The following is a 72,089-nucleotide window of genomic DNA, read 5'->3' as shown; positions in this document are numbered from 1 at the left end:
GTTGTTAGGCAACATGAGTCTTGGACATAACGGGATTCCAAGTGGAAGGTCCACATATAGATAGAGAATAGAAGAAAAACATGAAGAGCTATTCTCAGCTAAACAATAGGGCTGCCGAGTGACAGCGAGGGTGCCCACCTCGTGAGTGTGTAGAAGTGCCGTCTGTGGGGACCAGGAGGGCCCAGGGCACCACACCTTTCATAGGGAAGTGCAGGGCAAAAAGAATCAGTTATGGGTTTGGAAAAAGCTCAAAAAATCATGTTTCACAGATATGAACAAAATGATCTGAGAAAGAGTTGTAGAGTAAATTCGTGCTCATACCAAGTTTGAGCCCGATCGGACCACATTGCTTTTTGGGTGGTACACAGAAGCTGTGCTATTCTTTTTTTCGAAAGAATCACAGCTAAAAATGTCCTAAAAATGAGCAATTTCGCTTTCTCAAAATGATATTTTGAGCTTTTTCTAAACTCTTTAGTGACTCTTTTTGCCACGATATCCTCTAAAAAAGAGCTTTTCTTTTAACTAATCAGCTTTTTGCAACTCTCCATCTCTGTGGATTCTTCATTTAAAAAATCTGTCATGAACCGTTTAAATTGTCACTCATTTCAGGAATATATTCCTCTTTTGATGTTTCTGAAGACATCAAGCGGGGGTGTGTAAAATACTCTTGCAGCAAGGACATATAGCGCTGAATTCCGATAAAGAGCTTCACAAGAAAAAAAACGACGAAACTATGCATTTTCCGAGAAAATATTTTCAGTTGAAAAAAAAAAAAAGAACGAAAGATTGGAATAATCTGAAATTGCAGAAAACAGAAAGCGCAAAATTCCGAGGAGAAAATTGCTGTATGGTTGCATTTTTTTTGCAAAGGAAGATAGGATATGATATGCGATATGGAATCGCGAAGAAGAAAAAAAAGGAATGTATAAGAAGAAAAACAGGGATAATGCCATTTGTGCAACAACGCTGATTATATGCAAATTTCGACGCTCTATAATTTCTTGGTTGCGCAACCTCAAGAGACACGCGGGAAGAAGAATGGATGGGATTTTCTCGACGCGAAGAGGGTTTTAGCAATTGCGGGGAGGTGTATGTGGGAGTAGTATATATGGCGGAGAGATGTTCTCCGTGATGCATTATATTAATGTCACACTTGTAGCAAATTTCTCGCGTTCATTTTGCAATTTATGCCACCCACACATCAGTCGTCTCCTCATTGTGCGATTGTAATCACATTTAACCGTACCATGAAATTCAGTTGTCTGTTACAAATTGAGAGACACAGGGATAATCTTCAAGAAGGAACACAGTGGTGTTGCATCCGCCCCCCCCTCAACCCCTTTTACTTGTTATCTTCACAATAATATGGGGTACAAATTATCTTCTGATGAAAAGTATTTTCCACGGTGCAGATACCATACATTGTGATAAGTCTCATTTTGAAAATAAAATGGATAAATTGTCAAACATTTCCGCAGTATCATATCTGTCACACCTAGATTCTATTCCATCCCCAACACCCCCTTCCTCAAAGGCGATGCATTCCTTGAGAACAAATCCAAAAATTCAGTAACAATTTAATTCAATTTTCAGTGGAAAAGAAGAATGAAAATGACATAAAGTCATCTGTGGAGCACACAAAATACCTCCCACCTATACCTTTCTGCAATTTCATTTCCATTCTCAAAACCAGAATGTAGAAGTTCTCTTGGCATCCAAATCATAAAAATCAATTTACCACCAACTTTTGCTGCTTTTACATGAAATTTCCCCAAAGACACAGCCTCCACCGGAAAGTTTTTGGCTGACTGAAAATGCAAGTGTAGAGAATCTATTTTGCAGTCATAGAAAACTCAGTACGTTAGGCTAAGTAACTACCTAGGTATGTATATATGCAGTCGACAAAAGAAACTTGTGTAAATTTTCCATGTCTTACAAATAATTTCTGCATATTTATGGGAAGATGAGAGCCCTTAGAAAATTTGGTTTATTCAAAATGCATCCGAGGATTGTCTCAAAGGAGTCACATTTTATGCGGGTGCTCAGAAAGGCGTTTAGCCTTATTTATTGGTAGCCCAGAAACCTAGCGTAGATGGGACGTTCCGGTTTAGAAGCTTTTACAATTCAGCCTTTAAATTTATTTGTTCAAATAAGAATAGAAATTAACGTCTTAAAGAATTCAGAATTAAAGAGGAATGGGAGGAAGATTTTGCAAAAAAAAACATAGAAGAAATGGCCTCTAACTATTGAATTTGAATTGGAATTTATTGAATTTAATGTCCAATGGAGACGGCAATTTTACTTCATTAACTTTGATGGATTAAAATAGACAAAAAAATGTTCTTAATTAAATAAAATTCAACTGGATTTAATTAAAGAAAGACTTATAAAGCTCCTTAAGTCAAATATCATAAATAATAGTTGGACATGTGTTGTCTTTTCATAACACTTCATAACACGAAGTCCAGACTTCGCGAAATCCTGGGCATAATTCGAGGGTCGGAAAATACACTATACTAAGTCGAGTAAGTATAGTATATTTTTAACGCATTTTTCGATAGCTTTTGATGTCCTTCATCTTCCCTCAAAAGGACAAATTCGAATATTTGTTCCCTACTACAAAGTTACAGCGAAAACTGTAAAAAGTTTTACATAAGAAGCAATGTAAATCTCAAACTTCAAATCGCTCTCCTGAAAATCAACAAAAATGAGTTAGTATAGTGTATTTTCCAACCCTCGAATTCGCTTATCTGGGTTACTGCTTACCTTAGAAACTCACAGTATTTAAATGTTTATTAGGGGTCATCTAATGAAATTCTGTCATTTGGCGTCAAAAATAAGTGCAGATCAAATAAAAAAAATAATTTCAAGAAAAATCACCGGAAAGTATAAATTCCAAGGAATATTTTGACCACCGTGACCGAGCCATGGACTTGGCGGATGCGGTACTCGAAATGAAAGGTCCGTATGAGGACAAAGTTCGTGGTTACGAACAGAAAGTGAAAACATACATAATCGAGTTGGAAAAGAAGGAAGGCCTTGATCCAAGGGGTAAAATTTAATTATTACTTTTTATATTATTAGTTGGTGTTCCACTTCGTGGCCAACACCAAGTATTGTAATGGTCGGAAAAACTGACCACCTCAGATCGGGCTCAAACTTGGTATGAGCACGTTTCAGACAACCCACATTCCAAAAATGGTGGTGGAAAATTTTTGATCCGGCCGGCCTGCCGGCTGGCCGGCCGGCCGGCCGGCCGGCCGGTCGCCCAAACTTTGCCTTATAGCTCAAGAACGGTAACAGATAGAGACTTCCGGTTTGAAGTTTTCTATAGAAATGTGGGTGTAAATTTTCATTTTTTCGTATTTTCAAAATCCAAGATGGCCGCCGTCCGCCATTTTGAAATAGTGTCAACCACTTCCCTTAGAGCTAGAGGTCTGAAATTTTAGTATGTTGTAGGGCTCAGTGAGACGTTTTCATCGATAACTCATACTTGAAAATCGGTCAAGCGGTTTAGCAAATATGGCGGCCTAAAGCAAAAAGTGTTTTTTCAATATAACTCGAGAACGGCTTGACCGATTTTGACCATCTTGGTATCAAATGAAAGGTTTCAAGAAGCCCTACAACTGTTTAGAACATTTCAAGTTTCCAAAACATCCGCAAGAGGCGCTAAAGTCAAAAACAAAAATTGCCTAACTTTAAGGGGCTATATCTCCGAATCCCCATTAGGCAAATCTTTTAAATTTTGATATGTTGTAGTCTGACTCAATATCTTTCACCAGTCCGAAAATGAAGAAAATCTATGTCGCTGTTTAGAAGATATGGCCATTTGAAAAATTCTTGAATTTGAAAAGTTCTAAGAGCCATATCTCTTGAACCGCTTGACCGATCTTGCTCATATTAGTATCAAATTAAAGGTTTTGCAATTATCTACAACTTTCTAGAACATCAGAAACCTCTAGAATTATTCCTTTAGGATAAAAAATGCCAAAAACTGTTTTGGTGAAACAAAAATCCGCCATTTTGTGTTCTGGATGTGACCTTGAAAATTATTAAAATTTATGTCAATGTATAGCCTGTTTTAATACCTTTCCAAAACTAGTCAAGAAATTTCTGTAGGTGTTGAAGAACCAGAGATATGACCATTTTTATCCATCAAATTACTGAATTTCATAAAAAATCAACTTTGCCTTCTAATACTTACTCACAAATAGTATTACAACGCATTATAAAACTTCTACACGTTGTGGGACACCAACTCTTATAACTGGACGCGTTATGATTGACTTTTATTTCATTTTTTTATTTTTTTTATTTCTAGAATTGTTCGAAATTCCTGGTTCATATAACAAGAGACTCGCTTCTTTAAGAACTTCAATTAAAGGATTGACTGCCGGAAATGATTTCGTGCCGGATAGGCCACCGGATGCGAAAAAAACCAAATATTTCTAGCCGGATTTAATGGAAAATTACCTAAATTAATATTAATTTCCTTTATTTTTTTCTTTTAACTTTTTCGTTTAAACGTGAGGCATACCCCACTTAATCATATCTTGGTTAAGCTCTTTTCACTCATTGAATTTAATGCATATAAAGAGTTTAACCGAGAAATGATAAAGCGGGGTAGATACATTCGATAAAAATGACCTAATAAGATATTTTTTAATGATCACAAAATCAAAACTCCATGAACATTGCTTTCGGCACAACCTACAACTGTGAAGCTGGATTTTCGATCCTAGCATACATAAAATCGAAATCGGGAAATTCTTAACTGGACATAAAATTGGCCGACTGACTTCATCTAACATTTGCTGAATTAATTGACATTTTTGATTGCCTGTTTCACACTGGAACTTATTAATTAGTTCCATAAACGTTGCATTTTTTATACTAGAATGCATGATTTTTTTCATACATAAAATAAATCGCCTCTCCCATGAAAAACTATTGTAACGTTGTATTTCTTATGAAGTTTCCATACTTTTCCATGGTAGAGGCGAAACACTTATGAAATAATTTCCGACCTAATTTATTGTCCTATGAAAAATTGTTCAAAGGTTTCAAAGCCATACCTCTGTAATGTATATGAAATGTATGAAATTTTTAGTCTAAGTTGAACTCTCGTACTGCCAACACGTCAATAACGTATGCCCCTGCGAAATCCAGCACACAAAACACTGAAAAACCTAGCACAGAGAAAGTTCCGGTGAAGCATCAGAGGTTTAAAGAAGCATTTAGAATGTCTCATAGAATTTCTAGTGAAATATAACCTAAAAAGGGGGAAAATGTAATGTAGGTAGGTATGTGAAATGTATGAAATAAAAGTCTAACTTGAATACTTGTGCTGTCAACACGTTATTATTATAAGCTGCATAAGTTTAAAAAATCATAGTTGATTCCCAAACTTTTTAATCGTTTTAGAAGTAAAATGAATGAAATCCTTTAAAAATCAAAATTTTTGCGGGTAAAATCTCAATATTGCCATTGCCTTAAGTGACTCCTATCCTAGTAAGATGTTGTCTTGAAACATTGTAGGACGTGTGAATGGCAATGATAATAGCTGGAAAATATATACATATGAATCCCCATTCACTGCAATTTGGTCTAGGTAATAAAATGCAAATAAATTACATAAATCGAGAAGCTATATGGTGAATAAATTGCCGACAGTTAAACAGTTTTATTGAAAACAAATTTATTTGCATCATTGGATTATATGGGAAGTCCATTGAGGGAGTGCGCGGTGGCAGTGTATTAAAATACACAGCATGGGCAACATTTACAGCGTAATAATAAAATGATATTCCCGCGATGATATCGCCAGCAGTCAGAAAATCAAATTTCGACTGTTTCACATACCCACAATTCAATTAGCCACCCCGAGACCGCCATAAATGCAGAATGTTGACCAAAGGGTTGTGTGTTTTCATGCAATATTTTCATCATCATTGCGCTCCCAGTATTCACCATTTATCGTCACACTTGGCATCGCACAACCCCCGCCAGACGATGGGGTATTACGAGGTGGCGATCCAGCGGCGAGGCTATACCACGTACATACAGTATAGGTACACATATAACTTATACTTTCCACCCCACCGAAAAAGCTCATGGAGGGAGCTTTAGAGGGAAATCGTGTTTTTGGAAAGTGATGCAATATATATATGAGAAAAATATTGTATATATGTTAATGCATACACTAGTCGCGTTATGCTATCTCTGGTTGAAGGATGTGTGTAAATGAAGTGATTCATATAAAGTGAATTTCAATGAAAGTATGTTGAATTTTGGTTATTGCTTTCATACTCTTTCTCTCTCTCTAAAATCAACTTCAAAATTGGATTCTTCTGCACCATCTTTCATCCTCATTGACTATGCAGACTTTCCAATTTTAACTCCCCGAGGATGCATTTTTGAATGTACATAGAAGAATCACATTTCCTCATTACACCAGACACTCTTCTCTGCATTTTTTAAAGAAATTTTGTTATATTTAAAAATGTGAAATATTTTTTATTTAAAATTAAAAATTTCTCATTGATTGTTTAAACCGATTTTAATAAATATGGAAAATTCTGAAAGATAAAACTAATTTTAAAAAAAAATCAGAGATAATAAAAGTTAGCTAAAAGCAATTTTATCTATCTCATTTAGAGCTCGCAAAATCTAACTTTTCGAAGTTAAAAATCTTTTAGATTCGCAACGCATGTTGAATGATCATGGCGTTGCCTCATACATATGTTCCGCCACAAGCAATCACTGAGGCCTGGGTTTTCATTATTATGCACAACAACAAAAATTTAGTTCCACGTCCGGGTATTCTCCCTAATCTCACTTTTAGAACAAATTTTTTTGTCACAGACTCCTTCAATTTAAAAGTGAATACTTTAAAATCAAATCACTGAATGCTTTAAAATGATATTTGCAGAAAACTTACAGAAAATTCTAAAACACGTATCTGAGCAAATGGTTACAGAACACTAAAATGCCTACAAAGATGTTGAATATATTTCGACGTGCCCGAAGATTATGAACCATATTCTTGTCTTTTATCACAGGAGTATGGTTCATAATCTTCGGGAGCGTCGATTTGGACAACGCTACAGAACTAACAATGTAGTGGAAGCTTGGAACGGACAACTAAACAAGATTACGCCAAAAAAACCTATTTAAGTACTTAAGAGACGACGCGAATAACACAACGTTTAAATTACGACATTGGGAAATGGGAATACCTGCTACCAAGCGCCAAAATATTTACGTACATACATTGATCTAGACGATAAAATTGAAAGGATATTGAACCAATACGAAGAAGAAAAACAAATTAAAAAATGCATACCTAAACACTCTTAGCGAGGTCGTCAAGTGTAACTTTTAATTTTTCATTCTGGGGTTTTTTTTAGCTCAAGTTAAACATTTTTGACAAAAAATCAGTTTCTTAAGGCTTAACCATAGCTTTTGTTACGAAACGTGTTTTCGTTGTTTTTCTGATTTGCACGAAAACGCGTTATGGTTTACCTTTTACGGCTTGATGCTACTTACAATGGTAGGATTGTCGTTTTTGGCGGCGAAGAAATCAAAAGAAATGTTCTTCTTTGATGGAACATTCAAAAATTGTCCCACGTTTTGAAATTCCAGATGCATCAGTTTCCGGTAATAATTTTTATTTCAACCAGTGCTTATGGCGACAAACACAAAATGAAGCTGACTCTGTCCATGCCGCCATAGAGATGAAAAGCAAAAACATGTAAATATATAGCCCTCAAATGTGGAACTATGACGTCATGGACAGACCAGCTCCAAAGGAAATCGTTGAAATGTCAATGAAAGATTTTCTAAACTTCGATGAAATTAAGCAAACATTAATGACAAAAAGAACACTAAAAATGAAAAAGTTGGTTGGTATCAACTGTCCGCACTGTCCGAATCCCACATAAACAGAAATGATCCTAACCTAAGTCAACTCAAACCAGATATCTTCTGAGCCATGGAAATGTTTCCTTTTTGCTGGCAAAACCTGTTGATTTTTAATGATTTGTTAATCTCATCAGATTTTAAAAATATGAAGAAGATACACAAAATCGGGCTAAATTTTAAGAATCCTTTTAGACTGATCCACCAGTCTTTGGATGACCCTCTTGAAAGGACATAGCATCCTCGACTTTTAAAAAAATAATCGTTATTAATTCGATTTTTCTTTCGAGGCCTTCAAATTTTTTTTTATATAATTAGTGGAAAATTCCCTTCGTCTTCTAATCTATTCCCGACATCTCAAACTTCTTCAGCATTGAGTGGAGCAGTTGGAAATAAAAACGACTTGTTTATTTACATTCTTTCCGTACATTTCCCTCAAGAGCCTCAACTATTTCTTCTTCAAACTCTCCTAGCATACAACATCTCAATTAAATCGCAATGCTTGTGATCCAATTTGCCTTTTTATTCTAAACATTTAATTGAACTTTTTCTCTGTACAATTCACCTCTTCTTGAGCTCTCCTGGTGAGATTGATTTAATAAAATTTACCTCGCTGTGCTCTTCTATTGTTACACGTGGATTCCTTTTGCCTAAGAAGACTGACACTACTAATCACCGAGAGAGGTAGAAAGAAGAAAAGGAGAGATGTAGCACGACAGAATTGTATAAATAGCATAAAATAGCGTTAAAGAATAATACACGCAGCAGTGTCGGAGATAAAAACTCACACAGAGGGAGCGACTTACTCATCTTCCCAAACGGTATGTTTTGCAAGAAACAAATCCAATTTCTCGGCAATCTGCCAACAATTCCTTCAGGTAAATTCATTCTGAAACACAACGATGTTCGCGTGAAAATCTGAATAAATAAATCCGCCTCCAAAAATACCACCAAACACACAAACTATGTCCAATTCCCTCTCGCAACACCGCACACACCTCTGCCCTATGCATTACAAATTAGCTTTGGGAATGAGAGGGGTACAGGGGACGAAGTAATAAATATTTTCGAATAAATTTTCGTATAAAGAGATTTTTGAGGAACTTTCCGCATTAGATTTTCGGGGTATGTTTTACGATTTATTGGAAACCTAAACAACTCCTAGCACTTTAAATTTGTATTTGTTTCCACTTGGGCTGTATACCGAGGAGTTTTCAGTATGAATGGGATATCATTGAGTGATTTACAGGAGCCACACTTGGACACGTGCTACCAACGATGCTCGTTACCCGATGAGATATGGGACTTTAGTTCATTTTAAGATAAATACGCAACTTACATTTTCATGTGCGAACGTTTTGAATTGGTTTTTGCACTCATTTTGGTTGGAAAAAAAGCATTGGAATCGTCGGAAAAATTGACCATCTGAGATCAGGCTTAAACATGGTATAAGCACATTTTAGAAATTCCAATCAGGAAAATTTTTAATCCGGTTGGCCGGTCAAGAATCTCATTTACCTTATAACTCGAAATAGGTTAAGAATAGTCTTCCGGTTTTGAAGTTTTGTATTGAATTGTGATTAGGCTTGGATTTAATACTTTCTTGGCTTGAATTTAGTACTTTTTAAGCTTTTTCTGCACTGTATGTGATTTTTCGTAATTAAAAATTTACTTATCTGCAGAATATTTCGATTTTTTTTCGAAACCATCCGGATATTTTCATTCAGATAAATACCCCTTGAGAAATTATTTTGAGTTTCAACCTTAAGCTATGAAGACAAATAATATTGAAGCTTATACCTACTCCTTTTTAAAAGTTTTTCCTGAGAAAATAAAATGATTTTTTTTTTCGAAAATTCCTCTGTTTTGTCTTCTGTCCTTAACCTGATTTCTTTTCAAATCTGTGTTCTTCATCTTAAGAATTAATAATTTATTAGACGTGTTATTAGATCTCGAAATATTTTGTTTGACAACCCAGTGAAATGTATTGAAACTTGTTAAGGTTACCCTTCTATTTTCAGTTGAGTATACTATAAAATTTCAATGTGTGAGACATATATGAGCTTAAGATGTCAAAAAAAAATGTATGCTCGATGATAGAGATTGAAATAAAAAAAATCTCTGCATCACCATTTGTAGCATAAATATAATAAAATATCGAAAGTATTATATTTTGAATATATAAATATTGCAAAAGCAACGTGACATTTCTGAGTGAAAGATTTCATATTGAGGAAGGAAAAATTCTTCAGATGATATCACAAATGTAATTTTCTTGAGCGTTTTCACGTGTAAAAGTCTCTCACACACTCACACACATTTTTCCCTCCAATTGCCAAGGTGGAAAAATCAAGTTGTAAGGAATTTTTAATGTCTCAGGAGTGTTCCCTTCAATTCTTTCACGTGCTATAAGCAAGGGGAGGAAAATCACACATTTCAATATTCCCACATGATGGAATGCAATACGGCAATATAGGTAATTCTCAACCCAGCATGATTGATAACACTTGAACGCACACAAGAAATGTGACTTGTAGCACACACTCTCCATGCTAGAGTGTAAAGGTGTTGAGGAGAAAATTCTATTTTAAGGCAAGATACTTTTCAAGCACCTTTTGCCACGATCTGGGCGACACTAAAAATTCTAAAGATTTTCTTTTTTTTTTCACAACGACAAAATTGCACTGATTCCCACGAAATCTCTCCCTTCGAATGTACTTACAAATATTTTATTGCACCCAAGTACACCCTTTTTAGCTGCATTCTTCACACTTTCCTTCAGGAGAGGAAAAGCGCGCGAAAATGTAAAAAGTCATTTATCACTTTGGGAGTGAAAATGCAAAAAAAAATCCAACAAAGAGCAAAGTTTGGGAACGTTTGAAATGATTCTCAATTGAATTGAAATTTTTATTTAATAATTCACCCCAGAAATCGGCATTAAGATTCGGAAGAAAGATGATTCATTCATTAAATGAGGCTCCCGAGGGAATGTTTGTGCCCACAACCACACCCCCTAATTCCCGCACGAATCCACAAACAACATTCACTCACACACAAGTTAACGCAATTAATTTTCGATGAGATAAAGTTGACGTTGCCACAATAAATCATCATATTATGGTGCAGAATGGAAATTGATTTGATATTTAATTACATCAAGCACTTTCCAGTCCGGGCAGAGCGCCAAAAGCCGCCAATGGGTTGAAGCCAAAGTGGGTGAGAAATGTGTACGATATTAATTACCATCCTATTTGCCGTCAATCCTAATCACAACCATAACCAGCATCCCAATGTAATTGCCCCCATCCAGGATTCCCTTCCTGTGTTATCCCTTTTTTTCAGAAAATTTTAAATTTTGATATTTTACGTTGTCCCCAAATTCCCAGTCAGCCATAGTTTAGATTCAATGAATGAGAATGCGTGGGATGTTCGGAGAAACATTTATCATCTCTATTTTAATAACATTTCAGAAAATGAAAAGAGAATTGAGAAATTTTTACATTGATTGCTGGTTTTTAAGAAGTACAAAGAATGCGGAAAATTTTATAATTCGGTCAAGATAAAATTAATCTCAGGTTCTATAATAACTCAGAATTTTTCCAAAGTCGTTTTATAACCAAAATTCTTCAAACATTGCGTAAGAAATTCGAAAACTCTTTTTTTAACCAAATTAACTTATCTTTTATTAAAATATAGGTAAACTTTTTATGCTATTTATGCTATATTTTTAACTTTTTATGACCCAATGATTTCCCAATTAAATAATATTTGATCTTTTTTCGAAAAGTATGCCCTGCATTTTTTTTTTGCAAAAAATAAGCATTTTGTCTACAAATTAAGAAAATTTACGGCTTTGTATCCGTCGAAGATTTTAGCAATTTTTACCTTATTTTTTCGAAAAATATTCGAAGATATTTCCAATAAGTATCGACAATATATTGCCTAATTAGAGGACTCATGCGTTGAAGATTCTTCGGACAAAAAACTAAGTTTTTTGTCCCGACTTTCGAGATTATGTTACCAGACCGATAAGCTCTTTATTGGACGAAAAATTTACGAAGATTCGCCTTAAAATGTTACTTGGGTATGTAACGAAAGGTGTTAATCCCGTTAACCTATCAAAAATTTTAATTTATTTCGTTGAATCATTTGAATATTTTTTTTTCTAGAATTAAGAACGTTTTAGATTTAAATTAAGCACTTTTTAAAGCGTTTTCTCCTTAATGTGAACTTTTTCTGAATAACTTTTTTCGGTTTGAATTTAATACTTTTTAGGCTTTTGGACCTTAATATGTGTCTTTTTATGACTAAAAACTAAGAAATCTATAAGTATTTTTAAATTATGACATGTTTATTTTTCAAATATTTTGATTTCTTTTTGCGAATCATCGAAAGTTTTTCGAAAATCCTATTATTTTTTTTCTTCATCAGATTAACACCTAAATTTATAATAAAGTTACCATTTTCAACCGGAATTAGCTGTGGAAACTCAATTTCATCTTAAAATTAAACAAATGACGTCACTATTGCGTTTGAAGTTAGTGACCTATATATAATTCCTAACATACAGTACACACACGGAAATCTATGCTAAAATCATCACTAATAGGGCCCACAAACATTCCCAATATGTTAGGCGCTATGTTTAATGTTCCAATATAGCGAAGGATGAATAAATGTACCAGAGGTTACCTGAAGCAAATTGCATCCTCTGCATGGTTCTGAATTTGGCAGCATAAAATGGGTAAATGTAGAGACAAAAGGCCCTTCGCTGAGAATCACGCAGTGGGTGGTAGAGTATTTTGCATATCATTAAGCTTGACAGTGCGTTTGAATTTAATACGAATAGCAGCGCATCTAATTCCATTTGGCAAAAGTCATCTCTGATGCCTAACAATATTTGGTTGTCTGATGTTGTGTCCCAATGGCAAGTTTGTATTGTTCGCATGGCCATCAAGCTGGCGGAAATTGATTCAATATGGTTTTGTGAGAATGAAAATGTTTTCTCTCCATCCTCAAGTTTTGTGAAATTGTCATAATTTTGTCATCCTTGTGCCCAATATTTACCATTCTTGCAATCCAATTTGAATACTTAATGAACTCGTGCGACAATCCTCTTGCTTCGCGTGGACGTTGTGTGCATGGGAGGACATGGCACAAACATTTGGAAAGTGGGGTGATTTGTGTTTCATTCACAAGCAACAACTAGGGCACTTTTTCGCTCTTGCTTTTGGGTGGGAAGGCCTCAACATAATATATTTTTCCACTATATGTGCGGCAAAAAGGCTGGCGGGAAAGAATGGCAGGATTCAGAGGATATAAATAACGAGGAAAATGGGAATTTGTAATTTTGCAAAATGCATCATGGTGTCTTTCACATATGCAGCAAACTTTCAGTCTTCTGCGATGCCTCAACCCCGACATTGTATTATTCCCCAAAGCATCCAGCACCCCTGACATCCTAATGAGTCATTACAGTTGTGCGGGGGTTTTGTGATGTGGTGCGGGTGTGGGAATTTTGGGGGCTTTCTGTGAGGCAGAGTGGCACAGAGAGGGGGTGAAAGTCAAAAAGTACCATGCAAACATACACATTACAATGTGGATTATGTGGCATACATTTCCGCGTGTTTTCATTTAAATTTACAGCAGAAACAACCCCCTCACGATCCCCACACACACTGGCATTCCACGCCACCCCCGCACTCCAACAATAATAACTTGCAGAAATTTACTGTTTCACTTATTTAAATAATAGCATTTGTGGCATTAATAAATTTATTTGATGGCTAATTTATACAAGCTGTATTTATACTTTTATAGCGTATTTGCCACCCCTCTCTGCATATGCCATGCCCCTCCCCCCCACCACCACTCAACCACCCCCATATCGCCCAGAAAGCACCCCATCCGCACCAAAAGTGCACAACAATTTATTTGATAAATCAAGAATAATGTGAGGGTGGTGTACTGGGGGGTGGATTGGAGTGAAATTGTGCATCAAGCCCCAAAATATCCTGCCAGCCATATGTTTGCTGATTTAAGCTTGGTTTATCTGCACCAAAATGTGGTTTTCCATTTGGCCTCTATCTAACGACCAAAAAATCGAATTTCCCCCAAAATCAAAAAATATTTGAATTTTCCATCACAATTATGCTTGTTTTTGCTAAATATTTCACTTTTTTTGTTCACCCTGTGAGGGGCCTCTTAGAGGGGTGAGAGAGAGAGGAGAATTCATGATTTGCAAATTGCAAAGTGAAAGACACAAAGCAAATAGAGGGAAGTTATAGGTCCTATAGGTTTAAAGGGATGAATAATTAGAATTTGCTGTACTTTGTCTGATAAACTGGTCAAGGTGACCAAAAATCAAATACCAAATAAAGGAAAATTAATAAATTTTATTCTTCAATGGGAAAAGTTTTTGGTAAACTAGAATAACTAATCTTCATTATATATTCATTAATTTTTGTTTTTCCTTTTTATTATATTTTTTTCCTCCTTTTTAAATATCTTGTTTTTCTTTATTTTTTTTCTTATTTTTTCATTATTGTGAGAGAGGTGTACCCCCTAATTTAACCCCTTCAGGTCCGCGATCAATCTAGCGAGATGATTGAACTAAAAATAATTTTTATGGGTTGCTTTAAGCTCAAATAAGACATTTTTAACAAAATATCCCAACTCAAAAATCTTCGGTTTTTTGTCCTTCCTGATCATGTGAGTCCTTGGGGTGTCCTTTTGTGGTCATAAAATGATCAGGGATTGTTAAGACATAGTCTTGTATTAATTTGGACTCAATATTTGAAAAAAAGTTATACAAAATGAAACATTTTTAAAATCGAGTTTTTTGGTCCTGAGAGGGTTAATGATATTTTTATTTAAATAAATGAAATATGCAAGAGAATTTTAAAGGAAAATGTGATTTTAAGTAGGAGAGAAAGTCCTAATTAAAACCGTTAAAAGTTCTCAAAACATGCAAAAATCGAAATTTTCTTTCAGTTATTGAACGCTTCTTAAAAATTAAATTTCAAGATATTCTTAAAACTTTAAACTTCAAGAACAACGAACAACTTTCTAATAATTTTAAAAATTTCAATATCATAGTAGAAACCATGTAGATTCTGTACTTGCTATGTAAATAGGAGATGATGCTAGGAAAATAGATAAGAAAAAGAAGTCCTTCCTAACGTATGTTTCAACATTTTCATCCCCCTAACTGGAAAAAAGAACTCCTGGCAGGAAGCCCATTTTCGTAATGAGAATAGCAAATCATTTAGTGACAAATTCAATTTGCTGGTACTTGAGAACCCCAAATTCGTCGAGACACTTTGACAATTGACATGTTTACCCAGTCACTTATCGACTGAGAGAAAGTTTTTCCACCACCACGGACATGTGTTTGTCTGAGCCACCACACAGCAAACAGATCCTTTAGCAGCAGCCAGTAACAGTAGACGCTTTCCCACATCCCCCATATTTCTCGGGGGAGGATGTGTGCCTCATCGTCTTGTCTCACTTGACGACGGAGTGTCTTTCTGTGGCAAACTATCGTGACAAAGTTATCGAATGATTGATGATCGTAATGAAGGCAAAGTGAGTACCATAGCTTTGGGTTGAAGGGAGGGTGGAGGTGGTTGATGGGAATGGGGTGCAAATGAGAAGTTGTTCGTCAACAAGATATCTCTAGCCTATCTCACACTGCTATTAGCGATTGAATAATTTGTGGCTGATTATTATTTATTAATGATTCTTCCAATGAAAATTTTTGAACATATTTATCTTTTTTTTTTTGAATATTTTCAGTTAAAGGGTCTTTTTTCAAAAATTATTGAAAATAAAAAATGTTGCAAATTTCCATCATACACAGAAACCTTTAATGTCCTTTTTACGAGGAAAACAAACCACAAGAAAACTGAAAATGATATAAAGTCAGTAATAAATAATAACTCCTACTCCTATACCTTAAAACGACGTAATCTCTCGTGGCATTAGCTCTATTTTTATATTATGAGATAAATTTCCATGAAGGGTTAAAATGCCAGAAAATTTTCCCCATGGATGGCAAATCAAGCGAAGAAGACAAATGCAGAGGGAGAAAAAAAGAATGGCTTCGCACCTAAAGTTTTGACATGGGGGTGGTGTTGGGTGGGAAAAGTTAAACTTTCGGCTAATGTACTTCTCAGTCTCACTGCAAAATTATTCTCATAATGAGTGAAGAAAAGTTGTGTGGCTCACAACTGATAAAACTCGACAAACTCCCTTTTCGTTTTGCGAATTGAAAAGGCGAAAATGTGTTTTTCATCGCGTCAATTTCTGCAGCCACCCCGCCCAACCCCCGGTGCTGCCGCAATTGCTTCCACCTCCGCAATCAAGCGCAAAGAAGTTACGTCATCTTGTGGTGCAAGAAAGTTCACACACAACAACATTTTGGAAGGGGGTTGGGTGGGTGGGGTGGAGTTCAAGGAAAATATCTTCACAAGTATGGCTCAATTGGATGGTGACACTGTGGCTGTAGGATAGGGTTGGATGTGCTGCACACATACCACCAATCCACCCCAAAGCAACCCCCAGTTGCACTTTGACTGTTTTAATGAGTAGCGCAATGGAAACCTCGGCACCGTGACACCGCCGAGAGGAACTAGTTAGATGCTGCACTCACCACGGATTTCCATCCCCCGTGGGGGTGCCTCCCCCCTCCCCTCCTCTCCGCCTCTATCGCTCCATCCCCTTATTCACATCACTCACCTCTGTGTCACCTGAATTTCGGGATACATTCTCCAGCACCACCAAGCGCACCATTTGCAAATTTCACTCCGAACTTTATGTACTTTTCACAACACAGCAGCACATGCCGATGGGAGGAGCATTCCGTTGGGAAGTCGCTACATTATTCAAATCTCTTATTCACTATGATTTTTCACCTTGCGGCTTTCCCGTCACATGGAGCAACATGCAGATTGGGGGCTAGAAAGGGAGATTTTCCATGATAATCCACTCCAAATCCACATCAACTCTGCAAAAAGTCCGATTTTGCATTCAATCAGAAATTCAGAGAAACTCAACAAAATGAATAAGTACCACCACTAAGGTTTTTTTTACTTGAACATTAATCCGCTATATATGTGGAATAATAAAAAAAAAAAAAAAAAAATATATTGGCGCTACGTCCCATATAGGAACAGGGCCGGCCGCCCTATATGATGTTGTTGTTCTCCTTGCGGAGAAGTAGTGGGCGGCCTTGCTAGATACTACCACGTGTGGGCCATTTTACGGATAGGAGTGTATCAATCTCCTGATCCAACCGATCAACGTGATCTAATTGCACGTTGGCGGATGGGGCGCGTTGCCGGGTTCTGTATTCGAACCGGCGACCTTTGGATGCGCACTCAAGCGCTCTATCCACTGCACCCCAGGCCCACATATGTGGAATAAAGGTGTTGATATATGTAATTAAATCTGCTGTAGAGCTGATATGTTTAATTGAATTATCTTGTTTCGATACAATTAACCCAGATTTCTTCATTGCTATCAATTGGAAAATTTACTTTATTGATTGTAAAGAGCATAAAAATAAATAAATTGTTTCAATTCAAAAAAAATCAAATGCATTTGATTAAAGTAGAAATGAGAACTTATGATGACAAATTTCAAAAATTTTGGTAAAGAATTGACTTTCCTGAACAATTTCCAAGACTTTCGTGAAAATTTCGAAAAATTTTTGGACATATATGGATTAACATCCGAAAAAGAAAACTGAAAAAATTGATAATTCACCTAAATAGAAATTATCTGGTAAATTTTTTAAAGAAAAAGGAAACTCAAAATTAATCAAATTTTCTAATTTTTAAAATTAGGGGAAGATGGCTCAATTTCATCCTCGTAATGCCTTCTTTTTAATCGTCTAAATACTAAAAACTAGTAAGACTTAAAATGTAGAAAGGAGTCTATTCAGTATATATGGAGAATTGCCCTAGGCCGAGAAAACAATTTGAACCCACACAGTCTCGTAGGGAATCAAAAGTGTATGAGGAATCGTCAAAAATTCTCACCATTTTATTTTCTACACGAATCACATAGAAAAACGCCGACAAAGATTTAATATAAAATGCTAAAAATGTGAGGTCATTGCTGCCATATTCTTTTAACGTGCCCTTAAGTTAAAACCTCGCGGCTAGATTAGGTTTTTGTAGTACAAATATGTTAAAAATTGAGTCAACATAATGCAAAGGCTGAGTCTACATTAGGCAAAAACTGAGTCATGATTAGGACCTTAAGTTACAAATAGTCTTTTTTAGCATCGTAATTAGATGGAGCCGTTTTGTAATGATTAGAAATACAAGAAATACATAGTTTTTATTCAAAAATATTTCGATTATTTGTGAACTTATATAAATATTCCAAATATATCCGAATATTTGCTACAAGATTTTTATTTATTTTTTAATGTTATTGCTTTCAAACATCTAAATATTATTTTTATGTATTCAACATAAAACGAGGAATAATTAAAGTTCGTAATTGAGCTGGCAGTTTAAGATGTTAATTACTTATCTCATCTTATGTATGAAAATCTCTTGCTAAAACTTCACAACTACCTATGATCTATGACGCTTTCCACGTATCTCACTGTACATAATATCATATATTTTGGCTGCACATATTCTATAAATAATCCCGCCGTGAGCAATGTGATTCATCAATTCACAATCTGTCGTATTTGAAAGGAATATCTGTCACAAACTGACTTCTTGGAATTTCACTTCTGCAATCTTTCCATGCTAAAGGCAAGTAGGAGTTGGGTTATTGCTTGAATTCCATTTCATATGAATTTTGCTGATTTTTGTCCTCAACTTTTGGGTGTATTAAATTCTGTAGGTTTATTAAAATTGTCAAAGAAAATCTCAATATCCAACACTTTTATTTTGATTTATTCAGAATTTTTATTAGGTATAGGAGTTTGTGGGAAAAATGTTTCAAGCAATAGGGGATGATTTATAAGAAATCGTATTAATCCCCAAAAGAAGGGTATATCATTGCGGATATTTTTTTTAACCTATCATTATGCAACAATAGCCAGAAAGGGGATGAGGGGGTGGAAAAAAATGAAAAAGACATGACACTGTGAATAAATTTTTTATGGGATCCCCCATCATTTCGCCCCTTTGCTTCATTGAGAGTGTCACAGCATTCCGTCAAATGGTAATCCAACCACACCGTGCACCCCCACAGCCCCCAGGACGTGTTGTCTAATCCCGCTATCTGTTGATATTTCCACCCGGTCGGAGCGCCTCGGCGCTCCAGTGTGTATCCCCACCTCTCTGACCACATGGCTTTTCCCCATGCGCTTCGTGCGAGTGGTGGGGATAGCACTTGAGGAATTTATATGGGACCTGTGTGGTGGGGAGCATTCCCTTCGGATGGCGTCGCGCGTGACTCACACGACCGACGCCGACGTCGTCCACGTCTCGCTGTGTCGGCCAACCAGCGTCGAGGTGCTTCCAAATGAACTGTGGGGAAGACTAGTCTGTGTTTCAGTGTCGTCCCATGAAGACGCGCGTCACATTGTAATTCACCGTGAGGCTTTTCCTTTCGCGTCAAAAATTTTGTCGATGTTTGCTGACGGTTTTAGCGCACCCCACGCGCCCCCTCAATGGGCCACCCCCTTGCACTCTGACACTGGTGTCTTGCTGTGCGGTCAAAACTAAATGGACAAACTTTCACGTTCGCAAAGCTCTATCGGGATTTTCTCGTGCTGGTGCCACCATTCATCCACCTTCGCGCCACTTTTGAATTTTCCACCCAACACACAGAGAAAATTTCATACCCATATTTTTTTTGGGGGGTGAATAAATTCACACATAAGAAAACATTTAATACCTCTCGCAAATCCCGTTTAGGTGGGTGGGGGTTTTTGGGGAAAACTATAGTGCTGTGATTTCCATTGAATGGGTCCATAGAGTGAAGATTTTCCCCCAAAGACACAGAAGAAAAAAAAAGGAAGAAGAGAGAACACCCAGGGAGGGAAATTCAAGTGCGAACGGAGCAGAGAGACAGTGCGGTGCTTATAGGAAAGCGAACAAGAAAAAGGTCAGAAGTAAATTCACATGTGATTGTTGCTTTTCATCCCACCATCCCATATAGCCGAAGACAAACCCCCCATACGCAAAAAAAATCTTGTCTCTCCAAAGGGCAGAACCACCCCACCTTTGGATTTGGCATGGGGGGATGCAAGACAGGGAAAAAAAAGAAAAACAGAAAAACCCCTTACAATAATTTATTGTTGTGTTACTTTGCCATTCCCATATTGTTCCCTCCCTACCATTTTCCACCCCCTCGTAGACGCAGGGAAACAAGTAAAGAAAAAAACGGAGAGAAAAACGAAAGAATATCAAGCCATATTCACACCACTCTCACAGGACTTCCGTCCAACACCATTTGACCGTAACCAGAAACCACAGCCGGACTCGCTTCACTCCGTGAAATCCCAGCCCCGAAATTTACTTCCACCAAAGTGGAAACTGAGCGGAATGTGTGTGCATTTACGTGACTTCGTGATGCTCCACCACTCTGTCGTCCAGTCTGTTGTACGTGGAAATGCCAAAATAGAAACCAAAAGGATTGCACAGAGATTACTCGCAGCACTACTCCACACACACCCCATGAGGAGGAACCCCAACAAAGTCCAATGTTAGCCAAAGTCATTGGTAATTGAGAGAAGCATCGAAAGTTGAAGCGGATGGACTCTGTTCAAGAGAACTTTCCCATCAACCCCCAGCACCTACCCTTCACCGGAAAACTTTATTTCTTCACTTCCGTATTGGAGATATTATTCACTGTGATAGTGGATCTCATGATTTTCTCAATTTACATGCAAATTGCTTTATTAAGCTGATAAATTATATATCCATTTCTTCGAATTTTGTTGAATGAAAGAAAATTTAATTATATAAGATATTTCTTGTCACTCCACTAACTCCACTGCAACCATAAAAGTTTCAAATTTTGCCATAGAACGTATACCTACATATTTCAGTTAGGATTAAGTTTCTAGTAAAGTTTACATCATATTAGGGAAGACTCGAGTAGTTTCCAAGAAGCTCTAAATGTTGAACGAAATTTAGCTAATTTAGCAGAAATATTATCCGAAAAAAATTCTTCCAAGAAGTTCGTTGAATAGAATTTAATGTATTATTTTTTTTTTTAAATTATCTTTGATCATTTTTTTTTTATTTTTCTTAAAAAAAAATACTTCATTTTCAATATGTTGCATTCAATTCTTAACTTAAGCAACATTCTTCAAAGGAATTTAGTAATTCTTTTTGGCTTAATACTCAGAAGCACAGAGACTTCCTTCTCTTTGTTCTACAATTTTCACGTGAAAGAAAAGATTTTTCTCGTCAATTTTGTCAATAATACGGAGAAATCTCTTTATTCTGGACATAACTTCAAACCTTAATCTTTAAAAATTACGTCGTATGCGACGAAGTATTCTCATTATTTTCTTATAATTTATTTGTTCTTATTCTTTTAAGCATATTATTGAAAATTTTATAGAAATAAAGTCAATAAGAAATGGTATGAAATGGATTAGGAAGACTTAAGTAATTCACAAGAATCTCTTTTCTTATTGTTCTTCCCCTCCACATTGTATTGAATTCCACCTGTTTCTTTACTATTTAATACACCCCCCCCCCCCAGCGTGTTTTCCCAAATGGATGAACAGGGAGGGCGGGGAGGGGTGAGGGATGAAATTGCGGAAGGGAGGAAATAATGCACATGAATACATAAACAAATTTTCGACATATACGGCAATATATGGTGATTGGTGTTGCGGTCGCAATTTGATGGTGAACGTGGCATAGATGATGCTTTTTGGGTGTTTTTGGGAGATTAAAATAAATTGTTTATTCATTCCTATACAGGGGGCCACCTCACTTTTACTCCACACCGTATTCTTCCTCTAAGTGCGACCACAATCGCAGATATTGCACCCAAGAGATCTTCCACACACCCAGCACTCTATTTGAAGATTACATTATTTTGCACAAGAAAGGAGAGTGGCTATTTTGTGAGTGATTGTGAGTGAATCACACATTCCCATCTACTTGTCCTGGGTGCAAAAACGCAATCACACACGAGCAAATTATTCATTAAGTGCTACAAGTGGAGGAAAATTGCAAAAAGGTAAGGAAAATCTATTTTTAATTATCTTCACAAGAATATTTTCCTTTTCTTCTTACCGCTATTCTCTTTTTTTTTTCTTTTCTGTTAATTCTATATATAAATGGATTTGCTATATATGAATGTTATGTAAATAATATAATAATAGGTATGGTAATACATACATATACTGTGAGTATGGTTTCTATGCGTGTAAAAGTCACATTGGCGCGAAAAAAACGCGCCGTTCATTGAGACAAAGAAGTTGGTGATGAATGTTTTCTCGGGAATTTTGTCCCACCTCCGCCCCAAAACGCGTATAATCGTTCTCTTTGTCTGCAAATTTTCTCACCCACACCGCGAGAATTTTCTTCCACCCGCTGTGACTTTCACCCAAAAATTCAACTCATGCAAATTGCTAATTGAGTTGCAAAATTCCTAACAACTGTAGATCCTTCCATCACTAAAAACTATCATTTTGAAACCCCGAGGAATGTCACATGCAGAGTGTGAAAGAACAAAATTATTAAATTTAATTAATATCACCTGCTGAAAGATTTCCACACACGCTGCCGCTTTGCTATGCAGCTGACAAAATATAGTTCTCATATGTGAGAAGTTTCAATACTTTTTTTTTATATACAAAGTATTTTGAGGTTTTGAGCACCATTGAATTTTCCAAACTTTCTCCGCATACTTTTCCACTCACACATGCCCGCCATTCTTTTAATTTTCAATCATTAGAATTTATGTATTTTACAACTTTTCCTCTTTTTTTTAATTGGGAATTAAAAATTAAATAATAACTTTGTGTATAAAGCATAATTATGTGGACAAAATGTAATAGAATGGAAATAATTTAATATTTCAAATTTATTCATCAATAATGCAATCTAAAATCCTCTTTAGCGTATAATATTGCCTAAAATAGCGAAAATTATGCTAATGTTGAATGGCAGTGCACACATTCGCGTGGCAAACCCAAATATTTGTGACATAAACTCTGTGCCAGCTTCTCTTCCGCTTCAAAGCGATTCAATTTGAAGCCCCTTTTGCTTTTATTGTTTGAAAATGAGGTTTTGGGGTGAATAAATGAAATCAAATAACTTTTACAGGTGTATTTATGTTTAACAAAATAGAGAGAGAAAAAGTAAAATAATTTGCAAAATTGAGCATTTAATTTGATTTTCAAAAATAAATCCCCACAAAGCGAATTTTAGTCATAAAACTTTATATAAAGCTTTATAATTTTTGCAACAGTTAACATACACACAAAATTTACAAACATTTAAAAAGCTTTACGTTGTGAAAGCTCAAATATGTAGGTATGTTATGTACAGCAAACATATCAAAATATAAAATAAATATTTTATGATCAACTATAGTAAATTTAATAAATATTTTAAGAAAACTCCTGAATGACTTTCTTCTTTGGACTTTCCTGTCGCTGTTCTCTTAAGCTTTTGTCGGAGTTTTGTGAGCGACATTTATAAAAGTTTCCTCAAATAGTATTTAACTGAGGGGTCACATACCTTTTTTTTAAATTATAAAAATCACATTTTTGGGGTTATTTTTGTATTATAAAACGAGGTGAATATAAACAATTCTCTAGGAATATTTTTTTTTTTACAATTTTTACGAAGAATGCACCAGAATCTATATGCAATATACGATCATTTATGTATTGCTTCACACCCTAATAAGTGTAGATTCTGATGCATTTTTTTCGTATGAGTTCAGTATGTTACGGCAAACGCGCGAACTACAATGGAATTTTTACAGTGGAATTTTCGACTCCGGAACGTTTCGATGCGAGGGGCTTACAATTGCTTTATTCAGTGGTAGAGAAAATTAGTGTGATCGCACTCTTCTACGCGTGAGAAACCAAATGACATTGGAATTTAAATGATCTTTTTAAAAAAAATCTGGATTTTGCGTTTGCCAATTGCTGGAAGTCTTTCGGATAATTACTCAAACATAAATTATTCAAATAAATTTGGAGTACCCTCAGGTATGCGACCCCTTCGCTTTACAGAGCTTTCAATTCGTTTAGTTTGCAACTGTTTTTGAACTATTTTACATCAAATTGTGGTCTAAAATGCAAACGAAATTTGTCAAATGCAGAAAATTGTTTTCCCCTTAACTTTTCCAGATCGATCCTTACCTTCTTCATAGTTAGCTATATATTAGATATTAAACTAATTATATATAATCAAAAATATGTATAATGATCTTGAGTTTTTTTTAAATTAAATGCAAAACCCATGATTGTTGAATGTTTGCTGAATTTTTGGCAGACGATATGAAGTGCAATAAATAAAAAAAATGTCCATAGATATAAAATATAATAAATAAATAAGTGAATGAGCAATGCGTATGAGTGGAGATTTGGTGGACACAATAAAAATAAAGCCGATTAAAAGAATTGGTTAAAATTATGGGAATTTTTGACGATGTGCTGATGAAATGGATGAGGGATTAGGTGCAAAAAATGAAAGTTTTTCCGTACCGTTCTGTGTGCAAATCTATCTTTATTTACCCTCTTTTTTTTGCACTATGCACACGAATAAATATTATGTATAAAAAAAATAAATCCACTCATTAATCTATTCATGGTGGTGTTTTTTCGTGGCTATGGACCGCATGCAAAATGTTCAGGAAAACTTCTCTCATTGCCAATTTTTTCGCGGCTGGTCAGACCATGATGGCGAAAAAAAAAGGCATTAGATTCTCTGGGAATTGTGAACAATAAAAGCACCGTATACATTTAAATATCTCTATAAAATTCATGCTTGTGCGGGGGCGAGAGTTTTTTTGCCGCTCCCCCAATGCAAAATATATAGTTTGAGCTCTCGCTGTGATTTTGCCAGCACAGAAAATGAATTATTTGTGCATTTAAAACTCTCTATGGGAAGTTTTAATCTATTCGTCGAATTGTAATTATTCAGGGATGAAGCATAAATTTTGGATAAAGCTCCCCACCGTAGAATGGGAAAATTTCAAATGATGGCGACACAAGTTTGCAGGGTTTTTTATATTTAAATGCATTTTATCACTCCTCTCAGAAGAGATCACACCAAACTAAAGTCAATCATAACGCGTCCAGTTATAAGAGTTGGTATACCACAATGCGGGTGGATCAGTCTATGTGTTGTAATTTAATTTGTGAGTATTAGTAGGCAAAGTTGATTTTTTTCTGAAATTCATCAATTTGAAAGATAAAAATGCTCATATCTGAAGTTCTATAAGACCTACAGAAATTTCGTGACTAGTTTTGGAAAGGTCTTGAAATAAGCTATCATTTGATATATATCTCAATTATTTTGAAGGTCACCTCTAGAACACAAAATGGCGGATTTTTGTTTTACCAAAACAGTTTTTGGCATTTTTTGACCTCAAGGAATAGTTCTAGAGGTTTCTGGTGTTCTAGAAAGTTGTAGAGTTTTGCAAAACCTTTAATTTGATACCAAGTTGAACAAAATCGGACAAATCGTTCAAGAGATATGGTTCTTAGAACTTTTCAAATTCAAGAATTTCTTAAATGGTCATATCTTCTAAACGGCGACATAGATTTTCTTCATTTTCGGACTGGTGATAGATATTGAGTCGGGCTACAACATATCAAAAATTCAAGGAAATCTAAGATGGGGATTCGGAGATATTGCCTCTTAAAGTTAGGCAATTTTTGTTTTTGATTTTAGCACCTCTTGCGCCAATTTTTGGAACTCTGAATATTCTAGATAGTTGTAGGGCTTCTTGAAACCTTTCATTTGATACCAAGATGGTTAAAATCGGTCAAGCCGTTCTCGAGTTATATTGAAAAAACACTTTTTGCTTTAGGCCGCCATATTTGCTAAACCGCTTGACCGATTTTTAAGTATGAATTATTGATGAAAACGTCTCATTGAGCTCTACAACATACTAAAATTTCAGACCTCTAGCTATAAGTGAAGTGGTTGACAGTATTTCAAAATGGCGGACGGCGGCCATCTTGGATTTTGAAAATGCGAAAAAATGAAAATTTACACCCACATTTCTATAGAAAACTTCAAACCGGAAGTCTCTATCTATTACCGTTCGCGAGCTATAAAGCAAAATGGGGACCAACGGCAGGCCGGCCGGCCGGATCAAAAATTTTCCACCACCATTTTCGTAATGTGGGATGTCTAAAACGTGCTCATACCAAGTTTGAGCCCGATCTGAGGTGGTCGGTTTTTCCGACGATTACAATACTTGGTATGCCACGATTGTGGTATACCAACTAATAATTATTCAATTGACGATGATTTGAAATTCAGATGTTTTTTTTTATTTGTCCCGAAGAATTTCTTTCGATCCATTTTTAGCAAATTCCTGAATAAAGCATAAAATTCTATTTTAGACAATTGATTTAATTCTGAAAGGAGGGTATGCAAAATTAATTGCTGACGACATCGAAAGAACAACAAAGTATTGATGAGGAGAAAAATAACATAAGCCAAGAAATTTGATGAAATTCACTCACACAAATTTTCACATAGAAATTTACCAAAAATATTTAGCACACTCAACGAACAAGGTGTGCTTGCCTCTGTCAGTGACGCTCAGAAGCTTAACATGATGATTGAAATTTATTTATAGAAACTATCCTCACAAGATTCTCGTGGTGAGGTGTGATTTTCATTGCGGTATAAAATCCACACTGAAAATCACGTGGAAAGGCACTAAAGAGAGTGAAAAAAATTCCACCAGGCAACTCCATCATACACGATGGAGGCGCCTGGTGCGCAATATAGTAGAACAGCATAGTGGAACAATATAGCAGAATTCCATCTAATTTAGTATTGTCTTTTGAACTTTATTATGCGTAAAATGCAGCTGTAACACATGAAAAACAATTATTTATTGCAAGGGCTGCTTCTATGAAATTAGCACAGAAAGTGAATTTTATTTGTCGCATTAAAATTTTATTATTTTCAGAAAAAAAACAAACACTAAAATGCATTTTTGTTGTCTTTAAATTCCTTGATTTGAAAGGATACTTTTAATGAAATAAAACCTTTCGATTGAGTCAAAGATGGATTAATCCTTTTTTTTTAGATAAACTTCAAATGAATTACTGTGTGATTTTACTTCTAGAAGAATTTACTTCTTAATCCAATGAAGGAACTATTAAGAAGACATTGGAAAATTAGTGAACAGTCAGTGCCCTACTCAGTGATCGTTAGGAAAGAAAAAATTAAATTTTTCAATTATTATGCTGAAAGCTCTAACAAAATCGTGACTTTAATCCAACTATCCGACGCTGATCGATGGAAAAGCGATTTTCCGATTTTTATAAAATTAGTTCTTTTTATTCTTGGATCAAGGATAAGAAGGACTACTGAAGAAGCCCCAATGTGGTGTCGAAGGCTTTGGTAAAACTGCTGGATTTTCCTAGAGGGAACAATAATTTGCACTGACGAACACCGGAAGTCACGGATTATTACAAATTTACCGTAAAGAAGGAAAAATATGAGTTCTTTCAATTCGAAAAAAAAAGTTTTATTTAATGTTTTTTGTACTGAAACAGACCAAAACACAATAGTGACGTTATTGCTATCATTTTTGAATAAATTTTAGACGAATTTCCCCGTCGATTTTAACTGTTTTTGGGAAAGTTATTTTTTTTTCTTTTCTTTATTCACTACACTACACAAGATTACCCGTAGATATCACGATTGTTTGCTCGAATGAAGGGTATTTTCCAATACAGAAATAGGTAAACTCTCCTTTATCAAAATGTCTTTAAATGACAGAGAAGTAGACGTTGGTTTTCTCTCAAATGCAATTCTCAGCATTTTCTCCAAAAAACTAAATTCAAATCAAGAAAATAAAATTAAGGAATTAGCTAACCCCCTATTTCCCTAAATAATTCATAGTATTCAGTGGCAATTGGAAGTATTTATAACTCTCTCACTTTATTCAAAATGTACGAAAAGCCATATAGAAGATTTCTAAATTCTCAATATATGTTGAACAAATATCGTTGAGCAAGATTGTTGTTTTGATGAAGAGAGAGGTTTTGTTGTTTGATAAAGGCATGCATTTGGGTGAATTTTCCAACGTTTGGCATGCATATCCGATTCTTGTATGTGGACCGAGGATGTTTGAACTCGCATACAATCTATACTCAATTTCAATTACTAATCATATTTGGTTTACCTTCCTATAGTTTCTTGCTTTGTTGGGGTGTTTGTGCATATGTGGTGAAAGTTAATTTCCATATAACCGCACTCCTGATTGATTGAATCAATTATCACATAGAGGAGCCAAGAAATTCACCAGTAATTAGAAACAACCATCAATATTTGTTCCTCCCGTTGAGTCATTCAACACCATAGTTCAACATACATACACCATCGTCAAAGAAGCCTTGTGGAAGTGAGAAGAGTAAACAGTGTATCTCAATGCTATATACGCGTATGCTATTTGTGTATATATAGCAAAATGCAATAATCGATGAATATGTGAGAAATTTCAGGATTGTTTCCCAAACTCTTCCCATTCCATTTTCCACATAAGGCATTCCTCAGATGTTTGTTTTGAGAACTTAATATTGTAACTCTCTTGTGCAACTCACACAAATTCACTAAATAAACTCCCAGCGGAAGCAACAGGAAGAAGCAACCCCCGTCTCTCTGCGCCCATTGTTGCTTTACACTGTGAGAAAACTAATATATTTGTGTGGAAGAGGTACGTCTATAAGGAGAAAATTTAAACATCCACTATGTTACCTATGTTAAAGGGCCCCATTGCAACTCTTAGAGGGAGGAAATGCAATTTTCGCATTTGAAGATGAAAATGTAATTTACTAATTGATCCAAACACGGAAAAAGGGTTAACATGGATGAAATTGGGGCAATGAAAAAGATATATTACTGCCATTATTGCAAATTAATATACCCTCAAATGGCAACCTACCTACCTACCTACATAGCACGATGAAACTTTTCACCTTACAATTAATGATTCTTCTCACACAGCACGCACATATAGCTCCCGAATGTTGGCATGGATTCCAACATGATGACAAACTCCCACACCCCCTGCTCCCTTCCCCCACAACGTACCTCCTAGCTCTGGTGCTGTGGGAGCCAAAAAGGAGTGAAGCATGCAAATGTGATCTAAAGTGAATTGCTAGATTGGACAGTGATTTAATGAAGTTCCATTAATTTCTGATACAAATGCCATCTTAATTAGATAAAATTAATTTAATGAATTCATCCACCCTTGTACACTTTCCTCCACGTTGCTGAAAGCTAATCTACAATTATTCAGGATGTATTTAATTATATTTTCCACATATAAACTCGCGTACGAGTGTGTGTCGTGATAAATTTATGTTGGGTCGCTACCCTACACACAAATATATACAACACAGGGTGACTATGTGTGTGCTGAATTAGTCAATTACCGTTCATCCACATTTAATTAACACCGATTAATCGACTGACAAGTGCCACTTAATTCACCATTGATTATATACCCCAATATATTTCACATAATATTAATGCTTATGCGTCGTCAGCACGATGCGTTTTGCACCCAGAATCCCGTACGATGCCTTGCAAACTCTCATGTGTAGCTTGATGCTTTATTGACGCAACCACCAATCCGGTAATCCTCTGTCTCCATTAAATTTGACACGATGCCGAGATGTGATAGTTTAGTGAAGATAAATCTATCACATGCACTATTGTATTGTTTATTGGAAAATTGTGCAGTGCAAGGGAAATTTTCAAATTTTCCCCCGAAAATTATTTTTAAAAAAAAATTTTTTTGGTGGATAGATTCTAATGTGAAAGGCAATGTTTCTAGACGATTTTTTCCTCAAGTTTTCTTCACATTTATTTCCCAAATTAAAAAAAGCTTCATTTCTGTTTTAATTTTCTGGAGCTTTTTGTGTGTTTCTTCAAATTTTCAACGCATAATACACAAAAATGTGGAAAGAAAAGCTTGTGAAAAAAAGATATAGAACAATTGTATTTCATACTAGAATCTAACTATTAATCACAGAAAAATGGTCACTTTTGTACTTTGCTAATAGTACGTAATGAGCGAGATAACAAAAATGAGTTTCCAAAAAAAAAATCCAAGCTTTGGAAAAGTCATTTAATAACAAGTTTCCCCCATAAGTGCGGTATTAAATAAAGGAAAATTTAAAAATCTACAAATGTTGTTAATGTGATTATTTCTCTGCAAATATGTTTGGGTTGTTAGATGAATGAAACAATGAACTCTCGGAAAAAATTAGGTACGATTTATCCACCTTCTTGGGGGTGTTGCAAAATGGCTTTAGTATAGATTGTCTTAACAAAAGACAACAGATTGTCTTAACAAAAATCATTTGATCAAACCTGCTCCTTGCGATCGTAGATTAGTGAAACTGCTTAAAGGAAATCTCAAAAAGGAAATGAAAGCTCTCCAGAAAGCTCAAAAATGGATTCTTTCAAACTCAATCAACACAATCTTATAGATTCTCCTAACCGTGCAAAAACGTACCAAGGTTTTCTTTTGCATTTGATGAAAATCCTGATGTTTTAAACATTTCTTCATCTCTCACCGAAATATCATCATCAATCCTCACACTCACCCACGCAAATTGAACGAAATATTGCGGCGAAGGAGCGCTCACACAATTGGCACTCCTTGGGCTCTGTCAATATTATTTTATTGGCTCTCTCTATGAATGTAAATGGGATTCGCGATGGAATACATTTTATTTACGTGGTGGATAAATGAAAAGTTCACACCACACGGTGTTGAGATAAGAAGAATTGCTGAGAGTAATTTTCTTTCCTTCAAAGATTCTGTGGTTAGGTACTTCATTGAATTTAAATTGGCAATTTTTTCTTTGCTTCGCAACCATCTGTGAATGTGGGGGGAACGCGTGATCCCACAGGGTGATAATATTTATTGTAATTTCCCTCAGCAACTGTGAAAATTCACATACTCTGTGATCATTTTTGCTTAATATTAGGGGTACAAAATAGCACAAATGGAGATTGTCTGAATTTGTATTATGTTGTACATGGAAAACACCCCAAAGTTTGTGGCTCACTGCATGCTGTATATACTGAGAGGTTCGTGCGGTGTGCAAGAAAAAATGTTCCAAAAGACATTCATTTGACCACAATTTGTACGAATTTCTTTCATAAATTATCATTTAATTTAGTTTGATTTACAAAATAATTCAACAATTAATTTTGTGGCAAATATAATTCAATTAGGCTCTTATTTCGTGAGCTATATATACATATGTACTACGTGGTCCAGGGAGAATTGTGAGGGTGTTTTGTCCCCCAAAATAAGATATGTGTAGAACAATTTGTAAATTGAAAACGCAATTTCATTTCACCTTGTATTATGTTGTTCCTTTGCCGTCACATTCATAATATTTTGTATTTTCACATCTATTCTCCACAAAACGACCCCATAGTTATGAACCCACCCCTCACATTTTCATAAACCACCCCCGCTCCTACCAAACGCAGACAAAAGAGAGGACCCCGAGCTTTTGCCACGAGAGAAGCAACTAGTTAAAATCTGATTTTGGTGTACGGTGTGTGCACTGTGTTTATGTCATGATCATAAAATGATAATGTAGTTTTCAGGACTTTTCTCTCTCACCCACTCCCCCTACCCTCCAACACTACCTCCCATACCTACCTACCTACATAATAATTTTCACCGTAGAGTCAACCCTCGGCGGTGCATTGTATGTAGCGTAGTGCAGATAGAAAGAGAGAAAGGGAAAAGCTATGTACACAGTCAAAAAGGTCGAAAGAAACATCGTCACCCCCTTTTGCACTGCAATTTTGGCTTTTTGCAAAATACATTCTCATGCAATGCGGGAAGTTTATAATCCAGTTGTTTGTGCAATTAAGTAAGTTTTGTGTGGAAAAAGAAAAAAAAATCCATATAATGGTGTAATTATGTCAATACAAGTGAGTTGGTTAAAACTCACTGCGAGACGCATAATATATGAATTTCACATTAGAAAATTTAATGCAATTTAATTTAATTCCCCACACACACCCCACATGGCCGCATATCCAAGCGACAATCACTTCCACATCTAATTGAGTTTCCACTTTAATTTATTTTCTTAGTTTTGTACTTAAGACGCCTCCACTGTGGCATAGAATGACTTTTTAATACATACAAATGGCGCTAAATTTGTATCGCAATCTCCATCAAGTGCAATTCTCGCAAAGTTTCTTTTAAAATCCATTCTACGCCATCCAATGTAATTTACCCTCCCCCCTTCGCCTCCTTGCTTCCCAATGGAATATGTATGGTGTACCTCTATACAATATAGTTCTGTGTTGTATTCATGGAAACATATACCCCTGAGGAAGCCCATCATAATGTCGATTTTAATCAATCACTGTCAAAATTAACTTGCGATATCAATTACTTCTTTTCGTTACAACGTCATGGGAGTATGATTAATTTAGACGAATTAGTTGTCATCAGTGAGAACTTATTAGTTTGAGTGTCGCACTTTTGCTATTAAAGTGTCATACATAGTTGAGCTTTTTTGTAATATTTTAACGTATCTGCTTGAGGAAAAATACCTGCAGAAATTTAATTAATTTAATATTAATTCCGGAGAAAAATAGATGATTCAATAACTTTGTAACGTTTTTCATTTAAAAAAAAGTCGATTTTCTCACTTTTTTAAATTAATTAATTCATTATTGAACTAATTGAACTGTCTACAGAATTTAAAAAAAAATCTAGAATATTTAAAGAAGAGTATTCAATCATATATGGAAGTTGCCTTGGGTTGAGGAACAAATTTTGACTAGCATTGCCTTTCAGAAAATCAAAAAAAGAACAAGAAATCGTTTAAAACCTTTGAAATTTTCACTGGGAAAAACTATTTTAAAAATCGGGCTAAGATTTCTCACTAAATGCAAAAAAGAGCAGCTATTGTTCTCTTCATCAGTTTACTTGTTTTAAAACATTCGTGACAATGTTTCATCGATGTGTATGTCGCTCTGAAACATTGATGTAAAAGTTTTGAAACATTGAACGGGGAAAAATGGGCAATGTTCGTGTTTTTTTTTAGCATTTTATGTATAATCTTTACCGGATTTTTTTCTATTTTTCCCCGTGAAAATTGAAAAGTTTCTAGCAAAACAAATTCTTAAATAAAAAAATTTAAAGTTAAAATTCTTTCCTTGACCCACGGCAACTCCCATATATGCATAGAAGAGACTCGAGTCAGAATGTTGAAAACATCTTAAGACGCAATGTTCCCGTAAAAATAATTGTTAAACAATGTATGTATATAATTCCATTACAAGCAAATTCATGAGCTTTTGAATAGAGTTTCATAGTTTTGCAAAATGCTTCATGAAAATTTATTTTCTAAAATCTCCCACTAGATGAAAATTCCTCAAGTACTCATAACTTTTATTCCACCAACTTGATGGTTGACAGCAACAAAAGGGAATATAATTCGGGGATATATTTTAATTTCTTTATGACTTTACACAGCATATACGATGTGGAGCACTCACTTACACTCACGCTAGAGCTTTCCACATTTCCCCCACCACCACCACCACTCATCTAAGGATGGAAGGGCAAAAAAAAGAGCTTTCCCGAAAATATGAAAAATTTATACACCTCGTCACTATAAGTTGTGGATGGAAGAGTGGAAAGAATTCAGAAAAGCTCTGTTAGAGCGAATAATACGCGAGAGTTGCGAGTGACAAAAGAGAAGGACGCAAATGCAGAGCTTTTTTCTTTTCTCACTCAACTCTACATATTAGGAGGGCGAGTGCGGGGAAGATGAATTCCATGAGATGTGAACGTGCTTTCGTCCTTATGTAATATTCTGATATATTCAATGGCGGAAAAAGCTCTCGTTTGTGATGTTAAAAGTAAATAATACACTTTTTGGAATTTCATAGCTCGTCTCGTCTGGCAAACAAGCCCTCTCTCGTCCCGTTTGCAGCTGCACACAACAAATTTGTAAAAGAGATTTTGCTCTTTTCTCCGCACCTCACATTTATTGCATTTACATCCACCCCCATCCCCCCAAAGCACGTCATTTTTTTCTCCATCCCCCCACAGTTTATTCCATATATACCCTCCTTCGCATAGCCCACCATTAAACTGCAACTATAAGGACATTTTTTTTCTTTTACTCATTCCATTTTTAAATGCTATATACATACATAATTCCTCCGTCGTCCTTGGAAAAATAAGGGATGGTTTGGGGAAAAAAGTTAAGTAAGAAGAAATGAGTCCACTCACAGAGTGCTGGAGATGTAACAGAAAAAAGGAGAACATGGGAAAGTTTGTCCTTTTCCTGCTACTATTTGTAAAAAAAACGTCCTTTTTTCTGCACACCAGAACCTTTTCCAATACGTTGGGAATTTGTCTGCAATTTCTATTAAATTGTTGCTTCACCCCTCATCCCATTAAGGCCAAGTCGTTTTTGCATTTTGGGGGGTAACAACAAAACTTCACGATGGAGTTCACAGAGTGAGACAATCTCTGACTCCATAAATTTTCAAACTTTAACACACTCCGAGTACTCAAACTTGATGTTTTATCCTATTTTCCTACACTACTAAACTACATTTTGGGTTACACAGCACAGGGTGTGAGCACACGATGAACCTGCTGCAATTTTCCCTGGTGCTACAATTCAAAAGACCAATGTACCCAACCCCCTTTTCCAATTCTTTTATTTCCCATAAGAGACAAACAAGTTCAAAAGTTTATCGTTTGCCCTATTCTACAATTTACCCTGCTCTTGTGCTTGTTTTGTTTCACCCTTAAGTGTTTGTTGAAATCGAGCAAATGTAGGTAATATAAAACTATAAAATCAAATTCTACTTTTGAACAATTTTTAATTTAGATATTCAAATCAAATTTGTGAGCGCAGATTTGACATTTATTTTTTCAAATATTTTAATAAAGCTGAAATGTTTGTTTGTCTGTCTGTCTGTCTGTGGCACATGAACTCCTCCGAAACGGCTGGGCCGATCTTGATGAAATTTGGTATGGGGGTAGAGGGGGTCAAGACGAGTTGCAAGCGCTATATGGGATTCCGCCCCCTCCCCCCTTTATAGCGCCCCCACAGAAAAAATGATTTTTTCCCATTTTCTACCTGTTGAAGGGTCAGATAACGGGATTTTTTATTTTAAAAATATATAGCCCCCCTTTTATAGCTTAAAATGGAGTTTGCTCACACGTGATTGGGGGCTCGGGTTGACTAGTATACTATATTTATTAATAATCTACTGAATTTTCTATTTTAAAAAGGAGTTTATTCGTTTCTGTACGGTTAAAGCCGTATTTTTACGTATTTGGGAAAGCAATCAGAACCAAAGGGGTGGTTATTGCAAAAAGAAATAAAAATATTCGACAGATTAACTTCTCTTAGTTTTTCGTCATAAAAAGACAAATTACAGGGCAAGAGCCTAAACAAATACTTAATTCAATCTTAATGTAAACGTTCTTTTGTTGGCGGTTCACATGGGTCAGTAGACCCGTAGACCTTAGGGAGGGGTGGGAGTAATAAAAAAAAGTAAACTTTTTTTGGTTTTTAGTCCTAAAACAACTCAAATTGAAGAGCAAAAGCTTAAAAAAAACAGTACTAAATTCAATCGGAAAGAACTGTTTGGTTTTTGGTCTTTAAAGGGCTTAGATCAGAGAGAAAAAAAAACTTTTTTAATTCAAGCTTAAAAAACACAAATCAAATCTGAAAAGGTACTGAATTGAAGTCTAAAAAGTAAGTACTAAACTCGAGGATAAAAGAAGCACTAAATTCAAGCCGAAAATAGTTATTTGGTTAGCGTTATCTGAAGGGAATATTCGGATTATGAGACAGTATCAACTTGAAAACAGTCGTCAAAAAATCGCTAAAAATGTAAATAATAACGTCACGATTATGTTTTTTTTTAATCTTCTATAATGCACAAACCATTCGTACTGAATGATTTATTGATGATTCTTGACAAAGTTGTTTTATACTTTGTAAAAAAAAAAACAAATAAATTTTTTCAAAATCGAAACTCAAAATATTTTCAAAAATCTCCACAAAATAAAAACAAAACATAAACACAATTTTTTAAATAAAAAAAAACAAGGTCAAATCACATCAAAATACTCCCCAAAACGAGCTAAAAACCTCTTGCTGCATAACACTGAAAGTTTTTGTAGAAATATTTTTTTTAGCGAATTTTCTCTCACATTTTCCCACTCATGGTGAAAATTTTTTTCATCATTTTTCCATGTCGCAATTTTGCTGCTTCCAACACGCATCGTTACAGTGTGAAATATCTCCACTCTGTTGTACAATGGGTGGATAGGGGTGTTGGGGAAAAAAGGTCTGTGGGTGTGGGTTGAGCTTTGAGTGTCATGTATGAACAATAATTACATTCACCGAGCTTTCATGCGCTTTTTGTCGTTTCCGTACACCGCATGAGAATGAGTCCAGCTGATTTATAGCACTTTCCAATTCATCGCGTACTTCCCCACGAAATCCCGCCGAGGCTGTGTGGAACATGAGAGAATTTCTATTGACTTTTTGCACACCTGTTTAAGCTCATTTCATTTAAGCTCAACCCAACATTAAGTAGTTAGACACGTTCCTCGGGGCGGCGTGGAGGAACAAAAAAAAAGCTCCGAGCTTGAGCATGAAATGCGAATCAAATGTGGAAAACTTTTACGTATTCCTACCTACTCTTTGGTTGAATGTGGAAGAAAAATAAAAATAAAATCAGAATCTCTCTTTCACGTAAAGCTCACAACTTTTATGCATTCGACATTAGAATTGAAAAAAAAGAGGGGATTTTTTTCAAAACTTCTAATTGATTAAATGTTGCATTTCACCCCGAAGGAGCTTTCGGAGTGAACTTGCGGAGTTTTCTTCCAAAGCACGAAATTTTGCTCTTAATTAAAAGAAATCACGTGAGAAATTGTTTTATTGGTCTTGCGTGGTGAGGCTGTAAATATTTACTAACTGCATATTTACAGTAATTTGGTATTTTTACGTCCATTCATAAAAATCCCGTCACTAAAAAGAGCAAACTTTCAGCATGTTTATTGCCTAAACATTTATATGTTCCAAACACAACGACTCGACGGGTGAATTTTTCTTTAGAAATTTTTTTAAATTATAGGTAGGTATGGCAAAAATTACTAGAATGTTCTATGTAGTACAGTTTTACACTCTTAATAAAACTTTAGTTAATTAAACAATTAAATTGTCAAACTTTTTTCTTAAGAATGAAGAACTTTTAATATTTTGATAAATAAAGTTCTGTTAAATCGACTACTTTAATCAGCTATAGTATCTCTTAACTGAAACTTTTGCTTTTTGACTATTTCATTCAGTTATTTTAAGCTCTTTAACCCATTAGTTTCTCTTCTCTTGACTATATCGTATCCTTTATCAAATAACTTCAAACTTCTTGATTGGATCGGATTTTTTATCCTTTCATTGAATAAATTTTATCAATTTGGCTCAAAAAATCTGTTAAAATAATTAATATATTTGGCTAAAATGTCTTTTCGCTGACCATTTTATGCTATTTCAACCAAAGTTTTTTTTCGATGTGATTAAACAAAATGTTTTATTCTTTTGGAAAAAAAGGAAAAAAAAAACAATTCCTTTAAACTCTTTCAAAAGCTCCATATTATGCCGGAAAATTTATCGGTAAGTGCATAAAGCACATTTTTTTTCTCCAAAATGTGATTTCCAATTTCCAAGTGTTTAACTTCTGAATTGAGAGTGTCGCGCGAAAAGGGATAAAAAGAGAGTTTTTTTTTGGGAAGATAAACTCTTTCATAGTACTTCACCGTTTTTCCTCCCATAGATCTTTTCCCTGCGAACAAAACACTATATAGCTCTTGGCCCATGATTTTCATGGGAGAAAAAGTTCGCATTCAAACATCCTCATCATTGTATTTTGTTAACTTTAAATTCCCCTCAAGTTTTGCACTAACACAATACACACAACTCATCTATGTACATAATGCGCAGCTATATAGCTATAAATTTGCATGCCAACCATTCCACTGGCATTAACACTATTAAATTGTATAAACTTTGTTAACACGGAGGGTGAGAAATTATCTTTAGTATTTGCTTTAGTGAGAAGGGCCTTCCTCCTCATCCACCCCCAAGCCGCCGGTGTGCTGTGGGTGGATTGCAAATGAGTGAGTTGGAAAGATTCACAAAATATATGTATGTATAGATATATAGAGCATTCCAACGTTTTGGTATTGCATTGTATATCCACCCCCTGCCTTTCGCCTTTATTATATGGAAATCCCTGACAATGGGTGAAATAATGAAGTTCCCGCGCGAGAAAATGCTATTCAATTTTCATCAGTTTACCCCGCGAATTAGTGCATAATCTACTAGTGTGGCAGAAAGTTCTACCAATTTTCACCTCTAACGTGAGATTTTGAGTTGGTTTTCAGGTGAATAAATTTATCATATATAAAGGCCACATATAAAGGAATAATTGGTATGATTTTCCATCTGCAGAAGTCACAGAATTTCCCATTTATGATTAATGAAAATCTATGTTTAACAGTGTTATCCTATTTTGCTCCTTTTATGATCTATTTTATGAATAAAAACAAACTTTTCATTTATTTGTTAAAAAAGGGAAATGCAGAAAATTCTTGGAATTCTTAGAACTTTTTAAAATCCATTTCATGTTCAACCTTTCATTGATATTGAGTTTTAAGCCACAAAGTCCGAATACAAAATGTACATTTTATGCTAAATGTGACATCTGCCAGGTAATCACACCATTCAGAACACTCACAGTACACCCCTAGAGCGTCATTCTTCCACTAAAGCTGACACCGAAACTGGAGTGATTTACACCCAGAGAAAGGTTAACATGAGGGGGGGGGGGTGGAGGTGAGTTTATTGGGCGAATCGAATAATTAAATCAGTCCCCATTTGAAGAAGAATATGGTCCCTTCACCCCTCACGTGATTTCATGGCATATCACACCCTTGGGGACAAAATAGAGGAAACTCTCCGTTGAAATCCCCAATGTGGTGGCGAGCAGAGCCCCGGAAAATGATGCATCCCAATGTACAATTCCCCTTTACCTTATACTGTGTATGCTTACGTACATGGTAGGAGGAGAACTATATATGTGGAAGAGTGGGTATTCCACATGGAGACTAGTATACGAAGCTCCATGAGACTGGGATGAAGTAAATATGAGCCCATAAACGTGACATGTCTCACGGCAATGACGAGGAATTAATTACCCGAGACTATTCCCTTGCAAGCCCATGCTTGCCGATTCTAACTGTCTGTTTTCGGGGGGGGGGGGCTGCCACCTCCCCCGCATACACACAACCCCCTGTAAGTGCGGGTTCAGCCCATTTTGGATGATGTCACTGTCACGGATTATTATGTATAAATGTCTCCCTCATATTTTGCCGTCCTCCATGACAAATATCGCAGGTCACAAAGTCATGACGCATTCACACTCTTGACATTGCAAAGGGTATTACGACCAGATGACTTCCACCATACCCCCACAAGTTGTTTGTCTTCACGTAATACCTGGTAATGCCCTATTGGGAGGGATGAAGAAGCTCTTCAAATTTTCTTACACTTCACTAAAGCAAAATCTTATTTTACAATCAATTCAAATAATGTACAAAAGTTCATCCCCAATTTTAAGAATCTCTTAGGCCCTTCTTATATTGATAAAGAGTTTGGGTTTTATGGAGATCATGAAGAAAGTCTTTTCCGCTCATTTTATGGTGGGAGAGAATTGCCTTTTTGCGACCAAAAACTTAAATTCTAACTGAATATTTTGTACTTTTAAAAAATTCTTTAAATTAATCAGCAAATTCTTTTATTGTGGAACTAAATTAAATTTATTTTCTTTTTTATTCTGCAAGCACATTTTTTTATTCTTTTCAGCAAATTCTTTTCTTATATCAGCAGATTTTTTTTTATTTTGTGAGCATTCTGTCAGAAAGTAAGCAAAGCTTTTATTCTGTAAACAAAGTCATTTCTTCTATAATGAAGTCTTTTTCTCTGTAAGCAAATGCTCTTATTCTGTCAGCAAATTCATTAATTCTGTGATTAAATGTGATTTGATTCGTTTATTCTTTCAGCAAAGTTTTTTCTTCTATCAGCAGATTTTTTTATTTTGTTAGTATTTATTTTATTCTGTCAGCAAATTCTTTTATTTTCAACTACTTCTTTAGATCTATTGTTTAATTTAATTTAAATCATTTATCCTGTCAAAAAATTGTTTTATTTTATCAGTAAATTATTCTATTCTAAAAGAAAATCATTTATTCTTAAGCAAATAATTCAATTCTTTCAGCAATATAAAAATTGTTCTGTTTATTCACAAAATTATCAATTTGAAGATTAAATTTTCTACATTATGCAGAAAATAAAAATGTTCCAACACTGAAAGGTCTATTTTTCTACCCGAAAAGACGCTAATCTCACGACATGACGATGTTTGGAACCTTTATGAAGTCACTAACCTCTGTATATCGTGCTCTGTTCTCCTTTCTTGCAGGCACTTAAATACCCATGAAAATTTCAGAGGCATTAAATAGAATTAAAAACTCATATAAATCATATCAAGTTGAATTTTGCACCATATAGTAAATCATAAATAAATTATTTTGATATATAAATTAACTGAAAGACCATTTTCTTTTTTTTTTGCAGAAAACATCAAAATGAAGATGTCTAAATTGTCCAACCAAACCAACTCCCAGGATCCCCAGGCGGTGAATTCTCGGATTTTTGTTGGAAACCTCAACACATTTCAGTGCTCGAAAACGGACGTTGAACGAATGTTTCAGCGATACGGTCGACTAGCCGGTAAGTGGAAAGCTTTTATTAGTCCGTATGGCAATTTCTTTTCTCCCTCCCTTTCCCCCCCACAACCCGCAACCCCATGTGCAACATTCTCACTCACAGGAACGCCACTCCTCCCGGGGCCAACCCTTTCTCTCTTTTCTGAGTACCGCACCCGCTAGTATAGAGAATATCATTTTCAACCCCCGTGTCTAGTGCCAAAAAAGCCCGAAAGGCAGACAAGAAAGGCCTCAAAGGGTGAGGAATGGGTGCTCAGGGGTGAAAAGGGAAGGTTCCTCTGGTGGAAGTATCAAGAGAGGAAGCATGTTGAAGTACAAAGTGGCGATGAAGTGTGAGATACTTGCATCGATTTTTCCACTTAACATACTTTTAAGTCTTCCCACCCACTTCAGCACCACACATTGCCCCATTCCTCTTCCCCCTTTGGGGGCTGGAGTTCCGGTTCTCCCACTCCAGAGTCGAAAAGAACCCCTGCGGCCCCACACATTGCGCCCATTTATACGGCATTGACGCTGTGGCATGGTGTTTCCGAGGGTCATAAAACCCCGCATAAAACACTTCTCACATGCAAAATATACAAATGTTTTCATATCTTTTTCGGAAATATTCACCGGGAAAGGCGTATGGAGGCGCCTGGTGCCTCCACCAACCTTCCGCACACTCTCTCGCACACAATTTTCCACTATCACGGAAACACGCGGTATAAGGCAGCACCCCCAAAAGGGTGGCAAGAGGACGACGTAGTCGTAAGGGAGTGATGGGGGTTGAAGTTTTCACGGTGAAAGAGCCTCAATGGGGAGGAAGAAAGGGATTATAGGTGGAAAATTTCATGTACATGGCGGAGATGGAATATACAGCATAATAAATTGTTTGAATAATTTGGTGCACGAAATATTTTATTCTAACATCAATTTGGCCGTTATTGTATTTCCATTTTTGAGGTGCTCCTTTTTATCCCTCCTTTTCCATCCAATATTCTCTTTTGCATATTTTGTGAATTTTTAATGCACATTCACAGTTTATAAATAATTTGGGGGAATTTCGATGTTTCACCATGGCACTACTTCCGGCCCCATATGAGGCTCCTTCTAGCGTGTAAAAGTAGGTTTTCGGTAGTATGCGGAGATAATTTTCCAAAAGGGTTTAAAGAGCACGACATTTTTATGCTAAGGCTCTCTTAATATTATTATGCTTCTATGCTTATGGATTTTTTAAATAAAAATTATGTTAAGAGATTTTAGACAATTTTTTTTACCAAAAATATTTTAATCTTAAATGAATTTTAAAGAAAAGTGCTTATTCTTTACTTCTTCTAAAGGAGTTTATTCATTTTAATCTTCCCATGATATCAATGAAACAACCTAAAAAATATTATAAAAAAACGATAAAGAATCTTAAAACATTAAAGAAAACAAACAGATTCTCCACTCGAATCAGCAGAATAAGAAAACTTTGCGTTAAAATATCAAAGAATTAATAAAAGCCACGCCCCTATTTTATGTGAAATATTTTGATTCATTTTTCATGAAGAATTTGGGGATTAACTTCGTCTTTTACAAGACTTTTTGAGTGCTAAGAGAGTTGCAGCGGTTGCATCTAAGTAAACCGAAAATGGCTAATTCGGATACCCCCTATGAAGCATATGCTTCAACGCTTCAACTAAGAATTTCAATATGTAGGCTTTTCTTTAGCATAATGTATAGTTCTCTTAATATAATGCAAAAGTACAGGAAAAGCTCGGAAAATTGCTTTTCAACCGAAGATAGAAGTCTACGATCTGGAGTGAAAACAATGACCCTATTCACCCCATCATGTCAATCACATTTCCTTGTAAATTGAACTCTTCTTAATCAATGTTTGTTGTGTTTCACTTTGCAGGAATCTCCATGCACAAGGGCTATGCTTTCGTCCAATTCACAAATCCCTTCGATGCGAGAAATGCCTGCCATGGAGAGGATGGTCGTACCGTACTTAGCCAGACTTTAGGTAAATTATGCTCAACATAATATGTAACAATATTTGTCGGGAAGAAATGTGGGACTGGAGTTTTGGGGTGAAAGAGATTACGGCCAACAATGAATTTACTGATAACATTGCCCCCTCGGATGAGAGGTTCAATACACAGAGCATGACAATATATAAGGGGTGGTGCCGGTGGTGCTCCCTTTTCAGTTAATATGGCATTTTGTTTGAGGTACAGACAATGTTGGAGGTCAAAATGAAAATTGCTGGCGATACTTATTTATGATAATTATTGCCATTATGCTGCATAATGTAAACAATGTGGCTAAAGCTCTCGCTGAAATATCTAAAATTTTACCACCCACAAGTGGGAGAGAGAACCCCCAAATGCTCCCATTGGGGAACGTGCTTCAACATTTCACGGGAAGGCAACATTTAACGCTTCACCACTTTAGTATATTATCATTTTTCGGTGTGTGAGAAGAGCCTCAGCGCGAAGGGGAGAAAGTAAAGTGGTGGGAGGGTGCAAAAAAAAACATATATAACTTCCGAGAGACTTGAGCGATTTTGGATGGGCTTTGCGGTTGAAGAGGAGGCTCAACGTGGAGTATACCTCCACCGAAGTCTCCCCAAAAGTAGATAATGTTCATCATCCGATCCATGATGCCTTTCGCATGCCCTGCATGGGGGTTTTATTCGCATTAAAGCCCGAGGGTTCATAACTTGGTGGAGATTCTTTGGAGCAGTTAATGCAAGACTTGTGTTGTGGTCTCCTTATCCGTGCTAAACACCAAAATCCTTCTCGGGGTGAAAGTGAAAAGGGTGGTAACGGATTTGGCATCAGTTCCACAATCTGACTATGGAAGAAAAAAATCCTGGCAAGGGGCAGCATCCTCAGATAGAGATATTTGATGGTTTATTTACAAATTTTATCTTTTTTTTCTCGTATCAAAGGCATTTTTGGGACAGAAAATGATCAGGGAAAGAATTATGTAAATAAAACAGATAATTATAACTTCGAAAAATGACCGCAAAAGACGGTAAAATCTTAAATAGCTTGAAATCAAAGATCTATAAATCCGTTACGGAGATTTCGTTCATTACGATCAACGCCATCTGTTACCAATTCCTATTGCAATTTATTGGCAAATTTTTACCGGATCAGAAATACTTTATCTGTAGAATAATTGGAATTTTATTCTTATCTAAAAGGAAAGATTTTGCTAAAGTCTTCTTAAGTAGTTTAGTTTTCATTCTTAAAACAGGATTTTAAGACATTTAGGACATGACTTTAAAGCTAAATTAAAACTGAATAAGCTTGGGTAAAGTTTTCTTAAACCAGGCTTTTTAGTTATATTTAAGTTTTTAAAATCAAGCTTTAGTTTTTTCAAGCTAGGCCTAAGTTTTTTTTAAAGCCATGCCTAGGTTTTTTAAGGTCAAACTTTTAAAATTTTAAGATTAGGTCAAGCTGGGACTGAATGAATTTATTTTTTTTATATTTATTTATTTTTTAACTCCCACCCCTCCCTAAGGTCTTCGGGTCTCCTGACCCATGTGGACCGCCAACATGAATGAATTTAGATTCATTTTACCTATTTCAGTACATAAAGACTATCAAACTATACACCTAGCTATTTTTGTACACAGAAATTCAGAAAAATCATCCAAAAATGTATTCAGCTCCGATTTAAACTGATCTAAATTTGAAATCTTTAAAGCCTGAATTCAATCCTAGTTTGAAAAAAACTTTGGGCTAACTTAAAGTACTTAGGTCTATTTTTAAAAATCTTGACAGGCTTAGATATCGGAAAGAAATCCAAATTCAGAATAATTTTTCTCTGTATTTCCACAACAAACAGAAATGTATTTGCAGAGAAATTCCGTGAATCATCAATGAGAGTTTTTCTCACAATTTCAATTCCAAAGCATATTTACCATGTTCGGTTATCCCACAAACAAATCCCATGCTTGTCTCAATATCAGATTAATTGAGTGGATTTGAGATTGGGTTTTAGAAAAAATAAATAAATCAAATAGCTCAATTGAATCTAACACCAACAACAACACCACCGACGTATTGAAAGCGATGAACGAATTTCGTCCCAAACACGTAGCCTAAGGTGGTGCTTTTTGGGAATTTGAGCAGCGCTGTGAACACCCGAAATTCGTGTTTTCCTATGCATTATTCACGTGTCTGTTTATAGATCAAGATGACGAGGCAGAGAAATATTTTTAGGCAAGATAGACAATTTGGCAGCATGGCCATTTCCCAAAATATAATGCAACAAACTCTTTTGATTTTTTTCTTCTTTTTTTTGCACAAAAACCACATGATGGTATCTTAAGTATTTACTTTGAGAGGGCAAAGAAAAAAAGGAAAATGAGATGAAATACTGTCAAGCGGTGTACAAGTTAATTTACTCAATCGCCTCAGCCAATTCTGCGGCTCTTTTTATGTTATTTATTTAATTTGTGGGACAATTAGGAAAAATTAGGCAGCTGTGGTGTATTTTTTTATGGGTGATGATTACCTTGAGCTAAAGGTGAGATGAATTTTTAGTTGAAAATCTCATAAATTTTTCCATTTGAGGAAATTTTATATGCACCAGCAGTTTATATAGGACACTAAAATATGCTATTCATGCAGCTACATTGCCTCCGGAGACTCAAACACCAGGACAAATAAATTATTATGAAATAATAAACTCCACACTCGTAGTTGCAGAAGGTCCCACAACGGATAGTTTTGCATACTTTGGGGAATTATTTTCAACTGTGTGGCTTCACCCTTGAATATGTGTTCCCCTAATAGGGGTTTACTGTTGCAGTAAAAAGTGATACACCTGTGGGGGATGAAGCAGAAAATAAAATAGAGGATTTTTTGCCACAAAATTTCATACGTCTCCTGACTATTGCACAGGGAAGGATTTTTATTAAAAAAGAACAAAAAACAAAAATATATTCATGTTAATTAATTCAGGAAAATTTGATAAATTTTAATTTATTATTAGAATGAAAGAAGTTTATTTGTTTCCTATTTTGAGAAAACTTAAATAAAAGAAATAAATCGTCAAAGAAACTTTCACTTTTCCACTTACAATTAGTTTGAAAATATCAGCAAACTTTTCCCCAAAATTTAAACTATGACGTCACCAATAATATTTTTTGTATTTTTAATAAAATAATAATTTTTCAACTGTGCAACATACAAATTTCGTAATCTATTTCGTATGGAACTGACGAAAAAAAGCTTTCCAATTTGAATTATTTTGTGACCAATTTATTGTTTTTTAATCTTTATTAAAAATATTTTTCTTCTTTAAAAAAAAAGAAATGGGATGAATTTTAGCTTTCAGGCATTCATAAAAATTTATTCAATTTCACATAATCTAAATCCATCCCACACAAATATTGGAATAAGTGTTATTCTAACAAACTTTTTCACTCACAAATATTTTATTAACGTTTTTTTTTTTTTGAAGTTATATTGTTTCATACACAACATCATTCCACTCAATTCACTTTGTGTCCACAATACGTGAAATAGACGAAAACTACCATATTTGAAATGACTGTTTTGTCAGATACAAAAGCAAAAATATGAGTATTGAAAACTTTTCATATTAGGTAATAGAAATGCTTTGACAAATTTTTTTTTTACATTTTGCAGATGTTAACATGGTGGCCGAACCGAAGCCCCATCAGATTGGCAGGAAGCGCCAAAATGTTACTAAAACAGGAAATGATTGGTAAGTTGATGATGGGATTATCAAAGGCTGGATTTTTTAAAATTTTTTGGTGCAAAATTATGAACCGAATGAATATTTAAAAAAAAGGAGTTTATTCATTTTGACGCTCAAGATATAAAAAAAATTGACGTAGAGTCTTATTAAACTTTTGAAAGAAGCTGAGAGATTCCTTTTAATTTTCCATTTTGTTCTTCTAGAAAATTTCGGTTAATAGTTAATCCTCATTTATGCCCCCATGTTACGTTTTTGTGCAAGAAGCAAATGCATTAATGCTCTATCGTAAACATATTTCAAATCATGGATAGAAAGTTCCTAGGAATTATTGATCAAACGTGACTAACTGGTTAAGTTTTCAAAAGTGCTACAAAAACGATAAAGCATATGCTTTATGCAAAAAGAACGAATATAACATACATACAATGGAGGCGTGGTTTATGCAATTTTCTTTCAATTTTTCTTAATTCGTTCTATCTTTCTTCCATTGCAAATAAAAAATATTATTACAATTTCACATATCGCGTATCAAATAACATAAAAATAAATATTTTTTTTAATTTCATAAATTTCATACCTATCAATTTAACTCAAGTTGAAAGTTTTGTAATTCTCAACAATATTTTCCTTCCTGAAAACTTTCAAAAAAAGATTTTAGAGTCTCAAAATGAATAAACTCCTTCAGAACACTCTTAATATTTATCAAACTTCTCCTTTGGTTTTTTTTGTCCATTTTATCTCTCACAATGAACTTTTGACATAAGTTTTGCACATATTTCACACCACGTTTTGCCAAAAATGCGGTGGACGATAGAAGTGCGTCACTAATAAATCGTGTGGGGTACATGCGGGAGATGAAAAGAAGAATGTTTCCAACACATTGAGACTCCTCTTGAGCATCAATCACAGAAAATGCGGGAAGTGTGTGAAAAAAAAGCTGAAAAATTATGAGCTTCTCATGCTTGCCAGAGAGAAGGAACGAAGAGGCAAAATATCAAGAAGTTACTGAATTATGTACCAATTGATTGATTTGGGAAGTACGAGAAACGATAAAGTTTAATGGATGTGTTGAGGGAAAACCTCCCCCTCGAGAAAAAAAGGGGCTGCGTAGGTGGGAAGAAAAAGTGGTGCAGGAAGTCAGTTTTAGGTGCTGATAGATACACGCGGTGTGTTAGGGTGCGGGAGAAAAGTCAAGAGGGTGGAGAGACGCAGAAAAAAAGAACGACTAAAGTGGGAGAAAGAACACGCAAAATAACAGATTTAAGCAAATATTTTCAGATCCATTCACTAGCGCATGGCGGGAACAAATCCCTGAGTAAATATTTGCCAACGAACCATCCCCAAAATTCAACCAACCGAATCCCAGAATAACATGGGTGCGAGGTTGTGTGCAATACCAACCGAGTTGTGGAGGAAGTTCTCCAAAAAGAACGACAGGATTGCGTTGTTCAACTGACTGCTTGAATTTTTCCTCAATATCCTCCAATTGAGTAAACAACTCACACAGACCATCCTCCCGTTAATATGCTTCACTTGACAAAAAATAAAAATAAATGATCCCACCCCTTTGGCCCAACCCCTCCCCCCAAATCCACATATTGAAGTATTTAAATTGACATGCCCGGGCTTTTCACAGTGTGATTCCCCATGGCAGGGTGAAATTTCAATGGAATTACCAACCACGCAATTCCATTTAGAGAATGTCTTTCTCTATCTGCGTGCCACATACGACATTCCCCAATGGGCGAAAAATTAGTATCAATTGTCACTGTAACTGACATTTGAGCGAGGATGGTTAAAGTCATTCCACCCCCATGCCCGCATCTAAATGAATTTTCCAATTTGCACCCACTTTTAATTGCATTCCTCTGTAGTCCAAAAGAATCCCCCGAAAAAGGGGTGCAGCATCGCCTCCGGAATGTATAACTTTTTTTTTTAATAATTTTATCGATTTTGATGAATAAAAAAAAGCTCTGAAAGCTTCAATTTTTGTTCCATCCAAATCATTCGGAGTAGTCGAAATAGGGCAAGGGGTTGATTTTTGATAGTCGATACAGTCGACCCTAAGCTGAAAGTGCTATTTTCTCTTTAATCGAAAACTATCCGATTTTGGTTATCCTGAAAAAATTGACAAAGGGATAAATGAGCTTTTAAGTGAAAAATAAATAAAGTGAACAGAAAAAAGGTTTTTTTTTAATTTTCTTTAAACAAAATATTTTTTCTAATTCCCTTTTGCATTATTTTTGTCGACGGACTGTATTACATTCCTAACCCTTTTTAAAAAAAATTGTGGGACTCGGGTCGTGTTTGTGGTGGAAATTAAATAAGATTAGAGAAAAACAACTTAGATCTAAAATAGATTCATTTTCTTTCGTAATATTACTTATTTTAAACTTTGAAAAAAAAATATTTACAGACCTCATGAAGAGGGAAAAAAACCTTCGATACACAGTATGTAAGATTGATTGATTTAAAGCGCCTAAAGTCGGTTTAAACGGTTTAAGCTAACCTATAGCCTATACCTCGTAAAGTCAATATAGTCAAAATTTAGTCTTCTTTAAAATAAAGATTCGTTTTAGATTTACCTACAATTTATTTGTAGATTAGATTTAAATTGCGTTCTATCCGAAAGATGCATCTGTAAATGTTACTTAAACTCCTTTCTTAAATAAAAACTTCTTTTTTAAATTTTTCTTTCGCGTTTCAGTACAAAAATATCCCCTAATTTACTTAAACACTCCATCCTAAGTCCTAAGTCCGGTCTCCCCTTAAAAAAAAATAAAGGAAATTAAATTATAAGCCTTAAAATTAATTTTTCCACAAATGGAAATCAAAGTAGAGATTCAGGCTAAATAATTAAATCACGTCTCTCTTATAAAATTAAGGGTTTTGACTTGGGTGTGATTTAGATTAACCACCAGCTACCCACACCCCTTTTGAAAATGTTATTTAATGTCAACTCCGCGCGTTTTATGTTTGTTACTCAATTTTCCACTTAAGTGAAAATTGAGTCAAAATTGCCACGACCTTATCTGCAAACTCCACCATTTTACTTTGCGGAGGGCAAAGTCTGGGGGTGCTGCACGTACCCAGGGCATGGTGTGTGGAGAGTTGCAGAAGGAAAAGCTATTCGCGTCAATAAAACGTGTTGAAAAGGCATAAAAAGAAGAATATAAAATATGCGCTGGAGAATGGTCCGAAAAGCACTAACTAGAGCTTCATAAAATAAATTTAACTTAATGGCCGTTCAAAGGGACATTCACACATCACGTCATTTAAACCCTTTTATGGGGGTGGTGCAGAAAAGTAAAAGAAAAAAATAGAAGAAAAGACGTGGTGTAGCGGGAGTTGTATTAAATTTCCCCGCATCAAAATCCATTTATATGGAAGACTCTGGTGCGACACATAATAGAGACTACCCCGGAGGAGCGCAGGGGTTGTCAGATAAAATTGATTTCGGTCGAAAGATCCCCAAAGAAAATGTATCCGTCTGACTTTCTGTGGGCTCACACTATTTATTTTATTTTCTCTGAAAAAAAATGTGTACATATTGCGAATTTTCTCTGCCTGCACAATATTGGCTGTTGAATTGCGCGAGAAAATCTCACAGGATTTCCTTCGAAATTTAAAATCTCCGTCTGTCTGGCACGTAGTCTATTCATTCTATGTACAGATCTCTTCTTTCACAATCGTATCCGATAATCATCAATAATTATCTTATTCACGTGGATTGAAAGGAAAATCCACATGGGGGTGGGAGGGTGTATTTAGTAAATCAATAAAATTACCCGAGGAAATGATGGTACAGAAATTTAATTTCTGAATCACACTCCGGTCAGAAAAAAAGGATTCTCCGTGCCTCTGATTCCCGACCAATGTACAATTTATTGTGGCAGTGAAAAACATTTTCCTTTCCCCATGAATGCAATGAGATTTCTTTCATTTCCCACGATGGCAACCCCCCACCCAACATGAAAAGTGTAAATGTGGAAAACTCGTGAAAAATCCTTTGCACCATGTGAATGGGGAGTGTGGGAAATCTAATACCAACATTATAAACTTGTGCACGGGGGTTAAAGAGTTATTTATTGGATTTTTGTAAAAGTCACTTTGACATTGTTGGTGTAAGTTTTGCAGCAATGGGACGCAATATTGTTAATATTTCATTAGATTCCCTCACAATTCACTGCAGCACTTAATGGAATTTCACGGTTGTGGCGGTGGCACGTATGGATGGGGCGAGCAAAAAAAATAAACACAAGCAGAGAAAATGGGGGAGCAAATGGAAAATTTTATATCACTCATAACATTTTTAATTACCACCCCCAATGCGCGCGATATTTTCTTCGCAGTCACCACAAAGGCCCCCTTTCCGCCGAATGAAGGAAATGGGTGTAAATTGGAAATCATATGACGACGTTAAATTTTTAATTGACCCTAAATTCACAATTAAATTTTAATAGCATGTCACCATACAAATTAACCCGCGTGCGACACATTTATCATTATTTTATTCATTGGAAAATAATTTTCATATTATTAATTTTCTCCTTTTTCTCTTTCTTCTCTTTTCATTGCTGTTGCTGCGGTGTGGATGAAACAACAGGGATTACTACTACGATAGGTGAGTAAATAATAAGTAAAAAAAAATATTTTAAATAATTTTTAGAACAAAATTATTTAAGGCTACAAAGTGAGCACCTTAAGGTGTTTTTGAGAATTTTCGTTAAAATACGTTATTATGAATTATAAGCTTTCTTCTAGGAATTTATGCAAAGTTAAGTTGAACAGAAATAATGATTATCAAATGATACAAAAGAAATAAAAATTCTAATTTTTTTCTAAAAATTTAATTGGCTTGACAATTTGTCAATTCAATGGTATCAACTAAATTTTTGAATGGCATGTCTAAACATAAGTTAGTTAGTTAAATTTAGTAAACGAAGAAAAATGATTGTAGTCATTAATTCTAAAATTCTAGTTGACATAAGTAAAGAATTTTAGTAATTATGTGTTTACTGGAAATTTTAGTAAATAATTTGACTAAATTGCCTCTACTAAACTTAAGTAAAAGAGCATTAAAACTAAAAATTTTAGTTAATTTCTTTAAAAAATTAAGAGCCAAATGAAATTTTAGTAAAGATGCCAAAAGATTTTAGTGATTCCAGGCAACATAACTAAAATTTTCTGTTATAACTACTAAAATTTTTAGTAAATGTTTCATTACTACAGACTTTACTAGCAGTTTACTAAAATTTTGACTTACAGTGTATATGTACTGTATGAACATTACATATTTACCTGTACTCATTATCTCATTTGAACTTCATTAAAAGGTGTGAAATTGAAGTATTTGTTTTTGAAAAGCACATAAAAAGAAAAGTTTAATTTCCTAAAAAAAATGGCGAAGCAACTGTCTCCTATACGTAGATACAAGGATAGAATTATGGGATAAAAATATGAATGAATAATATAGAGACATCATTTTTCATTCCATTACTTATACTTCGGCTGAGCATTTGTTGGCTGAATTATATAAGTAGTTAAATTATATAATAAAATAAAACAAAACAAAATTTATTCAATGAGCGCCAAAAAACGGAATTTTCAAAAGAAAAATTCTAATCATTCCAGAGTGTTTAAAATACCTATACTCTCTGCGTAACCTTTGAAAGCTTTTATTAGCAAGAAAATGATAAATTAAAATGTCAAAGTAAGCGTAGACAAGGTACAATTGACTGTCCAAAACAATTCTTTTTTTTTGTTTTGGATTCTTAATTGTTAAATCTTTATTTAAAGTAGAAAGAAAATGTTCTTAAAATTATTTACCATTCTAAATAAATGGAACATTTACATTCATTCTTGTCAAATCAGAATTAAAAATCTAATTTTTAATGAAAGTAAGTTACAATCAAACAACTGAACCAGATCACTCTATGCTATGTGAAGGAATTAGGTGTAAACAGAAGAGAAAATTCATTAATTTTTGCGTGATGCATAAAAATTAAATGAGTGGAGTGAAATCTGCTATGAATATTCATGTCACCCTTGTTATCATCGTACTCATCCTCGGGAGGTCGTCCCTAACTTATACTTCACTACCACCCACCACCCTCACAGCAGGACCCCAATTTTTGGCTTTGCACCATTTGTCAAGCATGAGGCCTAAAAAAGTTAACCATCTGCGCGGGGATCAGCTACCAAATCAGCTTCCCCATGATTTTAGTCACATTTACAGCTCACAACTTCCACACCCCTCGGGCACCCTCCCAACCCCCTCCACACCCCAGTAGTAGTAGCTGTGTAGATTATATTTCACTTGTTAGCATATAAAATGTCCTCTGTCTGCTCATTTCATTTATTAGCGGTATTTAACGGAGGTGCTAATGGCCATCACGGTGTGCAAATACCAGAGGAAGGGGGATACGAGGCGGGGACGAGTGGATGAATACGAAGGGAAAAATCCTCTCAAGGGACCATTAACACACGACACAACCATCGCAAGTGGTTATGTAAATATTTTCCACGTAGGGGCTGCAGACTAATGATAAAACATCCAAATAGCACCTCCCCCGCACGCCCAGCATCATCATCAAACCATCGCACGGGATTATTTACATAAGATGCACCCCACAAGCCTCAACCAAAAGTACCTGGCTTGAATGCTTGATTTCCTTCCGCAAAAGGTGGGAGAGAAGTACTTGAGATTCCTCGAGATCTCTTGCGGTTAATTCACTTCAGCGGAAATTTTCCTCCTAATGGAAATGAATCTCTAAATAGAAATGACGCTCGTCTCGAGTGCAAAAGTATATTTATACAATTTTATTCCTTTTCAAGTAACGTATAGGAGATAAAATGCAATTCTTTTGATAGTTAATAAAATCAACGGTAAGTCTGTGTTCAAAAGAAAATTTATAATAAGAAACGTGTTAATTCTTTTAGCTCCTGCCTAAAAGGATTTAAAAGTTAATTTTCATTCAGAGAGTGTTCCAAACCTGTCATTTAAGTGAAAGAAATAACAAAAATTCCACACAAATATATTTTTTAAATCCTTTCTTCTTCTTCATTGAAAAAATTCAAGAATTTCTCTGTAAATAATTCCATCAAATTCTTCTATTGAATTAATCTTCTTATAGAATAGGTATTGATTTAAAGAAACACAACAACTTTATGTTTTGTTCCTCAGCCATAAAGGTATTCATTTCATATTGAAAAATCTTTAAGCTACTTTTCACATACACATGCAAAAAAAATCCCATCTCCATTTTGACTGCATTCGCATCGATAATACTTAAAAATCAAAGAGTATATGAAAAGTTTTGGGATAAAAATAACATTTTCACTGCGGAAAACTTGAATGGTTCCACTGAAGGTTTTCTTGAGATAGAAAACTGTACATAGGGAAGCATAAATAGAAGTTTTGCACAAAAGCGAAGGAATAGAGAATAAGATTCCATCTTTGGCGGAGTATTCAATTGGCAGTGGTGCAATAGTTTTTACATTTTTATATGCACCTTGAGAATTTTCATTTTTCCTACACCCGACAGTAGATTTTTACATTGCAAAGGGTTTTTCAATCAATGAGTATATTCTTTATGTTCACCCCCACATCTCTGTTTGGTGCTATTGATAGGGGAGGATGGTCTAAATTGAATCATTTCTGTAAAGATTTTATATATTTACATTTTTTTAAAGAAAATAAATAAAATTTGGCTGGAAAACCTGCCTTCGATGATATTGTTGAAACTTCTTGCGAAAAGTAGTAATGGTGGGCTTTCGTAATACTAGAACGTAAGGGCCATTTTACTAATAGGAGAGTATCAACAAATAAAATTAGTTTTTGTTCGTTAAAAAAAAACAAAACAGTTTATTTTAGGATTATTTAAAGCATTAACACTGTTAAAAGAACCTTAGTTAAAACGCCAAATATTCTGTCAAATATCTTCCACCAAAGCTTTTCAGTCAAACTTTGGTCTATTTAACCAATTTAATTAGTCTATTTAACCAATTAATTTGTGGGAATATATTTGACAGTTTTTTTTAAAGAGACAGTATTTTAAACAATTCTATAAGTGGAATAACTTTGGCAAAAATGTAATTTAATTGAATTATTTTATCTACTTCCACTAATGTACTTCGGTCTTTTTAACTAATTCAAATATTAGAAGTGTTATTTAAGTATTTCAGTCTGCAATATATTCTTTTAACTGAAAAACTTGTGCGATTTTGACTATTTGATTCTGTTATAATAATCGAATCATTTCTGATAATTCGACTGTTTCAGAGGTGTTTCATACCTTTGACCGAATAAATTCGGCGTTATTGACTATTTGAATCGGTTTTTTATTCTTTCATTGAATATTTGTGTAATTTTTGTCCAAAAATCGACTACATTATCTGATATATTCATTTAAAATGTTTGACCACTTCACAACTTTAGTGAATTTAACCAAAGTTTTTCCGTAATAGCGAAAAAAAACCAATAAAACGACTAAAACAACAAATAATTAGTTTTTTTTGTTGTTGTAACCCCCCTTACCTTCCCCCCCATAACCCAGTCTTAAGCTATACAGCTTATATGGACTGCCGAATCCAAAACATATAACATATAACATTTAGTACATTCAGTCACATTCACACTTGCACTCCATTCATTCTTATAAACGAAACACAAATAATTAGTATAGTGCTTTCTTTTATATGTATGTATTTCAATAAAGTCTGGGTCATCATGAAATGACATCGCGATTAAATAATTCCAAACTACCATAAGCAAAATATTGTAGCTCCATTTAAAATATAGTTGTACTAAACTATTTCGAGCACAAGCCAAACAATAAACAAAATGGCTCTTTTTTTGTTCCTTATTGTGTCCCTCGCAAGAATATTGGAGTTAAATTCTGCTGTAATGAAATGAAAATCGACCAAACAGAAAAGTATAAAGTTGAACGATAATCTTTCTCAGTCTTTTAGTTAAAAAGTAAAAACTTTTCCAATTAAATGCTATGAAGAGAACATTTATACAATTTCGTGTTTCCCATCGTGTTTGTTACAATAAAATTCTCTTTCTCTACTTTCCCATGGATTACCCTGCACTCCCTTTTTGCCACCCCCGCGCGCGCCCTCCACCCACCCATGGACAATATTGTGTACGTTACATATTTTCTTGTACACCCACACACACACACACATAGTAGAATACAACCTAATGGATTGGAGTGAATTTTGTATAATCCTTACATTTTCTATTTTTTAATATGCAAACAAATTTATTATTACAAAACCCATTTGGTGTGCTTGAGACTTGAAAACTATCTTCAACATAGGGTGAGGGTGGTGGTGTGTAGGCGAAGAGGGCTAGTGGGTGGTTGGAAGAAGAAGAAAAAAAGACTGGAGTCTTCATCCAAACTTGCCTTTTTCTCGAGCAACTCCCAACACAAGCACCCTACCCACCCTATCCAGTGTACTTTGCGATGTACACCACATGGATTTAGCATTTTGTGCCTGGGTTACACGAAGTTGGATCAGACTGACTGGTAGTAGGGAGGGAGGGGGGTTGGACTCCGACGGGCGTGCATATATACCGCACTCCCCCGTGTAAACAAATCGTGAAACTATTAAAGCGGTGTATTAAACTATGTGCAGAACACGCGAACGTGATCATGATTCATCTACTGTATTGTACTTTTATGTACAGAGTCATTATGTATGTTGCGATGGGTAGAATATACTTTTACACCCTCACCCCCCTCCCCCACATCACAACGGAATTTACTCAATGGCACCAAACAATTTCCGCCAGAGACACAGGGTGGATAGTCCTAAGTAAACGGACAGGTTAATTCCATTTCTGTGTGCTAAATTAGATTTAATCAAATTTTAATGCTCCCCAAGTGATGATGGATTTCGCATGCGGTGGGTTAGATGAGGAAAATATGTATACAGTTCCCCGCATGGAAGTATATCAGATTGAAAATTCATCTCAGAGGGAAAAAAGAATTTGTTTGAGGAGATTATTTTTCTTGCAATAGGGGAGAATTGTCTAAATCTGACCTTTCTTGAAAGGGATTTTACACTGATTGTAAAATTGTATTGAATTTGTTCAAAGGGTTAAAGGCAAAGCTTGCATGTGGAATTGTACATAAAAATTATTAAAAAGAAAAGAAAATGTAGCCCCTTGACTCATTATCCAATGAATGTTAATCTGCTCATAGAGTGATAGCCCTAAATTAAAGATAACTTCAGATTTGTTTGGGGTGGCCGCGAATAAGATCACTTCCAATCCACTGCAGCTAAAGTAAGCTTATTGTGGAGTAAAGATAACTTACTGGCTGTCATTTCCTGGCTACTGCCAACTACTTTCAGGTTATAGACCCTTCAATAGACGATAGAATAGAAGAATGAAAAAGAAAGTGAAGAGAGAAAAATAGGCGTTGAGGAAAAAGGAAAGAAAAGATAGTCACGGAGCGGATAATCTAGACAGGTTATGGAGTTTAGTCGTTAATTCTAGCTCAACCATGAGCTAGAGCATTTTAGTCGTGGGACTGAGAGTCAGACGTTACTGAGGGAGTTTCCTACAGCCCAATTGTGGTGGCCACTAACTCAGAACGCAACAAAAGAAAGCTTTATCAAAGCTCTAAGAGCTTTATGATTAAAAACGTTAATGATCCCTGATAAATTGTTTAAAATTCTGAAAACTCTTTTTTTAATTAAAGTCTTTTAAATAACCTTTCCATATTATTGAAAAAAATAATAAAAGCATAAAATATTCAAAAATAAAAATTCCCTTTATTTTAACACTTTCATATAGCTGGACTTTCAGAGTAAAATATCCACAGTCCTCATTATTTCCTTGTAAGTCATTGTAACTCGGAAAAAAGGAATGTAAACAGTGTGACGAGAAAAAGAAATATAATAATTATTTATTCAAATTAACTCTTTTAACTTACTTCCAAGCTAAAGTTTTTTTTTCTTTGTATGGAAAATTCATTTCCTCCCCATGTAGACCATTTAGTGAATTTTAATTGAACGAGGGAAGAAGTTGAAGAAAGAGTCCTCGTTGGGGGGGTTGAAGGTATAAGAACTATAAAGGAGGTAGTTGAAAAAAAATATAGCCAGCTCTGAAAATCACTTTGTCATCCAATTTACGTTGGAGGAGACATTGAGAGGGGAGAAAAAAGTGTTTGAGGCCTGATGAAATTCAAATTTGTCACGAAATATTTTAATATGCATGGAATGAGCCTTAAGCGACCGTGTCAATTTTATTTTGTCCAACTTTCCCGCCCTCTCTTTGCACGACGAAGGGCAGAAGACCACTGTTGGGTGGGAAGATAAACAACCAAAGCATTGGCACCCTGTGTGAGATAAAAGCACGAGAGATTCTTGGGCTTTGGGTGCAGAAGAAGGGGGAAAAAAGTGTGGCTGGAAAGTTTTTCTTTAAACAAAAATTGACTTCCGTTTACATTTTTTGCACCCCGCTTTGAGATCATCGGGAAACTTCCGCCTCAAGTGGCTCCTGTGGTGGCCGTCACGCCACCCCATTAACCACCAGCATGGATGAGAAAGGGGGTTGAACGGCTTCCCTCCCCCGCCCAGTGATCAGGGCGTTTTGTTGGATGAAGAAAAGAAGGTGGTGGTGAAAGTTGTGAGACCCCTATTTAATATTTATGAGTCTAACTTGCCATAATCATTTGGCCTCTCTCACACTCTCTCTCTCTCCATGTGCCTCGAAGCACTACCGGGGTGTACAAAATGCCAAGTTAGTCAAACAATATCATTATGTAAATAAACGGAAATAAATTTTCCATTATACAACCTACGGTAAAATATGTTATGCGGCTAATTACAGAAACAGAAGCTCCCCGATGTAGCAAAAAGCGATTGGACGGGGGGAGGAGGAGGCTTGAAAATTCATTCGAGGCTATATTTTATATATAGTCTCTCTCTCGTGGCACGGAGAGGCCTCCTACAACATTAAATTAAAACTTTATCCATTTTGCTGATGAATTTTAGTTAATTTCCTTTCGATACACACGATACAACCCACCTACCCTCCGGTTTTGATCCCTTTTACCATCTAAATTTTATGTATATAGCAACTCGTTGAGGGAGGGAGGTGGAAGTTGATGATCATCAATGCGTATAGTCAAGTTCAAAATAATGCATTTACACATTATTATGCAGATAATGGGTTTTTAATAAGACATTTTATTGACTTTTTGGCATAATAGTAAAAGTTTTTAATGATAATTAATTGAAATTTTCAATAAAAAAAAGAAACACATCGCCCCTCGATCAATATTATGTGGACTAAAATGTCTTTTTAAACTCACTAAAATTATTTTTTAGTGAATTAAAGGACGAATAAAAAATTATATCTAAGCAGACTTACAATTTTCCACTAGAAGTTGATGAGAAAACTCCAGTTTGTTTTTGCAAAAATGCAAAGAATGACGTCATCATTGTGTTTTTTTATCAAAAATTAATCAAACAATTGTTAAATTCCCATCGCTGTGGCCAGAAAAAAAAAGACACCGTGTCGCAAAAGAGAGAAAATTGTCCTGATTAAAGGGATGATGCCTCATTACACCGACCCATTCGTAAAGTGTCCGCATCAGACATGAAGAGATATGGCAAAGAAGTTGCCTCATTTTCCTTCCGGAAGATACTCCAACTATGGTGGGGATATTTTCTGCTTGTAGCGTCTAAAAAATGACCCGCAATGTCGACACAGTGTGACAATTGGGTGATCCATGCTGTTGAATCGTCGTGTTATTTTCCCTCATTAGACGGTGGTGTGGTCGCTCCTTCCACCCGCGTCTCACACCACGTCATTTTGACGTCACAAACAGATGATGTCATTAGGAGAATTTTATCCTGCGTTTGGCGATTTTTCCCACCGTCACAGGGTGTCTCACCGCAATTTTATGACTTTTCTGTGAGACAGACGCGGGTGGGTTTTGCGAGAGTTCTTTGCCCTCCACTACTTGATAGCTCGTCAGACTAATATAGCAGTTTCACCATCCACCGCACATTTCTTCATCTTTTGCAGCTACTGTGCATCGACACTCCTGCCCACAAATGCCCCACGTCCGATCAAGCGTCAACGATTAATGGGACCACAGCAGCAGCAGCAGCAACTACAGCAGAATCGCCTGACTGTCAGTGTCCAACAAATAAATGGGAAAGTGAATGTATTGAGTATTCAGCCGACGACACAGAACCAGCAACAGCAGATGATTCTGCCGACAAGCCCACTCCCCAATGGGAGCCATAGTAATGCAAATGGGCACAATGGTTCGAGTGACGGCATCGTTAATGGCACCGGGGGTGGAGATCCCCAAATGCATACTTCTCAGCATCTCGTCAACGGTCAGCAATTGTTCGAAACATTCAAAATCTACAGTGAGTATCGAATAGCCCGACTAAACTTTCCCACACCCCCAAAAACAACACGCTCAAATCCATCCATTGTGGATAAATGTCCATCTTCACTGTCTGGCAGTAGATTAAGATTTTGTGAAGCACAATAAGGGTGAATTTTAATGGGGACTTTGAATTTAATTTAAATGTTTTTAAGGATGTTTAAAAAGAAACATTTATTGACTATTTTTTTAAATGTATTTGTTCAAAACTATCCTAAGTCAAGTAGAAGCATAAGCTGTGCCCTTTGGTATATCTTGTTTTGCTTTTTATGCATTAAGCAAATGCATCATTGATCTATTGATTTTATATTTCAATTCATAGACAGAAAAATAAAAGTGCTCACAAACTGAAGCGTATGCTCCATGAGAAATGTATCGTGATAGATGTTAAAATGAATAAACTCTTTCACATTGTTACAATTTTAATGCAATTCCAATTGAACTTTATTATTTTATTTATTTTTTTTGAAAAACGTTTGTCTAAATGAGCAAAGAAGCAAACAAAACTCCCATTACATTGCTGTTCTTGAGTTTAACTATGTATATTCCAGAATAACCCCCACATTGGCAATCTAGACAATGTACTCTTAGTTTTAGGAAGTTTCTAAATTGAGAGAATTTTCACACAATTTCCGGATTGGATTGAGAGCTTGCTAAAGAGTTCACTTAATGGTATTCCCCCATGGGGTACCCGCCCCACCCTACGTACATGCGTCTTTCCAACCCAGTATGTTACAACATTGTATCGTCATTCACGACGTTGAATTTTCATGCGAAATCCCCGCACCGTGTCGTGGGGGGTATGTTTTCCCGCATTTTGCTAATCATACAATCTCAACCAGTATCTCATATTATTCCACTCATATTTAATTTACATTATGGTTGTACAAGATGTATTTATTATTGAATAATCTCATTTCAACCCTTAAACTTGACTTCCATGTTACACAACACATAATTTAATGACTCCCCCCACATCCCAAAGTTCTTGGCATATATGGGATGTGGCGGGTGGTGGTTGTTACACAGGGTTTGAAAACAACGTGTGAATTGGATTGTTGAGGGAAGTTTTTCGGCAGTGAATTTGCACAAACAAGATGGGGTAGTTGATGGAGGGGGGTGACTTTATACCATGTGAGTAATTAAGTGTTTTGTCCTCAAAGGCAATCCCGACACACTCATTTGCGGCAACTGCCGGGAGAGTTTCAGCAATCTCAGTGATTTGTTGGACCACAAGAGGACCTACTGTAAGCTCAGATTCACATGCAAATGTCACCAGATATCAGCAGATAGGAATTTCAGTAACTACCGTAAGTATAAGGCCCTTGTTGATCCTTTATTAGCGCATCATGGTTTAATATTTACTTCTACGCGCAGAGAACCCATTGCCTGCAGCTAGACTACTCTGTGTTGTCTGCAAGGATCCCTTCTCTAATCCTTGGGACTTGATGGTCCACGCCCAAACGGCCCATATGATTAATATCTACGAACTGGGGCACGATCCAGGGTCATCTACAGCTTCCGCTATTGAATCCTCCGATGCTGCGGCAACAAAGGATGATTCATCTTCAACGAAGGATTCAACTGAAATGCCCGAAGAGACGGCAAGTCAAGGTGGTGCCTCAAACAAGGATGTAAGTTTATTTTAGTATTTTTATTAAGTTTGGAAAAAAAACATAGGTGAAAACGTGAAAAGCTCTATACAAAGGAGACTATTCACTATGGGTTTTCTCTTTATTTTTTAACGGGTGTTTTATACAATTTGAAACATTTCAAACCGACCAAAACGTGAAACATTTTATTTTCTAGAATATTAATGAACTAAATTACTTTTCCAAGTTGGTAATACGATAAGATGGAATAGAAGAGGCCAAAGAATAAGTTTTGACTCCGAAATGTTCTTTGAGAGCATCCACAAATATCGCGATACAAGGATTGCATGTTTCTATGTTTCATGCGGACTCGAATTTTTTACGTTTCTTTCTTTAGCAATTAACGTTTCTTTTTTTCACTTTTTTTTAAAATTTATTTAACCGTTTAACGAATCTTTTCTATTTTTTTTAATGTTTTTATAACTTTTTAAAAATCTTTTTTAATTTTTTTCAACTAATTTTTAACCTAGAAATAATTTAGTTTTTTCTTTAAAGAAAAAATCATAAATTAAGTGAGTTCTTAAGGTATTTAAACACCCAAACATTCTCCTTTGCTACGCCTCTGTTTAATCATTAAACCTCCTAAAATATTACTTTCTAAGATTTTCAATCATTAAAGGTATTTCTGATTAAAAATCTGCAATTTCGCATCAAAAATAATATTATCAAATTAAATTTAGATTGTGGAAAGCATCTAAAGAGCTGGAATCATCTAAAGAAAAAGAAACAAAGCAGAAAAGACAGAGATAGGATTAATAAAACTTGCAATGCAGAAGTTCCTGGGGGGTGGGGAATGACAGAGCAAAAGCCACTAAAGCGCATGAAATGCTGGGAAAAAGCAAATTATACGTAGGGGATTTTTTTTAATTAAGAGGTATTGCATTTACAGGGGTGATGGTGGTGAGAAATGTGTACGTACGTACTCCATAGTTGGACAAAAAAAATCATCCCCCTGTTGCATGTATGATGGTGAAATTTTAAATAGCTAGGCGTCAAGGGAAAAGCTCTCTTGCAATATTTCGAAAGCTTTTTCACCCTTTGAACTTTCATTCACTTACTAGTGTGAATGCATGGATGGGATGTTCCTCCACCACCTCCCCTCTGGTTCGAAAAACGCGTGAGGGGTTGGTTCAGAACATGACAGAGGGATCGAGAAATGATGCCTTTCAACAAATTTATGTCAATGTTCTCCTCAGTTGGCTAAAATGTATTTTATACCATTGCTCCATATCTCGGGAACTCTTTGGGATACATCATCCATGATCTGGCTTTTTAGGGGGCGATGGGGGTGAGCCATTCCACGATTTGGGACGATGTTGTGGGGTTAAAAGTGGATGAGACATATGAGGGGGTGCTGGGAGTGCAATAGATGTCAGACTTTGTCTATCAAATGTCAGGATAAATAGGAAAATGCCAACCAAAAGAGTGGTGAAACATTCATCCATTTCCGGAATATTATGGCGAATGTATCTGACTCCCTTTTACCGCACACTTTTCCTCCTCTTTGTGGTGGGAGGAGGGAGATGAGGGGGCTGAGGAGGAAAATGTGAAGGAATACGACGTGAAAGTAGGAAGAGATGAAAGCTCCAAATTCAGCAGCAAAAGAGAGATTCATCACCTCAGATAAGATTATTTTCTCTCCTTTTACTCGTCGTTCACACGGACATTTTGTGTGCATCTCCCCTCGAGGGGGTTGAAATTACAAAAAAAATAAAAACTAAAGAGACTAAAAGACTACTTTGAAAATTCATCCCTCAACCCCAGTGTTACAAACACATTTTCTTCTGTAATGCAGAGAGAGAAAGAAAGAAAAATCCTCATTTGCAAATTATTCACGATATGCTTTCCTTGATTACATTGATAACGAGGAAAATGTGAATACATTGAAACAGGGTGTCCAAACAGAGAAGTGCAAATTAATTTAATCCTCAAATGTCTGACACAGAGGGGGATGAAATCAATACAGAAGTCTGCTTTTGAGTAAACTGTATGAATCATGGGGATTTTGTGATTTTCAATTTGACCTGAAATCATACGGAAGGGTGAGAACTGAGAGAGAATTCCAGAGAAATATGAAATATCCAAATTAAGTGCTTTTGGCATTTTCATCCCCGTGGGGCTTTCTGGGGCAAGTGTGTATGTGGATGAGAAAGAGAGGAAATCATTGGAATTAATCAAAGACACCCCTTTCAATATTCCCTCCAGTCAACTTTGCTTATCTATTAATCTTCATTTCCCACCCAGAAATATAAGGTGTGCCAAATTCAATACGATCACCCCCATGACTCTTCACTTCTTTTTTGCCTCCAAAAAGTCCTATTTAATGGCACTTCCTCTGTTTATAATACACAGGGTGTATTAATAAAATAAATCTTCGTGACGATAACTTGTTTGCCATACAACCTCTCTTATGTACGCCGCCTCTTTTTGCTCTTCTGCACCCCCGAGGGTAGCTGCAGAGGTTGGGGGGATGAAAATTTTTGCCAAAGAGATAAATGGGGAATCAATTTATGAGTGACTTTAATTACTTGTGAATTGTTTTTAATCATAAAATAAAGGCAACTTTGGCGGAAAGTATGATGAAAATTTTATTCAATTTGTAATTTAATTCATAGCTTTTATATTCAAAGAATTATTTATTTAAATTAAACGTATAATAACGTATTTTAAAGGTTATTAATTCGTGTAAAGAACTCATAGAACTGGCAAAAATTACACCATAGGGTTTATTTGAAAATTTTACTTCAAGAATATTCGTCGGTGGGAAATGAAAATCTTCACCCAGAAAAATTTATATTTTCCCAGAGCTTTCGACTTCGCTCGAAGCTTTCCGCAAAAATCAATGTTATGCATCCAAATAATTCAAACACGACTTAGAACTTTGAGGAGAAACCTTTAAGGGAGTCCTAACTTCGAAAATATTTCTCATAACAAAGAAGAAAAAAATCGTTAAACCGGGAAAAACTCTGTGGCCACTGAATAATGCTCCAAATGGAACTAAAAGCTCTAGGAAAATATGAATTTTTCTGGGTGAAGATTTTCATTTTCAACTGATAAATAATTCGAATCCAATTAAAACATTTAATTGAGTTAGATTCATACACTCCCATCCATAAAAATGCCCTCACGTTGGTACATCTCGATAGCCCCACACTATCATAAATTAAATTATTTAATAAATTAATTAACATTCTCTTTCCTCAAAATTTCCTTTGCAATTTATCAAAGCTCTTTAGCATCCCTTCATAATCAATTTCCCCTCCCAGAAAAACACTCTAAATAAAGAAACATTTTGAAAATTGAAAGTTTCTTCATTTTCTAAACTTTCCTCCCTTTGCTCTCCAGAAGCCGCATATTAATTAAAAGCTAAAACGTTAATTTCTAACCCCGAAAGTGTTGCAAGTGAAAATTTTGCGAGATTAGTTACTGAAGCGGAAATTGGTTACTTTGCGAAGAAGTTATGGTTTTGTGGCCATTTCTGGGGGTTGGGGAGTATGTGTGTGTGTTCCAAGGTTTGTTCATTAGCCTAAGTGGGTTGTCGTGAAAGTGTTGAATTCAATTTATTGATCCTATCGATGTCTATCGGACGCCGCATGTATTAAAATTAAAATTGAATTTCACCTCCAATGCCCTCCGTCGCCATTGCCCAAAATTTTAATGATGATTGATGATTTTTCACCTCCCATCTCCACATCTTCCCCGCCAACCTTCTACGCCAAAAATGTTTCCGTCCGACTACATTTTACTACTGTGTGGAGGCTACAAAAGTCTAAGGGTTGGGGCGGTTGGCGAAAAAAAATTAAATGGGTTTAATTATGGCAGACGCAAAATGCTTTTTCACAATCCCCTAAAACCCCTTTCATTCAGGACTCCGATCCGGCAAATCCATCATCGACGGATGTTAATTTATTCGAGGAGACTGCCACATCATCGTCACCCCCATCGCCCGAGGAGACGGCCGTGAAGGTGAATGGCTCCACATTGCCCCAGAAGGACTCCCGTGAGGGATCTACTTCGCCCCATGACTCCCACATTGTTGGTGCTCTTAGTATTGTAAGTATACCAACCTATGTTCTTATATTTTAATTTATAGAATCAGTTTTAGCTGTGTTTCTTTCAGACACAGCTTTTGTGTACCGAGCAAAATCGAAAGTCGTCAGATCGGGCTCAAACTTGGGATGAGCACGAATTAGGGTCCCCACATTCCAAAAAACGTATGCGCCAAAAAAATTTTTTTTCCGGCCGGCCGTCCGTCCGGCCGTCCGTCCGGAGTTCAGAGCTAAATTGCAAGAGAACGGTAATAGATAGAGACTTGCGGTAAACGGCAAAGTTTAAATATCGACTGGAAGACATCCGATTATGATGTCAAATTTTACCCCCCACCCCCGCGTCCGCCATTTTGGATAACCTCAAAATTTTGTTTTCGCTATATCTCAGCCCCTGTAATAGGTAAAAATCTGAAATTTTTATATGTTGTAGGGGACATCAAGAGCTTTCCAACGATACCTCATTTTCGAAAATCGGTCAAGCCGTTTAGTCAATATGGCCGCCACAATTTTTCATCGAAAATCGACCATAACTCGAAAACGGCTTGACCGATTTTGATCAACCCGGAGTCAAATGAAAGATCTCAACAAACCCTACAACTCTCTAGAACATCCGAAGTTTCAAAAGTGACCGCTAGGGGGCCAAAAATCAAAAACAAAATTTTCGATTAGTTTTCGATGAATATCTCGAAAACGCCATTATCGATTTGCTTCATTTTTTGATATGTTATAGCTGACAATATTATCTAGCTCTATGCCAAAAATGAAGAAAATCTATGGATCCGTTCTCGAGATATAGCCTTCCAAAGTTGGCATGTCATATCTCGGTTTCTACAAGTCCGATTTTAATCAACTCAAGTGCAAATGAAAGGTTTCGTGAAGCTCTACAAATGTCTAGAACATTGCAAGTTCGAGAAATGACCGCGAGAGGCGCTAAAGTCAAAATCAAAATTTTCGAAAATTTTGAACTCGAATATTTTGAAAATGCCATTATCGATTTACTTCATATTTTAATATATTATAGTTGAGGTTAAGACCTTTCCAACGATAGCTCAAACTCGAAAATCTATGGAGCCGTTCCCGAGATATGGCGTTTTAAAGATTTCTTGGTGGATGACTTTTTAACTTCTCCCGACTTTGCGCGTATTTAAATTAATTTGCGTTCTAGTTTGCTCTCACAAAATTGGTACACTGAAAGAAACACAGCTCTCGTAAGCTTGGTCAGCTTACCAGTACATTTTTTTTTTAATTTTCATTTTATTTAGGCCTATATATTGTGGTCTAACAGGATTCCTTAAACCTTTTGGAACATTTTGATTAAATCAATTATTATCTCAGTTAGGAAAAAATCTAAGAATTGTTTAAGCGACCCTAGAATAACTTTCCATCGACGTTTCGATTTTATAAGAAATGCTTGAAAAATTGCAAAATAGCACTATTTTCTCAAAAATTAAAAAAAAATGGAGAGAGAATAGAGTTTATATTTTTCTTACCTATATCCTTTGTTCAATTTTTCAAGAAAATTCTGTCTTTTTTGGAAATAAATTTTAACTTTTTTTTAATTCTTTATAAAATTATGTTGAAGTTCTTCAAATTTTGACCTAAAAATTATGTTCTTTGGATAGAAAATTTGCTGTCTTCATTCACGCTTACTCTGTCTTTATTACTTACGCAATTTCATACATTTCTATGTGAGTTTTCCTTATAAAGAAAAATTCTAATAAAGAAAAAAAATACATAAAACTTTATTTTTCAATTTTTATTTAATTTATGATTTTTTTTTGCAAAATTTTATAATAGGAATCATCAACAAAACCATCACACACAAATAATCCCACCGGTCTTGAACTTATCACCCCGTCTATGGTCTAAAGAGGAGGACAACAAAGGAGGGGATTAAAGTGCAAGGCAACTAATTTTGCCCTAACATTTCAACGTCTTCTGTGAGCTAAAAATACCCTTTTATAAATAAATTCATAATGATATATAGAAAGAAATATAAATCATAAATATTCTAAATTATATACTTTTCATCACAAGGAGAAGAAATTTAATGAAAAAAAAAGTTCTTCAAGCGAAAATGTGGATCTAACCATGTACATATCATTGCAACTATTGCTATAGATGAGAATATATTTATTCGGGGAAGTGAAAAGTTTTTAGCAAAAGAAAATCTGATATACAACCAAAAATCATTAAAGAAATAGTATAAGAAAAAAAAAACATATTTACATACTTTTGAGTAAAGAAATACTCCTCCATGATTTTTTTCTTCTCCTCTTTATTAGGCACGAAAAAACAATGAGGAGGGAAGAATGAGGAAAAAACTGGGAGTTATTCGTATTAAAATTGAATTTTAATGCAAATTGTAAGGGTGGGGGAGGAGTGAGAGAAGGTAGAGCTAAGACCAATGAAAAAAATCTCTATTGATTTAGTACTTTCCCGAGAGATTATTCAGCTCTCTCTCTCTGTGTAAATTTACCGAGACTTAATACCAGCTTAGAGAATTCTGCAGAGAATTCGTTGGATAAATTTTAAATTATAATCCCAAAAGCTAAAAATCGTCTCAGCGTACGTCTCCTGTGACGACAAGAATGCTTGTCTGTGTAGGAAAGTCATTTTCATGAATTGTACGACAAAGCAGATTTATTTTAATCAAACTCACACTAAATATTTGAAGGAAAAGAAAATTTGTGTACGGAAAATTTGTGAAATAAAACGTAATTAAAGTGCAGTTATGTAAAAAAAAAGTAAAGTGGAGAAATATTCTGAAAATAAAATGGAAAACAGTGGATGAACTATCGATGCTAATTTAAGGAAATTTTATAATAAATTAAAATTGTCGCAAATTGGAAATACAAAAAAATGCATTAGTGATTTTTACTTGACAAGTACATCAATTTAAATTTAAAAAAAGTGAAGAAAAAGGAAGCTGAAGAGATTGAATTTAAAACACATCAAATAGGTATTATTTTAGATAAATATTATAAACGCAAATATGCTCTAAATGTATACAATTGAAAAGCAACAGATTATATTTAAAATAAAATAAATCTACTGAACTTGTCAAATCTCACGAATTGCGTTAATGCAAATTATTATGTATAAAAAATATTGTATTGTTCCATAAACGAAATTATTTATCAACTTTGCAAATAAATGTCATCCATATTTACAGAAATGTGTTTTTATCTCTAATTAAATGTGTCGAAATTCACAAAATGTGTTCAAAGGTAGGTATTCACAGCGAAAGGAGTTTATTCATTTTCATCCTAACTACGAAAACGTGGAGCAACGTAAAATATTTTCTATTTATCAGCTGAGACGAATTTTCGAAAAGAAAAATCTTTGTGAAGGTAAGTAAATTTTTGTTCTTTTGTGCATGAAGCAAATGCAGCAATGCTTGATTGAGATCTTCATGAAAACATTCTTGTCTTTTACCTACATAATTACATATGAACTGCCTTATTAAGAACAAAAGGAGCTCAGTCTAACTTAACTTAAAGTATAATAAGAAAATTACATTCAATGGGGGCGTGGTTTTGCGTTTTAACCCTTTTGCGTTCACATGAAACATTGAATCATTCAATATTGTTATCACGATATTTTTTCTATAAATGCTCTCAGAAGATATTTTTCAGTCAGAAAATGTTCTCAACCCTTATTTATGTAAATTCAACCAACTTCAGACTTGGAATTTTTTTTAATTTAATGAAAATTAGAGAAAATAGAATGATTCAAGTTCCCATAACGTGAAACATTATGTTTTCTTTATTTTAAATTTATTTAATTGATTTTTCAAGTTATAAATGCGTTTAATTTACAAAGAAAAAGCCAAAAAAGACATATTGACAAGGAAATATCCTATGAGAGCATCCAAAATCCTTATAATAATAATAAATATTGTGTTAAAGACAAATATGTGTTGATTTTTTCTAGTTGATCAAAATTGGTAAAACAAAACTTCGTCCTTTTTTATATGATTCTCGACTTTATATTTTTATGTACATATTTCTACTCGCAAAATATCATAAAAATTCAGAATGAATAAACTCCTTTTCTCTTTACAGAGAAAGATTTTAATTCGCTCAGCTCTGTGTTTAAGTAAAAAACGAAACTATTCACAAAAGTAATTCATTTTAAAAATATTTCACCTAAAGAGGTGATTCACACAAAAGCCAAAGATGATGAAAATTTTTTTAATAGAGCTTCTTTTGATAAGCTTTTCCATCCTTTAATGTTGTTCAACATAGTGATAGAAATTGTAATGAATTCCTTGTGTAGGTAATATATGTAAGGAAGTCCATAATGATGTACCTTAAGTTTTGTAGAGGATTGAAAATTCCTTCTAACGTCAAATGTATTCCTGGGGGGGGAGTGGGGGATGTTTGGCTACCAACGCGGGTAATGAAGGAAATACAAAATAATTAACTATTCACAACACACTGACTTTCATTCGGTTCATCTTCCATTCTGGCGTCTCTCGTGAGCTATTCATTTCACCGCATAAAGTATACTAGAGCAAGACAGGTGAATGGGAGCCTTGGGGGTGCGGGTGGATTGCGTGGTTGGGGGGTTGGAGAGATACAAACTGAGGATCTACACGCCACACACATTACGTATATTAGCAAGTCAACGATTTCTACTCTCTCCCACGGCGATGTTCAGCCACATTCTGACTTCTTGTTTGTACTATATTTATGGGGAGGCTACAAGAAAAATATATTCCACCGTTCTGTGCGCTTCAGCCACCCCCGTCGCCCCTCTCAACCTCCCAGTGTACCCATATCTATTGACCTGCGAAGCCACAAGGGTGCGGTGTAACGGTGGGGGGATGCGTGGGGACGCCAACATGGGGCTCCATGTGGAAAAAGGAAGACTCACACAGCGCTAAAAAAATGCCTGAGTGGGGAAAAAAGTCTGGAAAATTAAACTTTTCACATCAAACCCCCCAACTACCCTCAAGGCGCACCTCATCCCCATTCAACCGTGTTTTTACATTCAATTAAAGGCAATATGAGAGTGAGATTATTTTCTATGATAAAAATTGTGCGAATGATTCAAACGCAGAATATTTTTCTTCTATTCACAACATCGTCAAACGGAACATCTCTTTTGCCATATAGAAAAGCACCCGCGTGTGAGGGAAATTTGTAAATAAACTTCTCAAGGTATGTTACCGTGAGATGCGAAAGAAAGGACCCAAAGAAGAAAAATATTTGTTTACCATTTAACCACAGAAAAAAGTACAAGAAGCGAAAAAACCACCAGCATGTTTTCCTTGCAATGTTTGAAGAAAAAAAAGAAAAAAAAAACATCCCAAATGGTTGGAAAAAGTTAGAGAAAAACGCGAAGGCGGGATGGAAATGAAGCGAGCTCTCAGGGGCAGAGATAAGAAAGATGTGTGATATCATCTACCATCTTTTTCAACTAATTCACATGGAAAAATTAAAGATCAAAAGAATTTCTTATACCACCGCTGTCCCCCCATCCACTGGAGAAGGATCTCTTTATATTCAATTGACTCATCCGACAATTTTTTCTTCTTCTTTTTGGGTTTTTTTCTGCCTTTTTATTTGCATGCTTGTCAGAAATGTTTGAGAAGAGATAAAAACAAGAACACGCCTGAAGGCTACTCAAGAATTATACGCAGAATTCGTGGAAATTGATAAAGTTGGTTTCATTATCATTTTATCATCCTTGTCTCCCAATGAAGGATTCTCACAGATTGTGCAGAAAGAAATGCGGGAAAATAGCCTTTGAATTTTTCTAAAGGTTGCTTTCTCAAGTTAAAAGATTAACAGGATTCTATGAAAAATATGCAACAAATTGATAATCCGCTAGGGAAGGGAGAAAAGATAAATTTATTTTTTTAGGAATTATTTTAAAAATGATTTTTTTGCCATATTTCTTAAAAGAAAAAAAGACTTAAATACAATTTGTTTATACATTTTTATTAAAATAAACTTAAAGCTTAAAAATTCCTCAATAGGACCATTATTCTCTGATTGTTTCTTCATTTCACACAGGAACGAATAAACTCCTTTCAGGGATAAAAATTAATGAAAATCATTAAAATTCTTAATTTTATTTGATTTCTCAAGAATCAAGTAAAAAATCCCCATAAAACACATTATAATGCTCAATTGTGCCACAGCTTTATATGCAATTGTACCTGCCCTAAAAACGTTCTATTTAAATAGAATTTATGTATATTCCCATGCATTTACCGCTTACTTCCTTATGCGCCGTTTCCTAGCATTTCTTTTGAGCAATGAAAACTTGAAACCACTTCAAAGCTCACG

The 72,089-nt window shown here is 35.3% G+C and overlaps 1 protein-coding gene across 1 annotated transcript; it reads left to right on the top strand.

Moving 5' to 3' along the window:
- The first annotated feature begins 19,435 nt into the window (after window positions 1-19,435).
- Window positions 19,436-68,007, top strand: LOC129792514 (uncharacterized). The gene is made up of 11 exons (XM_055831614.1): window positions 19,436-20,001; window positions 21,837-22,098; window positions 40,805-40,960; window positions 42,836-42,943; window positions 46,590-46,668; window positions 51,269-51,286; window positions 59,714-60,066; window positions 61,250-61,396; window positions 61,464-61,720; window positions 65,606-65,791; window positions 67,585-68,007. The coding sequence occupies exons 3-11, from the start codon at window positions 40,816-40,818 to the stop codon at window positions 67,654-67,656; spliced, it is 1,365 nt and encodes a 454-aa protein (XP_055687589.1). The 5' UTR covers window positions 19,436-20,001; window positions 21,837-22,098; window positions 40,805-40,815; the 3' UTR covers window positions 67,657-68,007.
- The last annotated feature ends 4,082 nt before the right edge of the window (window positions 68,008-72,089 follow it).

This window comes from Lutzomyia longipalpis, chromosome 3 (genome assembly GCF_024334085.1).
Source record: "Lutzomyia longipalpis isolate SR_M1_2022 chromosome 3, ASM2433408v1".
Classification (NCBI taxonomy): Eukaryota; Metazoa; Arthropoda; class Insecta; order Diptera; family Psychodidae; genus Lutzomyia; species Lutzomyia longipalpis.
The sequence above is the reverse complement of the archived record's forward strand: the minus strand, read 5'-3'. Positions and strand labels throughout refer to the sequence as shown.

Excerpts from the sequence above, each read along its gene's own strand:
- LOC129792514 (XM_055831614.1), top strand. The coding sequence starts at position 40,816 with ATGAAGATGTCTAAATTGTCCAACCAAACCAACTCCCAGGATCCCCAG. Across the intron at positions 60,067-61,249 it reads CGAAACATTCAAAATCTACA|GCAATCCCGACACACTCATT; the intron begins GTGAGTATCGAA and ends TTGTCCTCAAAG. Across the intron at positions 61,721-65,605 it reads GTGGTGCCTCAAACAAGGAT|GACTCCGATCCGGCAAATCC; the intron begins GTAAGTTTATTT and ends CCTTTCATTCAG.